General features: G+C 39.0%; 1 protein-coding gene across 6 annotated transcripts; it reads left to right on the forward strand.

Annotated features, from left to right (window-relative positions):
- The first annotated feature begins 728 nt into the window (after positions 1 to 728).
- On the forward strand, positions 729 to 50379 carry angel2 (angel homolog 2 (Drosophila)). Of its 6 annotated transcripts, none has more exons than XM_043695849.2 (10): positions 833 to 876; positions 2996 to 3100; positions 5480 to 5991; positions 17507 to 17760; positions 36606 to 36675; positions 37729 to 38147; positions 42323 to 42452; positions 42704 to 42770; positions 43494 to 43657; positions 49053 to 50379. In XM_043695849.2, exons 2-10 carry the CDS (start codon positions 3036 to 3038, stop codon positions 49193 to 49195), a joined length of 1824 nt encoding a protein of 607 aa, XP_043551784.2. In that variant the 5' UTR covers positions 833 to 876; positions 2996 to 3035; the 3' UTR covers positions 49196 to 50379. The 6 variants fall into 6 exon arrangements, with proteins under 6 accessions (XP_043551786.2, XP_043551784.2, XP_087847465.1 ...); XM_087991339.1 differs by lacking the exon at positions 833 to 876 and adding an exon at positions 1238 to 1257 and having other exon boundaries at positions 2999 to 3100; XM_043695847.2 differs by lacking the exon at positions 833 to 876 and adding an exon at positions 1491 to 1629.
- The last annotated feature ends 1342 nt before the right edge of the window (positions 50380 to 51721 follow it).

Consider the following 51721-nt stretch of genomic DNA (forward strand, 5'->3'; position numbering starts at 1 on the left):
GCTGAGCTGAAGGTACAGTGTCAGAACAGGACGAGGGTAAAGGATTATTTCCTCTGCTTAGGTATTCCAAGAGAAGGGACAGAAAATTGAATTTACTAGACCATTGAGAAACAAAATACTATTTCATGGGAGGTAAGGCTAGGGAAGTCAGCAAGGCATTGTAGATGTGTGAATTGTAGGACAAAACAAAAGGACAAACCTTTCAGAAGTAGCATTATACCTCCATCAAAGTAACTGGTAATTTACCAATTATTCATTACCTTTGGAGCACATAATCTGAAAAACAAAATTTTCCTGTTATTTGCTAGTTGGTTCATTGGCATAAGAAAAAAAATTACTGGTTTTGCTTCACTTGGCCTTTGTCATGCTTTGTATGACTTCACTGATCTTTGTTACACATCATTACAGGATGTGATTGTAGTGTTATGTGCATACAATGCGCTGGTTGAAATATATCAAAACATCTTACTGGGCTTATTTAATAATGCAAATCAGAACTCAAATCACGTACATTTGATTGTAATAGTCAGTCGGCATTCGTTTGGAATGTAAAGTACAAATTAATGTAAGTCATTTAGGCACGTTTTTAAAGTGGCTAACATAATTTGCGGAAAAAAAACATGCTAGCGTGAGTATTTGATTTAAAAGAAATATAATGTAATGATGACTAAGCCTGCACGGAAACGAACATAGGGCAAGTTCCTCAGTGATAAGCCCGCCCTTCTAACAGAAGGCACCTTTTCAACAGACCTGGGATTTCTTGGGAATTTAGTATTGGTTAACGTGATACAGGAAAGACTCATTCAAATTTCATCAATCGTGGAACGATCAACATCATTACATTAACATTTATTCAGCCAATATGTACTTGCACATGTAAGTTAATTTTAAAATGATATCTTCATTTAGATTCTGATTCTTAACTTTAAGTAAGAATCTTCCTGATAATGGTTTGTAAAAATTTCTTTTTGTTTCGATGAATAACGGAATGCGCTGCGATTTGTTTTCCGCTATGTTGAACCTTGTGGTTTGCCGTAGGAATGATCGGTGGATTGGTGTTAATACGTAGGTTGTAGTGTTTAGGAGGGCATCGCCCTATTGCCCGGAAGCGGCTTTGTGGGATTGTTGAACTACAACTCCCAGAAGGCCGCACGCGCGGTCGTTGTGCGACCCCTGGGCGGAGGTGGGAGGCTGAGACCTGGAACCGGCCGCATTTAAATTCTGATTCTTAAGTTTAAAAAAATCGCTCTGATAGTGGTTTGTACAAAGGCCTGACCTTTTTTAGTGTTTTGATGTATAACGGAGTGCGCTGCGATTTGCTTTCCGCTTTTTTGAACCTTGAGGTTTACCGTAGGAATGTTTGGTGGAGTAGTGAGCACGCGTAGGTTGTAGTTTTTTAGGATGGCATTGTCCTATTGCCTGAAGCGGTGGTGCGGGATTGTTAAACTACAACTCCCAGAAGGCCGCACGCGCGGTCGTTGTGCGACCCCCGGACGGAGGTGGAAGCTGAGGCCTGGAGCCGGCAGCAGTGGGATCGACCAGGGTTTTAATCAGTATTCTGAATTAGTTAATTAGTCACCATTAATATGGGGTTTGATTCGAATATATTAGTTTCCTGTTGGTGACACCGTAAGTGGTGGTTTATATGTTCTTAAATTTATGATCCTTATTACGCCATTGAATGGTGTCAGCTGTGTTCAGGTGGCAGTGTTGTGGTCTCTGACACACAAGGTTCTCGTTCAAATCCCAAACCCTGGGGGCTTGAGCAAAAAAAAATCAAAGCTGATACACCAATGCAGTGCTGGGGGAGCAGCGGGGATATTCGTGACACTCACGCCCTAAATCAACATTAATGTTTGGGAGAATGTTGTGTATCCTGTATTATATCAGTGACTGGCTGCACTTCAGAAGATGTTCATTAGTTCCATAGTGGTTTTAAGATTTTCAATGGTAATGGAAAGTACTCTTATCAATTGCAAGTCTTTCATTGCCGGCCTATCACATTAATCCAGTCTTGAAATGTTACAGCAGAGGATCAAATGATCTTTTGAAAAACTAAATGGAAGAGCAAGAATTTTTTTTTCGCACAAGCGTTGTTCTAGTTCTTGAGGGTCTTGCCCCCTGATCGCTGAGTAGTATCCTCAAGCGACATATATAAACAATTCTTTCAAATGGAAAGAGATGCTTCTCGCCCCTTTTTGGACTATGGTTAATTGCCGAATTGGTTTTACTAGAACCAGCTAACTACTATTCATAGAGTCAGACTAAGATAATGATTTTGGTTAGATCATATCTTTGATGTATTTTTCACTAATAAATGTAGCTTGATTTGAGTTTACTTTCCTAACATTTTGTCTTGGTAAATCTTATTCAGAGTTACATGGTCCTTCCAATAATGGAGGCTAATGAATTTGAAGTGGGATGATGGTATATTTTGATATGCGTTAGTAATTCAGAGGCCCAGGGAATGCTGGTTAAGTCTGGTTAAATGGCAGTTGGTGCATTTTAAATTAATTGAACAGATCTAGAAGTGAAAGCTAGCCTCAGTAAATGGTGACCATAAAATCATCCATTTGATTAGGTGCGTTAGACAATAAAAACTGGTTCCATGTCTGGTTTGGTCGTATGTGACTCCAGAGCTACAACTTTGCGGTTGACTTTTGACTGCTCTCTGAAATGGACTGGAGACAAAAAAAACTGCAGATGCTGCAATCCAAACAGGCCTGCCTGTCTACTCTGAAATGAACTAGCAAGCCACTCTGTATCAAGCACAAGGGAAAAGTCCAAACAGCACTGCAGGTATACCTGCACTAAATGGACTACAGCAGACCAGAAGGCCACCTGCCCTATTCCTTCCAAAGGGCAATTAAAGTTTGACAATAAATGGCAGTGATACCAATATCCCATGAAAGAATAAATGAAATAAATATTTACTATGACTTGTTTTTTTTTGTTTTAATTGATTTGTGTATATTGTCTTGTGGGTTTGATTCAGTAGCATCTGGAAGAACAGTTTCTGCTGCAGTTCTTGAAGAATGAATATCAACCGCTTCACACCTTTTGGGTACTCTGCTAGGCTGAATACACAGAATTTAAGAGGGTAGGAACTTGCTTAGTGTTAATATCCACATTAGTATAATCTTTAGAGTGGAAAGGCCTTACAAATTAGCATAAACGGTGGCACTTTATGGTGCCTGCCACTATGTTTTTCTTCCTCTTGCTAGTCATCTTAGAGTCATAGAGATGTACAGCATGGAAACAGACCCTTCATGGTCCAACCCGTCCATGCCAACCAGATATTCCAACCCAATCTAGTCCCACCTTCCAGCACCCAGCCCATATCCCTCTGAAATTGTTGAGCTAACGGGGTGCAGCTAACCCTGAGTGTTTCTGGGCAGTGAGTGACAGTAAACTAATGTGAGGCTGAGATATCATTGATACACTTTAGCTTAAGTGCTTAAAATCAAAGAGAATGGGAATCCCAGCTAATATTTCTTTCTCAATACAATTTTGGACAATGCAATTTTTCCTCCCATGCAGTTTGGTGTGGACAGCATACCAATCCTTTATTAAACTAATACACAGAAAAGGGTGAAATTACAAAAGTAAACTGATTATGCAATTAGAATGACTGGTTAATACAACATACATATTATGTGGTTTCCACTAATCCATATTTGTTTTTTTTTTGTTTATTTTATACTATAAGCAAGTGCTCCCTATTTAAACATAGATATGGAATGTAGAAATAAGAACAAAACAATGACTCAGCATGTCCGATAGCATTTGTGGATTGAGAACCTGTTAATATTTTGGCTGAATATTGCTTTACCAGTATGGTAGATTTTGATTATGTTCATCAATTTCAAGTTATATATTGGTATTATATAAATAATATACTAGTTGAAACATCTTTTAATCTCAGTTACATTTTAGCTGTGTCGACGTGATAAAAATACAGAATTTCCTACAGAATTTAACATCTATCTGGCCAGTTTAAACGACTAAATTAGTAGTCTGCCCTGCTAGTAACATGAGATCCTTGTCAAAATGAAAGTTAAATGGCCTGAGTTTAGTAGACTCTGCTAAACTGAGTTACATGATAGCTAAAAATAACTTGGATTTTGAGAAGTGTATTATACATCCCTGGGCATTTTTAAGGCTTTAACATTGTTAAAGAAAGCACTTGCATTTACACAGTCCTTTCTACAGCCTCAAAATATCCCACAGTACTTTGGGATCGATCAAGTACTCTTGAAATTAAGTCACTGTTTAGGGTGTAAGAAATGTAGTGACAGTCAGTTGCACACATCAAGATCTCACACACAGCAGTATGATAAACAGATTTTATTTTTAAGTTTTAATTGTTTAGAAGCACATGCTAAGATTGGATTAAAGCAAAGCCTCAGATTTGATCATGACTTGCAATATATTTTTCTTCAAATCAATTATTTTTGGTTGTGCAGTAAGCTCCACGCATATTGCGTTTTCATGTTTGCATGTTCACTCTGTAAACCTCTTACAAAGGTCATAAATGAGTTCTGTGAATAGCATAGGCATCAGAGTTCTTTCCTTTGAGGTATAGGCAGTATTGGGGTGGTAAATTTCATATCCTCCCATGTCTTAAATAAACACCAATTTAATTTAAGGAGTGTAGATAATCACCCAACACTTACATTGCGGTTTTCAAAAGGGATAAAAATTGACAAAATTTCATTTAAATTAGCTGCTTGGAGAAATGTCAAACCTGTAAAGATGTAGACAGATTTGCACTAACTTCTTATTTATGTTGAGCCTGCCACCAGCAGTAAGAAGAGGATTTTTAAAAGATTTTTGAGGAGAATTTATGGCACAAAAAGGGCAAGAAAACACTATTCTATCCATTAGTGTTGCCCCTATCTTTGCTACCATGCTCAGACGTCCACAATGCATGCTCCAGGAAAAGATAAGAATAATTTGTGGTACTTTTGGAAAGAAGTGAGGCATATCAATTCCAGTGCTGTAATGCAAACATACATTGGCAGCACCATATTTTAATTTGATTCCCTGCATATGGAGTTTTTTTTTGCAGTCCCCCATCCTTTCATAACTTTTATATTTTCTTTAATTACATCTTCAAGATCAATGTATGCCCTCTAATTTGATATTTCCTTCATTCCTGCACTGATTAAAGTATCAAGTTTTGAAGGTAAATTTAGAAATTAGATCTTCAAAATTGATTTATACTGCACACTACCCTACAAATTCTTATAATAATTAAATAGATTAACCATTAATACAATGATATAAAGGCCTCTGGATGTATTTAAACATTACAGTATTTATCTATTTGAAAGTTGACTAACTTTGTTATAACTTATTAATTTTAGAAGTATGATAAAATCCATTAATGTGTTTTAATAAGGTATTGCACCTAGTATAAGTTATGTTGTTTATTAGTTTTTCATGAAACATTAAGGGGGTAATTTGTGTTTTCCAGGCACCACATGCTTACTCATCATCTACAGAGCTTTGGCAGGAGTTGCATTGCCCGCTCAGAGATCCCGCATTGGTTCCATAGGACCTCGTTCTTTCCCTGTCCTCGGTGGCCATCCAATTTTGCTCCTGAAACTTTAAGCCTGCATGGTTTTGGAAATTACTTCCCATTCCACTGGAGACCACCTTTTCATTGGAGACCACTTTGTCATAGTAACCCACTGGTCACCTTTCACAGTGATTCATGGACAGGAGGCAGATCTTTACACCAAGGCTTGAGTTCTTACTCAATAAATCAATCACCTGGTTGTTCCATGGAGCTAGTTGACAGTCAACCTCAAACTAAACGAAGAAAGTATTCCCAACCAAATCAGGAAGAACGGAGCCCTACAGAATCAGAAAATGGAAGTCGTGCAACTTACAAAAATACTGGCTGTGTTACTTTTCCTGGAAATGAATTGGAAAATTCATATGTCTCCAACGTGATTGAAGATCAAGAAACTCAGTGCACAAAAGGTAATACTGTTTATAAAGTTTAATCCAGAGAATTAGATTTGATTTAAATTATGAAGGCAAGTAATAAATTATAGCATCTATAAAGGTAATCGTAATTCCATTTGAAGTATATTTGCCTGTTATAGCAAAAGAGTTTCATTGTCCCGTGGTCTACAATAGAAGCTGGTGTGACCAATTAAAATAACTTGGTAAGTTACTATCCCCTTTTTGGATTGGGGGTTTACTCTGCATATCAACACAGCAAGGATGCCAAATAATTATTTGTACATAACACACTTACTCAGAACACAAATAGAATCTTATACTCAATAAGATTTATACTCCAGTGACCACGTGTTTGGGGTTGCCTGGGCTTGTATGCAAGTCAGATTGAGGGAATGATCAGTTCCATTCCTCTGGTCTCCAAGTAGTGATCAGCCTATTTAATCCTGAGCCAGTGAGTTATCATATTGGACCATAATTCCTTATACCTGGCTCTGTGCTTTCCACAATACGATCATAGGTCAAACCTGTCTTCTTGAGACTTAGCAATCAGCCACTTACCAGATTGGCGTAGCGATTGGCTATACATCTATTGATCTTACATAACTAGTTCCCTGTTTTCAACCATCACGCTAACAAAACAATAATCTTATCTCTACCAACTTCTCAGTTTCAAAACAATCAGCCTGTATAGTGCACTCGTTACAAATTTAACAATAATTTTAATCATATCAAGTCAATAATGAATCTTGTCTAGAGCACTGTCTTGCAGGTGTTTGTCCATTCAGGTACTTTAACAATAGCACAATTACACCATGTTAATCGTGTTACAGGCTTGGAATCAAGATAGTCAGACCATGGGATTTAAAGATCACTTAAACTTTGATCACAGCAAACAAGCATCATGGGAATCATTACAAGTTAATGTGATCAGTTGAACTTGATATTCAAGATTTAACATGTTCTCTCCCCCATGCCTTAAAAAATGAAGCTCTCTTCATACTTTTATTTCTTTGTTTAAGTTGCATGTTATTTGTGTACATCACTTTCTCCTTCACGTGTCAAAACATGCACAGGGGCAATAGAAAAGGGGGGGAATCACTTACACAGGGCACAGATCTATTTCCAAAAACTCCACCTGATAGTTATTTTTTGATTTCGAGGGACACATTTTAGTTTTTGAGACTATTTTTTAAGTCTTATTAACTCCTTTATTAGGTGACACAGCCACATAATAATGTTACTTGCTGTCTATGTGTTGATGGTATGATGCATTTGAATTCTCAGAGAAGCAGAATTAGAAGAGTTCATCAATATCATCAATAATTATCAATCCTCCGTTAAGTGTGAAGCCATAGCATGCAGGAGGAAGGCATTGTTTTACTAGAGTTAAATTCATGCAGATATGTTAGCAACAAATTATTTTTGCAGAGTGACTGACATACACTTCTACACACAAAAAGCCATCACCGTAAACATTGCAGATTGGTGAAATCGCAGCAAATGCATTTCTATCATATGCTTAGATGGAGGAAATTTCTGCTCATTCATTATTGGATGTTGGACTAGCAGTGTGACAAATAGAAACATTGGGAGGTTCCAGGAGAGGTCGCAGTGAGTTGGAGTTGATTGTCATCTGTGGAGCCTGATGTTTATTCAGTCTATATCACCAGTTGGCAGCATGTGAATAAGAAAGCACGTTGCCCTGTGATAGATCATTCAGGGACTCCAAAAATAATGACAGAGAATTGAGAAGAGAAGCTTTTGCATGTTATTCTCTAGCTATAGTTTGAAAGATGAGAACAGAATCTAGCAAAGGCGGTTCCACCTAGCTGAACAATAGAGTTGGAGAATACTGTGGTTCACTGAATCACAAGGATAAGGCGGGATAGTTTACCATGGTCATAATTACAAATGTGTAATTTGTGCTTTGATAAAGACCATTTCAGTAACAAGGTCATTGCTAATGATTATTGATTATCATTAAAAGATTTCTTGTGCTTGAAGTGACAACATAACTTCCTGTGCAAGTTAATTTATATCTACCATACAGATGCAATAGCTTTCTAACAGTTGATGCATTCCAACCATGAGGCAGATAGTGCAATGAGAATATGTATAGGGTATAAACAGGCAGGGAAAGAGTTAAGTTCTGGGTTTTGTGAAACAAGATGTTCAGCTGAGCATGACTCAGGTCAGATAAGAATGGGGTGCTGGAGGCAAGGGTAATGGGTTAAAAAAGTGGAAAAGCATTCATTGTGTAGAGCCACTTAACAAGATGAGGGAGCATTCAGTCTGTCACATCAGTTAACAAGGTGAAAAGTATTCATTATGTGAAGCCAGTTATTCATTGTGTAACAACAGATGGCTTAATCTTTCGATTGATATTCGTTGATTGTAATGGTCACCCAATTAATATGTATGTTGCCTTATCTGGATGCTCCTCCCTGTAAAATGACTATGTACTTCATTGAGAAACTGCTGTTCCAGAGAAGACCGTAAACTCATGCCCCTGTGCACATGGGCGATCGTTCTCTCTTCCCTCAAGGGCCCGGAATAAAAATACAGGAGGTAAAACTATACTGTGTCTCTGAGCATTTTGCTTTGACTGGGGGGTGGCAGGGCGTGGAGGGGGAACGGGACAACAAAATGCTAATGGGAAAGATGCAGCAATTTAGATAGTGAGCTTTGATGTAGGCATTTAATCTTGCCTGAAGTTGCTGAACTATTTACACATAATTAACAGAATAGCACTAACCTCACCAGTAATTTCATCATTACCTGGCTTACTCTATCTGCCAATACATTTTTGAAGTAAATGTTTCTTGACTGCCATGATAACTATGAAGATTCATTCCTGTTAACAAATGTTTTTGTCCTCTTGGTTGTTGAGATTCAGTAATCTTACGAGTTTATAGTATTCAGATTCTGAGCAGAATCATTTTTTTTTCTTTTTCCCCCTGCTTCCCAATCTCAAACTATGAGAGAAAATCTGACTCACAAAACATGGTGACCCAGACCACACCTTTTCAGTTGGTATATTTATGGCAAGTGAACTTGTAGTGTCTTTCTGAAAACTCCCATCTTCAGGCTAAACAAAGTTGCACCCCAAAAATGTGCTTTTGCTTAATGTTTATAAAATTCTGGCAAGGTTGTGAGAGCACTTTTTCAACTAACTGACCAACGAGTCACCAAAATTATAGTTACAGATCTTTAATTGTGCAATTGCTACTGAAAAAACTTCTGTGAACAGTATTTGTAAGTGAAGACTAAGAAATCAGATTGAATAGCTGTCAAAGTTGATTTGGCTACCAGTCCCTAGATCAATTACTTTGGTGAGTTTTGAGAAGGTTTGTATCTCAGTTGAGGTTCTGGATGTAGGTTTGCTCACTGGGCTGGAAGGTTCATCTTCAGATGTTTCGTCACCATACTAGGTAACATCCTCAGTGAGCCTCTGGACTAAGCACTGTGGATGTTTCCTGCTTTCTGTTTACATGTTTGGGTTTGTTTGGGTTGGTGATGTCATTTCCTGTGCTGGTCATTTTGTGTTCTTTTTCTCAGGGAGTTGTAAATGGAGTCCAAGTCAATGTGTTTGTTGGTAGAGTTCTGGTTGGAAGGCCATTCTCTCTCACTAGTATCCTTACATACAGATAAGGAAGGACACCATTTTAACTGAGACAACACATCCATCCTAGGACAAGCCAAACAGAGACATGCACGTGAATTCCTGGAATCATGGCATTCCAACCGGAAGTCTATCAACAAACACATTGACTTGGATTCCATTTACCATCCCCTGAGAAAAAGAACAGGAAATTACATCACCATTGGAAATGGCATCACCAACTCAAAAAAACCCAGACATATAAATAGAAAGCAGGAACATCAGCAGTGCTTCGTCCAGAGGCTCACTGATGATGTTACCTAGTATGGTGACAAAATGTCTGAAAATGAACCTTCCAGCTCAGCGAGCAAACCTACATCCAGGTTACTTTGGTGTGGGTTATAGTGTCCATTTTGAATGTAGTTCAAAATAAATTTCGTTTCTTAAGGGGTTGGAGTACCTAAATGTATTGGGCTTCGTGACATAATGTGAGTAAAGGAACCCAAGTTGTTGTTTGGGTGGATATGTTTGCCCTCCTTTCCATTCTCTCTGCTGCTGCATGCCATTGGGTGCAACTGCTTCTGTAATAAGGATGCTGTGCTTTGCCAACTTTGCCTTTGAGGTCTTCAAAAATGTCTTATAACTATCAAAAGTACAAGTACCTTTGAAGGAAACCACAGTGTTCAGTTAAGTATAACAATACTATGCAGTTCAGTAATGCCACATATACTTAGCCGTTGCGTCTCCAATGCATGTACCATCACTTGCTGCAGTGTACTAACATGCCTGCATCTAATTTTGATTTTGAGCATTTTAATGTAATGTCAAGAAATATGGAAAAGGGCTTAGCTAAATGTTTGCGATTGTGTATGGCTCAGTTAACAAACATGTTGGTAACATGATGTGAGAGTCTTAACCTGCAACCTAGGTTGTCTATCTTTTTGGATTTCTATTTGGGTACCCCATGGTTAGTGGAGTGAATAGTGGGCCTCCATTATTGACTCAGGACCTGGGACTTTGCTTGTGATGTGATGATAGTCATTAATCTAGGTATGATTTACCAGGTTTATTTAGGAATGGCACTTGGTTTTCTGTGAGCAGTTCATACATCAATTGTTATGCCATTTGGGAAGGTACGTATAAGGAATCCCTCAGAACTTTTAAGTTGTACCTAGTTATACATTTAATGGAATGATGTTATGTGTGCGCTACAAGTGTCCAGAAAGGATGATATCAAGTCTTGGTGTTGCTTAGACATTTTATGCCTTTTAAATTTAGAGCTTTTAACAAAGTAATCCAACAATAGTTCACAATGCACAATGCAAATAAACGCCAGATAGGGTTTGGACATTTTAAGAACTATGATTGAAAAGAGAGATTTTGTAATGGCTTTAAAGACAGACTGTGATGTGAATGCATTCCAAGAACAGGACCAGTTCTTCTGAAGGCTACAGTGTTAGGTTCTTTTCTCAAGGTTTCACACACGAGATGCAATTCCCACACACCAACTTATGCAAACAGTTAAAAGTTATTAAAGCTTGTACAGGCTAGATGACCTCTTTGACCCTCTTTGCAGGCATGCAAACTCGAGTCAAAGAGAGACCCCGAACAAAGAACACATCCTTTTATACAGGTCAGTTGGCAATGCTTTCAGATACTCTGGCCACTCCCCCATAGTCACATGCCACTCAAAACAACTCCCAGCCACTCCCTCACAGTCACACATTACCCCAAGTACATTGGTTGGATGAGATCATTTTTGGAGATAATGTAAATATAAATGCCCTTATCTTGGAAAATCATTATGCAGATGATTTCCTGACTCTGTTTCCCCAAGACAATGCAGGCACGACACAACTAGCTTTGGGGGATGGCTATGAAGGCATTTCTGAATGGAAGGCACTGAATGATAGTTTAATTTGATAATAGTAAGGGAGTAGTGGCAAATTTCTGTCTAAATTGAATGGGAGTCATCCACATTCCTGCATGAATGTCATCCCCACACACTTTCAGAATGTTCAGTCAGTGCAGTTTAACCCTTTGATATTACATTAATGCCCAGAGAGATATTACAAGTTAATCTTTTAACATAACATTCCACCCTTTTGTCATTCCATGATAACCATCTCGATGACACTACCAGCTTTCATAAGACTCTGACAGCCAGTATTTAAGCAAGTTATTGATATACAACATGCAATCTTTATAACAACAAAAATTACTCACCCATGCAGTAAATAGAACTTGCAGAATCCTCCCACGTGGAAAAAAAGTTCACCAGTAAAGTTCTTAATCCACAGTCCATAGTGACCAGTCCGCCCCCTTCGAGTCGAGTGGCAATGAGCCAGTTATCCAAAACTTTCTTCAGTAAAGTCCACCCTGAAAACAAAATTCAGTCTATCTTTGCCCACCACTCCTTAATTCTTGGTAAAGGGCAGTTAAATGGTGAACAAAACTAATGGACTTCCATCATTGCAGAGATGCTTCACATGGAGGATACTTCAGATGGACTGTGAAATGCAGCAGCTGCAACTGCAGCAACAGCCTGGGTGAATGCATCATTCTTTCGCTGCGTCTGCTCCCACTCTGCTGTTAAGTGTAACAAAGCCAACTGGCTGTTGTGATGTTAGCTTCATCAGTGAACCGTCATATTCCTTAAATGATTGAAAGACAAGGTAAAGCTCATGTGCTTTAATGTCCATAGGAAGGCCACTGACAAAAAGCGTACAGACCGCCTCTTCACCATCGTTAGTTTCTTCACTTTTCATGCTCATGATGGTGGAGCTGATTGGATCAGGTTGTGGAGGGGAGGGTGGTAGTCTGAAGGTGTGCTTTACCAGTGAATGGAGAAACTCTAGAGACGATGTTAGCTACTGAAAGTATCTTTGCATTTCCTCTCTCATTCCTTCCTTTCCAAGGTGGTTATCAGTGTGATAACAGTCACACATTTAACTACACTCAATTATGTCTGCCTATTCCAACATTCTCAGTTGTCTTGAAGTTTGTTACTCGTTCACTATTTATGACATTATCAAGTTTTATACAATCCATAGACTTCTAAATTTTACTGCTTAAACAATTCAGTCATTTATAAACAACAGTCAATGATCCTAAAATCAAGCTTTCGGATATCCCATTCAGGTTATTCAAATTTTTTTTCTTTTTAACAAATTAATACTTGGCTAATGTGAAAGCTGTCAGGAAAAGTAGTTCAATAAGCTAGAATAGCAAGAAAACAACAAAATGTTTCCTGTGCTTAAGCCATTTAAGAGGCAGTTTCAGTTCAGTTTTAAATCTCAACTATTCATGGGAAACAAGTGCAGAATATATTAAGATATGTTCTCCAAATAAAACTTTCCAAATAAAATAGTCAGAATTACAGTGGCAACTCTAGTAGAGATTAATATTCTTTGAATTTACAATATGAAGGGGGCCAATGAAGTCTTAACAATAATAGAAAGAACTTAAACAGCTCAGCTTAAGTTCTAATATTCTCTAAAATCTTAGCAAAACATCAAAATTAAAATGCCGTCTTCTTTTTGTGAACATTCTGCATTTTAAAAATAAGCAAAGATAATTTAATACAATAATCTCATCTGGCTAAGGCATGACCACTGACACAATTGTTTTTTAAACAGGCATTCTAGAATTTCAGACAAATCAGGGGCTCAAAGACCTCAATCAATTTATTTTAAGGTTTCAAGTTTGATCATTTAAAAAGGACATAATATTGTACAATTTTATTTAAAAACAAAATCTGCCCTGTTATATAGCCCACATGACACACTGAATTGAGATTCTGATTCAAACAAGGCTAAACAGTCAATTAAAAGGATTTTCTAAACCAGGATTTTAACAAACCAAAATATTTAAATATCAAACACTTCCAGTATGCCATAATTTATATTGAAACTTCCTTTTTTCAACCCAAGTGCTAGTACAACCTTAATTTCAGTGTTTCTCTTTTTTTTCCATTCTCTCAATGAAATTACACTTTTATAAAAAGAGAAATCCCTTGCAGTTGACCACATGGCACCGCAGTCCAAGCTCTCTTCCCCCCCAGAACAAAGACACATCGAGTTGAGTCCACAGCTCAGAAACTGAGACTCTCACAACAAAAGCCTGGACAAAGCTTCCCGTCAGTTAACGCACTTCATTGTCAGGATCCGAGCAGACCGGCTCCACTTTCTCCCACATTTGCCAGTGACACATGCTGTCCTAACAGTACTTCTCAGGGGAGGTATGGGGGATAAAGGCAATAACTCTAAGAAAGGGGGTGTGTGGAGAATAAAGGCGATAACTTCAAGACGTACCAGATTCTAACAATTTTTATTCCTGCTCTGGAGCCTCAAACCTCATGTTTGTAGAGGACTTTAAACTCCTTTTTTCCCTTGAGGACTTAATCCCTTTCTCACTTTACTTTTCATGGGGACTCGAACCCCATTTTTAGTCTTTATGTCAGGAGACTCTAACCCCAATCACAACCCAGGTTTGTGCAAAGCAACTTTGTGTGCAAGCGTGTGAGTGACCTCAAAGATTCCGTCACTACCAAGTCCCAGCAGACGAGGGGTCGATTGAGTATTAAATTTAGAGAGAGAGATCAAGGTGAAGCTTATCTTGTGGGCGCATCCATCTTACGCAACCAATACTCCGATGAACGATTATTCAATCTACCTGGAAGCTCCGTGTATGTTGGAATCCCACCACTGCCACCATATGTTAGGTTCTTTTCCCGAGGTTTCACACACGAGATGCAATTTGCACACACCAACTTCTGCAAACAGTTAAAAATTTATTAAAGCCTGAACACGCTGTGTGACCCTTTAACCCTCTTTGCAGGCATGCAAAGTCGAGTCAAAGAGAGATCCTGAACAAAGAAAACACATCACCTTTATACAAATCAGTTGGCAATGCTTACAGATACTCTGGCCACTCCCTCACAGTCACATGTTGCCCCAAGTACATTGGTAAAATGAGATCATCCTTGGAGATAACGCAAATATAAATGCCCTAATCTTGGGGAATTGTTATGCAGACGATTTCCTGACTCAGTGATCCCCCAAGACAATGCAGGTGTGACATACCTAGCTTTGGGGATGGCTATGATGGCATTTCTGAATGGAAGGCACTGAATGATAATAGTAGGGGAGTAGTGGCAAATGTCTGTCTAAATGGAGTGGGAGTCATCCACATTGCTGCATGAATGTTGTCCCCGCACACTTTCAGAATGTTCAGTCAGTGTAGTTTTAACCCTTTAATATTACATTCATGTCCAGAGAGAGATATTCCCATTTAATCTTTTAACATTACAGCAATACCCACCAACAGGATCAAGAGATGGAGGAGGACTTAATGACTTAAATATTGGAATCAAATCGATTAAATATTTGAACGTTGTAGAGATGGAGGAGTGTAAGGAGTTCAGGTTTCATAAAGGCCATTGAGGGCATTTTGAGTTTTTTTTTAAAATGAGGACCTGGATTTTTGTTGAGTTGGGTCAACTTCAGAGACTTTTACAAACGGTGGATAGGACGGATTCTGAGATTCCCATCTTCATTTCAATTTCGGATGTGGGATAAGAATTTGGATGCGCCCACAAACTGGCTGCTTCCATTGCAGGGATAAGCACCTTGGGCATTATATGCACTCCCACAATTTTATTGGACACTAGGCAGTTTCTATAGGATATGATGTTCATGACCTGTGAACCAATTCTGGATTCAGAAACCTATTAATAAGTAAGAGTAAAACGTCTTACACTACCCCTTGAAATGCTGTATGTCTTCTTACATACTCGTGTGCCACCCCCACCCCTAGCCGCAGCCCAATGCTCCATGCCCATTCAATTAGTATGCTTTATTTACTGAAAGGTAGCCATATAACAATAGTGACAAGTGTTTAAAATACCTAGTGAAATGAAAAGTGTCTGGAGTTGCGCTATTGCTCTTACAATCCTATAAAACCAGACACAGCTATTCACAGTATCAGTAACAGAAGCTTTACTCTTTCTCATACTGCTTATTTTTGTCCAAATAAGCCCACATATTGAAACATTATATCTAAGGAAGAAAAATTTACTTTCACTGCATGAAGATGTCAGTCATCAAAGCTAACGCTGTCATTTTAAATTGTGCAAATAGACCGTTGCTGAGCTGATTATGCTAGTGGTTCTTGGAACTCTGCCAAGCATTCACGACAAGGCTATTTGGCAACTGCATTAATAAAAACAGATGGCCAGATATCTCGTTCGTGATGTGGCCTCATAATTTTCAAAAGAATTACTCCTTTTTTGAAATGGTTAATTACTTTCAAAGAATTCAACAAGACTTAACTTTGAGAATCAGTAACGTGTATGACATTTTTACCTTGACCTTCACCACTACCTCTCTTGGGTCCTCCGTTATTTGTGGATTATCATGCTGCTTATTTGATATTCAGCACTGGATGAGCAAAAAATGAAAGTATCATAAAGAATGAAGCTACTGTTTTTGGCCCCACTGCAAACCTTGTTCCTTGGATACCAACTCAATTTCTCTCCCTGGCAACAATCTGAGATTGTTTGTTCACAATTTTGGTTTTGTATTTGACCCCAAAATGACATTGCAATCACAGGTTTGCATCATTATTACGGCACCTATTTCCCCCTCCATAACATTGTATAATTTTGCTTCTGTCTTATCTCACCTGCTTGTGAAACCATCAATATATATTATTCCAAAACACCCAAGGTTTGTCTCCCACATTCTATCCTGTATAAACTTAAGTTTATTCAAATTCTGCTGTCTTTGTAATAATTCAGACTAGGATCCATTCACCAGTGATCCCATTGCTCACTTTTTAAAAACATTTGATCATGAAACAATATTGTTACTGGCTAGGGCAGCACTAACTGCCATCCCCTAATTGCAATAGCGAAAGTGAAAGTGAGCTGCTTTCTTGAACTACTGCAGTTCTTAGGATGTAAGGTTCTTAGTCCTGTTAGGTAGGGAGTGCGAGTAATTTGGTCTAGTGACAGTGAAAGGACAGTAATTTAATTCAAAATCATGTCAAGCAGTGTCTTGATTTTTATAAGTTTCACTCTTGTTTCCAAATATCTCCATATCTCTTCCGTACCACTATATTTTTCAGCTCCAGTGACCACTGAGGTATCTGTTCTTAGCTAATTCTAGCCTCTTAGACATCCAGGAATTGAACCTTTCCACTATTTGTGGCAATCCCCTTCAGTTTCCTCAGCACAAAGCTTTTGGAATTCCCTACCTTAAACTGCTCCATCTCTTCACCTTCCTTCCTTCTTCAAATTACTCTTCACAATTTATGCTTTGATCAAGCTTTTTGACATCTGATGCCTCCTCATGTAGCTCAGTGTTATATTTTGCTTTATGATATTCCGATGAATTGTCTTGGCATTTTATTATGTTAAAGTTCAGTGTAACTATGTTATCAGTTATGTGATAATATGATAGTAAACTAACTGTGCCAAGTTATTTCCTTATTTAAGCTGCTGTGGTTCATCCAAACTTAAGCTCCAGGGACTAGAATTCAATGAGATTAATGTTAGTTTATTAGGTTTTATATTTACAAGACTTTTTCATTATTTCTCCAGCAATTGCCTTTTTCATCCAAGAGTAGATCTGTTCTCAGGTTAAGAGATGTGTGCATAATGCCCAAGGTGGGTGCATGTTTCTCCTTTCTCTCTCTGTGGGAAATGAGAAGTTGTTGGCTTCCCCTATTTATTGCAATGTGCCTGAAACCACAGTGATATATATTCTTTAAGAATTCATCACTACAAATTGAAGTGTTCTCAACTATGCCGATTAAGGTATCATGTAATAACTAGGATCGCAATGAAACATTGGCATATAACATTGTTGTCTAATTCTAATATAAAATTCTGTGATTTCGTTTTTCTCAATTGTAATCTCTTTCCAGTAGGGGCAGTGCATAGGAAATGGGAGGATTTTACTTCATTATACAAGAGCGACCAAGGTACTAGTGAATCAAAAGAAGCTTCGAATGGAAAACAGAAGGAAGGTTTTGATTTTTCAGTGATGTCGTACAATATTCTGGCACAGGATTTGTTGGAAGACAATAGTCATTTGTATAAACATTGCAGTCAGTCCTTGTTGCAATGGGGATTCCGATTTCCCAACATCCTTAAGGAACTGAAACAGTTGGATGCAGATGTAAGTAGTTCAATTAAATGCATTCCTATACATCTTCCTAAAGGCTTAATGTATGTGAATTTCATGGTGATGTACCATACAAACCAGAAAATTCCTAAAGCTGATGTCTGCTCAGTCAACAGGAAGGAGGGAAAGCTAATTTGCCTCCATTTCCCAAACCTAAACAAGATTCTTGCTCATTTCTGATCACTCATCCAGACTGAAAAGGTGCAAAAATGTAGCTACAGGTAAGGACAGGGTTGATTGGGCTTTTGAGTACCCCCAGATGATGCAGGAAATTGGAATTTACATTAAAAATAAAAGTTACTCAAGTAGGCAAAGGACACCTGTGAACTTGCCTGTATATCCAAATAAAAGTAACAGATTAAAGGAGACAACAAATAAAGAAAGGAAAAATGGTTGTGAGTAGGATATGTAGACAGAGACACTTGCAGATGTTCTGTAGAGTGCACTGCACTATTGACTGAGAAAGTATTATTTTAACTAACATGCTCAGACATATTCTACACACCGCTGAAACAAGTGGAACTTGAACCTGGCCCTTAGAGCCTGAATATAATAAAACACTGAATTCTGGTTGCTGAAAATGTGAAACAAAAGCAGAAATAGTTTGATAAGCTCAGTAGTCTTATAGTGCCTGTGGAGAACAAACAGAAATAGCGTTAAAATGTCCAGTGACCGTTCTTCAAGACTGGCCTGAAGGCAGAAACACTACCACTGCTCTACAAGAGCCCTGACTGGTAGAATTATGCCCCTTCACATTTATTGACTTCTTATTCTTAAACGTGAATATTTATTTAGGGAAGAGGAGCAGGTGTTATTTGTGCCAGTGTTATAACTTGATTTGGAAACTGTTTAATGAGGACAGAAACATGGGAATCGAGTCCAAGACTAGATCAGGATCATATGGTCTGTTCATCCCTTTTTTTAAATATTATTATCATTTTTCACAAACGGAAAGCAAATGCTTAAAATATTGGGTGAAATGTGTATCTTGCAACAAAAAACAGAAATTGCCAAAGAAACTCAGCAAGTCTGGCAAAATCTGTGGAGAGAAAGCAAAGTTAACATTTTGAGTCCAATGACCCTGAAGATCACTACACCACAAGAACCCTGGCTGGCAGTCTTATCCCCATTCATATTCATTCTGTTCCTATTCTTAAACTTCAATTTTCCTTAAGAGAAGGAGAGCAGATGTAAATCGAGCTGTTACTTGTGCCAGTTGTATAGAGTGTTCTCAGTTCTGAAGAAGGGTCAGTAGACCGAAACGTTAACTCTGCTTTCTCTCCACAGTTGTTGCCAGACCTGTTAATTTTCTCCAGCAATTTGTCTTTTGTTTCAGATCTACTCTTTGTTTTATTTTTGTGTAATTTGCAAATTGTTTTCTAGGTGCAAGATGCATGCCAGTTTAAAAGTGAGAGGAGCAAACAGATAAATGGATCAATACTTTAAAAGTTAAAGGTTTAATTGTTCAATGCCTTGTATTTGCACACATAAAAGCAACAAATCAAGTATTAGAAGTGTGTAACAAATCTTTCAGTATCGCAGCTTATGTAACGTCAAATGGATATGTCAATATTTTGTTTACAGATGCTTTTATCAGAAATGGAAACTAAATAAATTCGATCCTTTTTTATGAAGACCATAACAGAATGGGGAGCTCATGTATGCCAACTAAGAACTATAGAATGATACATTACGAAATGAGGCTAATTGATTGTCATATCTGCACTAATGCTTTGAAAGAGCTATTCAGTTAGTCCACTTCCCTGCTCTTTTTCCGTACAATTTTTTCAGCTTTAAATGTTGAACCAATTAACTTTTACAATGTATTGTTGAATCTGTTTTTACCATCCTTTCAGGCAGTGCAGTCCAATTCATAAAATCTTTCCTTTTATCTTCTTGTTGTTTGTGGTCTTTTTGCCTGTTATCTTACACCTGTGCCCTCTGGCTGTTGATCCTTCTACCACGGGAAACAGTTTCAACTTATTTACTGTTTTCAAACTCTTTCCTAATTTCAAACAGCTGTATCAAGTCTTAACCTTCTTCTAGGACTTCTTCACGTAATTGAAATCATCCATCCCTTGTACCAAAGTTGTATGTCTCTTGCACTCCTTTTCTAAGACTTGATGTCATTTCTGAATTGTGATGCCCAGAATTTGATACACTGAGGGGCATTTGAATATGGTAATATGCTACAGTAAGACTGAATGCAAAGGGGGCTTGCATCAGATTGTAATGCATCTATCAGTGGGTTTTTAACCAGCCACTGAATTTGCATTCGATTTCCAGATTTCCCAAAGGACACTTGGTGGATTGGAGCAGTTGGGGAGCAAAGGGATTGTCATTGTGGAGTCACAACATGCAGGTCTTTGCCTCACTGTACTGATTTGTCTTTAGATCTAATGCCTATGGGAGGGAAAAAATAACCCTGCTAATGAAATCATAAAGATGTACCTGGAGACTGATAGGAAAAATGCAATTTTACGCATAGCCTATGACTTACCCTCCTCTTAATATCACTTCTCTTCCTGGTAGTCCTGCTAATCAGATGTTCACCATTTGTCCATTCAGTGTGTGCCATTACCTTCTCTTGTAATTTCCTTGTTCCCTCCTTTCAGATAAAGAGAGCACAGAACAAACTAGATAGAGAATCAGTATTGTTTCTCCAGTAATCTCGATATTTCTGTAGGCGAGAAGAAGCCTGAAATTAGCAGTTTTGACAGGCAGGCCAGGAGCTGGCATTCAGAGATGGCGACCTCCCAACTAGTTGATGATAAAATTAAGTAATGGCTACATGGCATACAAAGTTCACCTATGATCACTCTTATGAAATACATTCTTTCACATATTTAACAAAAGAAATTGCTGGAGAAACTGGCAGTGTATGCGGGGAGAAAACAGTCTCAATGTTTCAAGTCTGGTGACTTTTCAGAAGAACAGATCTTGTCAAAGTTCCTGAAGTGCAGCTTCAACATACCAACTGTTGGTGCACATCTTGTCATATTGAACTCCTGCTTGTGTTGCAGTGGAAACTGTGACTTTGACCAGTTTGACATGCCAAAAAATTCTAATCAAAGCCCTGAGCCATTGGTGTTGGAATCATCCATGCTTCTTGACAGTGATTCCATGCTTTCTAATAAACATGCGCCAAAAATCTGTGTATATCCTTTCAGTATTCTCCAGTATGCCATCTTTTCACCGATTTCATCTGTGACGGAACATCTACAGATCCTGCCTCTAAGCTACCCGCTAGATTACATACAGTGTCAGTTAAGAGTGAATGACAGGATTTCTTCATTCTCAACTTTCTTTCACTCTCCTAATTTCTACTCCTGCACGATTACCTGGTCAGCTTACGATTCTTATGTATCTGAAAGGAGAAAGGCTTAAAGGCAGCATTTTGATGAGGCAGTTAGGTTGTGACAAAAGCAGATTATCACAATTGCAGCTATTAAATTAGATTAAGTGTGGGTTCCCAGGGGACCTGGGTTGAATGGGACTTCTCTAGTTCCATTTCAGCTGTTCACAGTCCTAGCTGGAAATCAACAACTTTCCAAACCCAGTGTGAATGAAAATCATTGGCATGAGCTCTGACAAATATACCCCTTCGTACCCAAAAGCTGCATTTGTTAAATCTCTGTGACTTTCTGAGAATATTCATGGATGAAGTAGTTATCACCAGAATCTGATCTCTGTTGGAATGCAGTTTCCAAGATAGGAGGAAGTACCCTGAGCTCGAGTACCAACTGACTAGCAACTTCACATCCACGTATATTTCACACAATGCTGGTCACTGATTCTGAACAGAGAGGCCTTGCGAAAACTATTCAAGGCAGTAGTCAGGTCACTGCTGGAAAACTGTGAACAGATTTAGTTCCCTTATCGATGGAAAGATATACTGGCATTGCAGGCAGTCCAGAGACGTTTCACTGGGCTGATCCCACATATGAAGAACTATCTTCTGAGGATAAGGTTATAAGGTTGAGCCTGTACTCACTAGAGTTTAAAAGAATGGAGGCAACCTTATTGAAACATTCCGGATTCTTGGAGAACTTAACAGGGTAGCTGCAGAAAGATTGTTTCCTCCTGTGGACGAGTCTATCTAGGACCAGGGACGTAATCTCAGGATATGGGGTTTAAGACAGAGATGAGGAGGAATTTCTTCTCCCAGAGTGTGGTGAATCTGTGGGATTCTTTAATGCAGAATATTGGGTGTCTAGTTCATTAAGTATATTCAAGGCTGAGATGGACTTAATCAGTAAAGGTTATAAGGAAAAGGCAGGAAAGCAGATTTGAGGATTGTCCAATCAGCCATTACCTTACTGAATGGTAGAGCTGAGTTGATGGGGCTGAAAGGTTTACTTTTGCTTCTTTGGCTTATGATTTTATTTGACATTAATTGTGGCATTATTGCTTAGATTCCTTATGAACGCTATAAACCATATTTATACTGGTTAGTTCTTGTTTGCAAGCAGCCAGGTGCAATATGTTTTTTACGGTTTAAAAAGCTCTGAGAAAGTGAACAGACACAGGGCAAGTGCGTCATGGCCACTCCCTGGGAATTTGCACACTTGTGTAAACATGTTTTTGTGGTTGCATCCCAGCTGAAAAATCTTGAACTGCAAGCCCTTATACTTAATGAACACACCTGAATAATCTGAAATATCCTGATTATCACAACCAGGCAGAAAAGAAGACCAGACTACCGACTCACTTGACTGGCATTGTCACTTTTAGTTTATAGAATTGCCAACCCTGGCAAACATAGCAATTGTCACGTGTGTAATGCATTTGTAAGCAGCTGACTGTGAAATCAAACAATTCCTGGAAGAAACTTTAAAGAAACTGAGGATTGTATCACTTTACCAGCCTCTGGGAAAGTATGGCCACCAGTTTCACTTGGCAGCACATCTTCGTTCAGTCAGTTACAGATCTCTGCCAAGAACCTTTTGTTGAGCCCTGAGCTTCCTGAGAAACTGATGATCAGACATGTCCAGGAAGCTTAAGCTCTGCCTGTACCCGTATGCCTATATCTCTCTGATTATCATATGACCATAAGACATAGGAGTGGAAGTAAGGCCATTTGGCCCATCGAGTCCACTCCGCCATTTAATCATGGCTGATGGGCATTTCAACTCCACTAACCCACATTCTACCCGATTGACCCCCTCTAATTTTAAGGCTGTGCCCACGGGTCCTAGTCTCCCCGCCTAACGGAAACAATTTCTTAGCGTCCACCCTTTCCAAGCCATGTATTATCTTGTAAGTTTCTATTAGATCTCCCCATCATCTCCTACTGTTGCGACTAGTCCCCAGGCGAGGTTCCCAATTTGTTGTAGTTCTAGATGAGGTACCTCTAACTGTTTATGACTTGATTGAGAAGGGGTCATCTGGCTCCTCTTGATCATCCACCTGTGCCCTTGCTTGGTTGCAACAAGTTAATTTTTTAAAAAGATCCTTTTTCTGATGGATACCTATCTTCCAGACCCAAATGAATTTCTTAAAATAAGCAAAGTACTGCAAATGTTGAAGATCTGAAACGAAAAGAGAAAGTGCCGGAGAAACTCAACATTCCGGCAGTAGAGAAACTGTTAACACTTTGAGTCGAGCATGAATCATATCGGATTCAAATCATTAACTTTCTTTCTCCATCGATATTGCCAGATCTGCTGAGTTTCTCTAGTGCTTTTTTTTCATTCCAAATGATCTTAAGCTTTAAAAGGAGCAAATCTAATTAGCTTTATTGTATTAACAAAAAAATGAGTTTAAGTACCAAACACAAAACTAAAAAGTAATGCAGCACATATATGCATATTAGAAATACAAATCAGTCTGAGAATTTATTCGTTAAGAGCAGATAGTTAAACATCTGGTCCTTCGATTGCCTGTCATTTAGTGTCAATATTGGTAGTTAAACAGTCAGTTTTGAGGTTCGTGGCTTTGTAGGTTGATTGAAAATTTTTTTGCCCTGATTCTTTTTGACAGTAGCTTACTGTCAGCACTGAGTGAGAGAGAGTCTTTTCTCTTTCTTTACCATCAGCGCAGGAGTTGGCTGTTTTCAGTGTTATAACCTCAAAGCACATTAGTCCTCACATTGGGACCTCACACTGTCAGGTCACTAATGCATCCAGATTAATGTTGCTGTTGGTTTTTAACCCTAGTTCGGAAGGCCAAAACATGCGCACTCTGCAAGAGTGGCTTTCTGCTGAAAAGAGAGGGATGGATAATCAGCCTACTTGTTCTGTCACCCTGTTCGTTTCCCTCTCTGGTTTAAGTGTTTATAGCAGTCTACAGATGCCATTCTTTCCCAGATGCTGCTAAAGTGAAACCATCTTCAACTTCACATTCCTTACAGAGACATTCCATGGGTCACAAACAAAACTTTACCAGACAGCAGTTGAACTTACATGTGCAGATTTTTTTTTGGCTGTAGCAGACTTTGTTTGCAATACAAATTTTGGATTTAAAAGTAACAATGTCTGTCGTGCTTTGGGATTTTGATGTATCATTATGACGCTGTAAAACAGCATCTTTAGGGAGAATACTGCTGCTGCTAGTGGTGCAACCAGTGTAAGTCTCTCTGGTGCTGCTTTTGCTGGCCATCAGGGTACTCCTCTGAAACCCAAACTAAAACAGCAAGTATAAACAGCATCCATGCTAGCTTGGAATGTCACAGATACAGAATGGAAACCAAACCCACCAAATGGTAAAAGTCACCATCAAACCATTAGAAAAGTAGAGAAAGTAAGTCTTAGAGCAAGTACTACGCACAAAAGATTTTTGTGCAATGAAGCAAGGAAGCAGTTGAGAGGTATTGAGACTAATGGGAATATTTCCTTGTGGTTTCTTAAGCACCTCAAATAAGTTCAGTTGTCTTGTTTCCACAAGTGAATTATAAGAAACCTTAGAAACTAGTTATAGATTAAAGTCCCATTGAAAAATGATCTGTTAACATATTGAACTTGTTAACCTGCCTCTTCAAGATGCTGTGGTTTATCTTTCAAAACCCAATATGTTGTAGTTAAATGCAGAAATAAATGCTAATCTCACTCTTAAAACCAGCTCCTCAAGCATTCAGGCTAAATGACTGACAAAACAATTACAACAAACTGGATACTATATCCAGATACCAAAAGATTTAAACCTCAGTTCTAAAATGGCCAACGTTTCAGGGAGGATGAACAAAACAATTCAGTCATCCTGTGGCATTCTCCTTGAATCCCACACTTACCCCATCACACTCACTTAACCAAGCATACACACACGCACACACTCACATGCACACTCAATCACCTACATGCACACACATATAAGCCTATGGGGTGAATTTGTTTTTGCAGAATTACATTTTATTTTGCTCAAAAACTGCATGAAGCCATGTAAAACTCTGTAAAACTATATAGAGGGTTTGTCAGTCTCTCATAGCATTGGGACACAGATAGACTCAAGCTAAGCTATCTTGAGAATGTAATTTAAAAGGAGTTCTGGGATTTACATATCAAAGAACAGAAACCAGCATATCCCATTATAAAAGATGACAGTTTTAATCTGAGATTGTTTACTGTATCATATCTCCATATACACTGGATGCCTTTGGCTATAAATTCTGTGAGTGTGATCTTATCCTCCACAACCGCCTGATGAAGGAGCTGCGCTCAGAAAGCTAGTGCTTCCAAATAAACCTGTTAGACTATAGCGTGGTGTTGTGTGATTTTTAACTTTCTAGTCATCATGCATTTATAACAGTAGGTGGCTCTGTTTACCCACAAGCTTTAGTGTCTTTTCATTTGCTCCACCCCTACACAAGCCATTAATCCTCTTTCAGGATGTATCATTCAACAATTTTCTGCAATAAGCTGCATTTGCTACTTAACTTCTGTACCTATCTAATCTGTGCCTACTTGTAGTCTGTCTATCATTAAAACTTTATAGCAGCAAAAGCAATTTATCATTGCTCAGTAAGATCAATTCACTTCATCCCATTTATCTGCTCATAAACCATTGCAGCAATAATAACTTCATTTTGTATAGCACTCTTTAGTTCTGTTACAGAAAGCCACTGGAACACGATAGCATTGGAGCTAATCTTTACTCAGTTTTAGATTTATTTACAGAATGAAAGATTACTATCATATACATGGACGGGTTGGACTGAAAGGTCTGTTTCCGTGCTGTACATCTCTATGACTCTATGACCTCCTAATTTGGCCACATTGCAGTTTCAATAAGTATTACTTTTTATATGTGAAACTAAAATGAATGCCCTACATCTACATGTGATTAACAGAGATATCCCTTGATATCTCTCCAAACTGGGACAGGAAGTTGGTGTCATTGACTCCGTTGATGTGCACCTGGAACCAGAAATTGACACCCATTCTGATCTTAGGCTCATGCAGTTTGTGTGCCAGATTAGAGGGCAGGGATTGGATTGGAGGGATTAGAGAATTGGAGGAACATTGAGTTGTGGGATGGTTTTAATACTGCAGGTCCTCACAAATATAAGGGTGAAGCCATAGAAGCCTGTGATTATTAAAGGGCTGGGTGTTTCCCTCCTGTAATCTCTAACTCTCGTCTGACTATTGTAATTCTTTCTCTCTAATGTTTCTAACCTCACGCTCTGAGACAAAACTGCTGAAGAGGGAAGCAGACAATTAGTGAGAGACTGGAAGGCTGGGGTCTAAGTGGCTGCATGTGGATAAGATGCAGATAGGGATGGAGTGCCTGGTGAGCAGCAGTATTTCTCTGTTACATATTCTATGTTAATCTAAACTATAAGGTTGCTTGTCTAACTTCATTCATGGATGCACTGCATTTTTTTTTTAATAATTGTTTTTGAGATCCGAATGATGCTGGTTCAGCCACCATTTATTTTCCATCCCTAATTGCCTTGGTGAAGGTGGTAATAAGCTGCCATCTTGAACTGCTGCTGTCATTGGGATGTAAAGACACCCGCAGTGCTGTTAGGAAGAGCATTACAAGATTTTGTCCCAACAAAAATGAAGGAATGTTGTTTAGAGTTTCATGTCAGGATGATTAAGAGACTCCTATGTAAGTACATGAATAGGAATATGCCAGGAACAGGCAGGTGGGACTAATTTAATTTGTGTTTATGTTTGACATGGACTGGTTGGACCAAAGGGTCTGTTCCTGTGCTGTATGCCTCTGACTCTATGTGTACCTTGGTGGGTCAACTTGCAGATGATCATGTTCCCATGTACCTATCTACCCTTGTCCTTCTAGTTGTTATAAGTTGTGGGTTTGAAAGGTGATGTGAAAGGAACCTTGGTGAGTTACTGCAGTGCTTTTTATAGTTGTACTGCATGTACCGCTGCCACCAGGCTGTGGCGTCAAAGGTTGTGGTACTAATTAAGTGGGTTGCCTTTTCCTGGATAGTGTCAAGTTTCTTGAGAATTGTTGGAGCTGCACCCAACCAGGCAAATGGAGAGTATTCCATTACATTCCTAATTTGTGCTTTGTAAACAGTATCAGGCATTGGGAAGGCAGAATGTGAGTTACCCACCACAGAATTTCTAGCCTCCAACCTTATCTTGTAGCCACACCGTTTATGGGGCTGGTCTATGCTAGGCGCTAGGGAATGGTAACCCCCAGGATATGCTTAATGGGTGATTTGATTATGGTAATGCCATTGTATATCAAGGGGCAATGGTTAGATTCTCATTGTTGAAGATGGCCATTGTGTGATGTCAGTATTGCTTGCCATTGGTCAGCACAAGCCTGGATATAGTACAAGTCCTGCTTCAGGTGGATGCAGACTACTCCAGTATCTGAGGAGTCCTGAATGGTGCAGAATGTTGTACAATCACAGCAAACATCCCTACCTCTGACCTTCTGATGGAGGGAAGGTCATTGATAAAGCAACTGTAGATGATTGGGCCCAGAACATTACTCTGACAAACTGCTACAGTGACATCTTAGAGCTGAAATGATATTCCTTTTCAATTTCCTTTGCAAGTTATTCCTTTGCAATTTCCACTTGATTGCACTGTCAATGAACCCTTCCATCACTTTGCTTATAATCATGGTAGACTGACAGAGCAGTAATTGACCAGGTGGTATTATCCTGCTTTTTGCATACAGAATATACATGGGCAATTTTGCCACATTACTAGGTAGACAGCAGTATTATAGGTGTGCTGGAACTGGCTAGGGGCATGCCTGGATCTGTAGCAAAACTTTCATTACTATTACCAGAATTTGTTAAGGCCCATAGCCTTTGCAGTATCATATCTTCAATTTTTTTTTAATATCACATGGAGTGAATCGAATCGTCTGAAGACTGGCACCTATAATGCTGGGGCCTCAAGAAAGAGTTGAAATGTATCAACTCGCTGAAGGTGAATGTAAATACTTCACCCTCGAATTTTGCACTGATGTGCTGGCCTCCTCCATTGTTGAGAATGGAGATATGTGTGGAGCCTTCACCACCTATTTGTCGTGGATGTGGCAGAACTGCACATCTTAGATCTGATCCGAAGGTTTTGGGATCATGTAGCCCTGTCTATTGCAAACCAAACAGCAGAAGCAGCCTTCAAGTACCCTTGTGTTGTAACTTCACAAAACGGACTTCTCATTTTTAGGTATACCTGGTGCTGGTCCTGGCATGCCCAACTGCATTCTTCATCAAACTAGCTTAACAGTAGTGGTAGAGTACTGGATATGAGATCCATAAATTGCAGATTGTGGTTGAATACAATTCTGTTATTGTTGATGACCCATAACACCTAATAGATGTCCAGTTTGAGTTGCTAGACCCATTCAAAGTCTATCTCACTTAGCACTGTGGTAGCCAATAGCATGGGCAATATTGGGCTTTACACTCTTGGAAGTAATGGCAAGTATCTGAAGAGAGTGAAAAAACTTCACAATAGGCAATATCAAGAGTAAGAACTTTCAGTATTCTGCCCTAGTTTTAAAGAAAAGTCCCATTGGACTTGAAACATTAACTTTTTCTCCAGATGCTGCCAGACTTGCTGAGTTTCTCTAGTCCTTTCTGTTTTTATTTCAGATTTCAAGTTTTGCTTTCATTCTGCCTGAATATTTATACATATAAATTATATGACGCAGATCAGTATTAATTTTGTATTTGATAACACTCACGTGAAGCAACTTATGTTAGGGGTGCTGTATCAATATTGTGCAGAGTTGCCTTTACCACCTTCAGCTGTTGCTCCAAGCAGTGTTTGATGCAGAGGGGGTGGGACAATCAGATAGCAATCAGCAAGAGGTTTCCTTGCAAATGTTTGACCTGATGCTAATAGATTTAATGGGATAAAGAGTTCCTCAAGTTACATGATTGGGAGATTGAAGCCATAATTTGTGCTTCCAATGTTGTGCTTCACATCCATGCCTTAGTGAGCTACAGATTTTACTATTCCAATGTGTCATGAACTGTTTTGGAATCTTCGAGCCCCTAAACTTCAGTTCATTCAAACCTCTACTGACCATATCCTTTTGCATGTGACACCTTGCTTGCTAATTGCCCCGTATACTCTATCGTGCATTGGTTCCCAGTCATCTGATGCCTCAAATATAGAACTTTTGGCCAGTTATTTAAATCACTGTCTTGTTACACTCTACAATTAAACTCAAATCCCATCTTAGATTTTCTCTCCTCTGTTTCTGACTTCCTTCCTCAGCTCACTATTAATAGTCAGGCCTTCATCTACCTAGATCTACGATCTACAAATTCCTCCTTAAGCCTCCACATTTCCTCTAGTAAACTGTTTTATCATTCCATTCTTTTGACTTGCTTTTTACCTCCTTTCTGAATAGCTCATGGATTGGTATCCATATTATTTGATTATGTTTCTTTCAAAACCTAGAGACCATTTCTACATTAGAAGTGCAATGTAAATGCAATTTGGTTTTAAAATCTCTGGATAGTTTGTACTGGTCTGTTCTTGTTGGGACAAACAGTAAATAAGAGAGAATTAAAGTTAATGCTTCTCACCAGACTCAGGGCGATATTAAGTGAAAAGCTTTGCTCTTTAGATTATAAATCATAAAACTGCATCCATTCTTTTTGGTTCCACTTGGCACCTGTTTGCCCTTTGCTCCAGCTACTCCAGCTTGTTTCGGCTAAACCAGATGTTGCACAACCTTGCTACTGCCATAACATGAGCTTTACATCCAGTCAGTTTACTACTGCAATTTCCACTTGGAAGCCTCCTCTGCTTGCACCTGCTCTCTTCCTTTCACCACACCCCGCCCTCACTACTTGCTCAAACCTTAATTTGTAAGTATTTATGATGAATGGCTCTTGCTATGCCCGGACCTTTTTAGAATTTTCTTTCAAAGTCGGTGTACCAGACTTCCATCAAGAAAACCTTTCCTTTGAAGAACCAGAAATCTGTTTCCATCTTTTTAAATCCCCATGTCTAAATACGAGCATATTTTGTATTAATGCTGAGTATTGGAATTTTGAATGATCTTGTGTCTTTTATCAATTGGAAGACAGGAATTATAATTCTGGCAACTTGCTTTATACGAGCTGAAGTCACACACTACTTAACCATTAAATTTACAAAGGTCTGAAGTAGTTTAATTTAATTTATTTAAAATCCAGCACTGTGGGTGATTTACAAGGTTTCTCAATATGCAACATTATCTCTCAGTGAAATAAATTAATCTTTCTTTATTTACCATAGGAAAAAAAAGTGCAATTATGAGGTAGGTACTCTAAGTGGAAATGTTATACATGTGAGACCCATGGGTAATGCCAAAAGAATCTGCAGAGAGATGTAGACAGGTTAAGTGAGTCGACAAAAACTTAGCAGATTGAATATTTATGTGGGAAAAATGTAAGGTTGCACACTTTGGCAGAAAGAATAGAGGAGCTGAATTTTACTTAAATGGAGAAAATCTGCAGAAAGCTACGGAAAGGAGGAATTTTGGAATATTTGTGCATGAATCAGAAAAAGCTAGCATTCCGAGTTCAGTGGGTCATAGGAAAAGCAGTTGGAATGTTGACCTTTATTGCAAAAGTAATCTCTGGCTTTTGTAGTGCAGTGGTAATGTCCCTACATCTGAGCCAGGCCTGGGTTCAAGTCCCAACTGCTGCTAAGGTGTGTAATAACATCTCTCAACAAGTTAATTAGAATATGTTTAAAAGTCAGGAGGTTTTACTAAACCTACACAAGGCACAATCCAGAGCACAGCTGGAATATTGGAAATGGTTTTGATCCCCTTATCTAAGGAATGATATGTTTACATTACTGGCAGTCCAGACAAGGTTCACAGGCTAATACCAGGTATTGAGGGACTGTTTTAATAGGAGATATTGATTAGGGTGCCTATAGTCATTGGGATTTGGAAGAATGAAAGGCAACCTTACTGAAACATACAAGTTTCTTGGGGGGTGGGGTGAAAATGTTGGGGACCATGAGGACATCAGGCTGAGGCTGGAAGTTATTGGCAGAGGAGTCCTCGCCATCACCTTCCATCATGCTAGAAATCAAAAGGGTGGAATGTGAAAGAAAATAGCTGCAGCCCTGGGAGGGTTTTTAAAAAGATAAAGGCATAGGTCATAGGCCCATGTATGTGCAGCACACAGGGTGCCTACTCCTTTGAGATCCCCTCTCACTGGCCCTCTGTGTGTTGTGCCTCCTGGCACAGCACTGTTGGACAACTCTTTGAGATGGATACTTTTTGCACACAAATGGAGCCAAATATTAGGCATGTTTGGTAAAAATGACCCTCAACTTCCTGTTGCCTACCACTTCAATACACCACTATGTTCCCTGGCCAACATATCTGTCTCAGGGTTGCTCCAGTGAAGCTCAGGGCAAGCTAGATGGACGGCATCTCATTTTTCTCTGGTGGACCTGCAGCCTTTAGCACTCAATATCGAGTTCAAAAAGTTTAGAGCCTGAGCAGCTGCTCCCATATTCTTAGCCCAATCCCCGCATACCAGACCTTGTCATTACTTAGGCTGCCATCACAAACAACCTATTGTCAACCGCTAATGTCCCCATTAGCAACTATTGTCTCTCTCAGGCTCACCCTTACCCATTCCTTTGTCTGCCCAACTGTTTTCTGTCTCTCTCCCTCTCTCTGCGCTCCATCTCTACCTATCATTTACTCACCTCTTCCCCACCACCCCTCTTCCCCAAAATCTTCAGTATCTGTACCAATCTTTTTCTGGCTACAATCAGTTCTCAAGATGTCCTCCAGCAACTTCTGAGGGGGCTTGGCCTGGCTTTCCATGGCAGGCCATTGCAAGATTTGCTGCATCAATGCAGCCTCTGGTCAATGAAGGGCGATTGCGCTCTGATGCTCAGCCCTGTGCATTTGGATGCGGTCTCTAAACGCCGACTCAACAGAGTCCTCTCCTGCTTTTGTTTGAGCAGGTGGCTCATCTCTTCCAGTCCAAGTGCCAGCAGCCTAGGCCATGTCTTCCTCAACCAGCTGCTGAGCCGTCACTGTGAGGTGCTCCCCACATTGTGTACCCACACTCTACGTCTACAGTTGTCACCAAGGTATCTGTATCTGGGCTGGTAGAGATTGCAGAAAGCAGCTTTGTTGGTGCTTCCCCTGAGGCCTGTGTACTCTTGTCTTGCGAGATTGAAGATGGTGCTTTTGCTGGAGCTGGTGTTTCCTTGTGGAGATCCAGGGCAGGCTGGCAGAAACCACAAGATGAATTGAGAAAAGGCATTGCTGCCAGTGCTTAGAAGTGATGTGCAATGATTAAATCGACAGTGGGGTTAATATTGAAAGTAGCAGTGGAATGTGGAGTGTAACACACTCATTTGGTAGAATATGAACGTTTCTGCATCCCCACAGAGCAGTCCCAATCTCCTCGAGGAAGAGCCAGGGTTCACCCCTTGTAGGTGGTCAATCACTCCTCCACCTGTCCAGCGGCTTTCTGCCCTGTTGTAGACTGTCCTCTCCTGTGATGAGAAAAAAGGGACCAATGAGTGAGATTACATTGGGTGCCATATCTATTAATGTTAGGCGTGGGTGAAAGCCTGAGGACGCAGCACCGTGGGAATGCAGGGATAATGTAGGAGGGTGGAGGAGGCAAACAAAAGCAAGTGAGGGAATGCTGCGTTCAATAGTGAGAGTGGCAGAGCTTGATAGACACCGTAGCAGTGATAGTGTGTGTGAGATGTAGCAGAGAGAAGAGTCTGGGAGTCATCCTGATGGAAAAGAGAAAGCAGAAGAGACAAGACTTTCTTTCTACATCGCTAACCATTCCTCTCCACTTGGAATCAGCACTGACCCAAGTAGCAAAGTCTGACCAGGTTGGCAGGGCCTGGCGACACAGCCTTTTCTGCTGGCCAGAGCCACACTGTCCACCATGACCTCTTGGTCCCTGTTGACCAAGTGCCACCTTTCCCTCCTCCATCATGTTCTGACTCTATCAGTCAACAAGCAGGGTGGCTTCAGAATGCCAATGCTTACCTGGGTGCCCAGTGGCCTTTTAAAAATGGCATAGATGCAAAGGTTGCCATTCTTGGGGAAAACATCTGCTGAGAGGTGAATTGTTGAGGAATCGGCACATGGTAAGACTGGGATGAAACCAGACATGAGAAACTCTATAGGGACGGGGTAGATACTTAATGCACAAGCTTGATAATATATTATGAGAAAACTTGCTAGGCCTTGCTGTGAGAAACCTTCCACTACTGCCGCAACTCTGATTTTGCCAGAAAAGTGTAAGATTTGGCCTCAAGAGTGTCTCCTGTATCTTGTCTCAGGCTCAATGGTGAGCTGCCTGTAGAAATTCATGGCCACATGGAAAAGTACCACAATGCTTATCTGAGAGGTCTGTTCCATATTGCCATATGGGAATGCTTCCTGGTTTCAGTTTCGAGGGAAAACTTATTAAAAGGTATTCTTAACATGCCATGGACAATTTCAAAACATTTAAAATTTGAAGAAATACCTGGTCTGGACAGTCACCTATTTTTATATAAAGTACTTGGAAATTGTGCACTTGTTGTAGACTTTAAAACTAAGAGTTTGTACTTACTGTTCAAAACAACTTGTTCGGTGTCAGTTTAAATGGATACACTTGTTCATATTAGCTTTAGCTTGCATAGTTTGTGAACTGTAAGCCATTTTTGCAGACCAGTTTCCATTGGAGTAGGAATTCTAAAAGGTGGTACATGAAGTTATTCAGAAAGTTTACTGAAATCTTGCCCCTGTGGATTGATTTTACATGGATCAGTAGATTCTTGTCAACTACAAAGTGTCCATCTGTGATTTGTTGTCAAAACTAAAATGGTTCTAAAACTGAGATGTGACAGAGACAGTTTTGAGAATCGAAAACCTGGACGAAGAAATTTAAAGGTAGGATTTGGTTACCATTTTGTAAAGTATCTCCCAGCCACAGACAGTCTGAATGAAAGACTGTAGCAGCCAACCACAATCAAGGACACTTAAAGAGGAAAAGAAAGATTAAATGTCAGGGGTGACACAGAGATTTTGAATGGAAAATGAGGCATTGATGCTACATTTTTGAGGAGATGCATAAGTTGCAGTGGTTGGGGAGTAGTGACGAAAGCTAGGAGAGTAAGGGGTCAGGAGTGACATCAGTGGATTGGGGCAGGAGGACGGATACGTATTGTAGTTGTATGAAGGTGGGGAAGGACACGTGCAGGGTTGGTGACAGGAGTAATGCATTAAAAAAAACTCAAGTGATCAGGTGGTCCAATTGTTATGGGGAGCAGTTTTGATTGCCCAAGGACATCTGACTAGCCACTGTTTGCTGGAACAGAGGATAAATGCAGCTTGAATTAAAATATAAAATGCGAAGGAGCTGCCTCCTAGGAGCATGTTGCTAACACACACTGCCATTAAAACTGAAAGTGAATTAGGTCAAAGAGGGTTGCTATGGATTTGAAATCTTTTGCATTTTACTTCCTACTTGATTCAAACCTATTTGTTTTTCGAGATTAAAATGCCTCCCATTCTTTTTACTGAATGCTTATTGAATCCTTTCCTTTGTGCCTCATGGAGGAATACTTGTTTTCTATGGTCACAGATGTGAATTTAGATGGCAAGCTACTGTTAGGTAACTGTGCAAAATGCTTCCAAATAAACCTGTTGGACTATAACGTGGAGTTTGCACGTTCTCCCCGTGTCTGCGTGGGTTTCCTCCGGGTGCTCCGGTTTCCTCCCACAGTCCAAAGATGTGCAGGTCAGATGAATTGGCCATGCTAAATTGCCCGTAGTGTTAGGTAAGGGGTAAATGTAGGGGTATGGGTGGGTTACGCTTCGGCGGGTCGGTGTGGACTTGTTGGGCCGAAGGGCCTGTTTCCACACTGTAAAGTAATCTAAATCTAAACTTTCAATAGCAGTCTGGTTAAAGGCTGTTCATTCATTGCCTCCTAGCATCTTTTAATCAGATTTCAATTTCTAACTTCATATCGATAGCTTCATATACTTAAATATTTAGTAAGTAATGTTGTATAGACTTCATTTCAGCACATGATCAGCACCTCGAACTGTACAGCATTGTCCCTCCTCTTGTGTATAGAAAATACTTATTGAGCAAGAAAGCTTGATTACTCGCATTGTTAATTCATAAGTCTTCGCATATACTCCCTGTGTTTCCCCCCCCTACTCAGCACACACATTGTGAAATAAACAATGGGAATCTTCTGGTTTGTGAGTTATTAATTGGTGCATTTTCTTTGTGTTTGAAATTAATAATTTTCATTATAATTCTAAATTAATATTTATGTAGCCATGGTGATATATTTTAAAACAGTTTTGAGGCCTCGGCTTAGAGTGAATAGATTTTGTGTACCACAAATGGACTTCTGTTTGTTTTGCGATCCAGGATGATAAATAATGGTACCTCAGGGTTTGTTAGAGACTTTGAGAACCTGTTATTTTTAAACACACATAGCTTAGAGAGGGAGTGTTTTGGCTGACAGTTTTTACTTTGAGAGGAACAGTGCCATGCGTCCTTGGGATAGATGGCTGTATAGACTGCTACCTCAGAGTAAAAAGTTAGTTTTTGTTAGTCTGGAAAGTGTTAAGACTAAAGCTCTGAAGAGGTTACTTCAAGCTGTGTATATTTAAGCTAGTGTAAGGTAGCTTCTTCCTGGCCCTGTGATTCTAGTCTAAAACCTGAAGTCACAAGTGACTTACACCTACCAAGGTGCTAGATGCAGGAATAGTGGTTTGAGTATGGTATGAGTAGTGTTTTGGGTACTATACAAAAGCTTTTTTGTTTATTTCAGTGTATAATCGATTGTTTTGGTATTAATGGGATTATATTATACTCTATCATTTTTCTTTTGTTAATAAACTTCTGTTTCATTGTTAAAATAAAATCTACAGCTGTGTGCCTGTGTTTCTGCAAGAGACCACTTTGTTAAAGCCAAAACAAATCAATATAAGAGTTTGATATCATATGAAATTATGTGATCCTGGGCTTTATACACCATTCAAATGGGGAATTATATATGACACTACTCATCAACAGCACATGATATCCATATTCTGTGTGAGCTTAACAGTTGGCTAAACTAGGCTTCCTAAACATATTTAAAGAATCCAAATCATTTAAAGATTAAAATTTCTGAAGAGAATCTAATTTTATTGACGGGTATTGCAAATTAAAATTGCATAGTGCAAATGCTAACCAATTATTTCTACTGGTGTGACAAGAAGTCAGTAAAGTTTTTGAGCAACAGCCTCTGAATCAGTTGTGCTGAAGCTTTGAAAAGTAACTGGTAATGTTCCTTTCTTTTAAAAAGTCAGTTGCTGTGTGCATCAATGTTAACTGCCTTTGGCTATCTCGTTATGATAAACAAACTTCTTACGGGATGTCACTCTTTCTTGCATTGACTGATCCCTTCTAGATCTTATGTTTACAAGAAGTTCAGAACAACCACTACAGGCAACAGTTGAAACCAATACTGGAATCACTGGGTAAGATTGGTTGATTGTTTCACAGAAATCTTCAAGATAAACACTTTGATGTTCTGCTTAATAGCCTTCAATTTATCTAGTTACATAATTCTAAGCCTAATACAAATGAGTCTATATGGATAAACTTTAAAAAAAACTTGGTATGATTAAAGAACGTTGAAAAAATATTCTGTGATTCTTTTGCTTTTAGAAATTCAATATTGTTATGATCCCTGTAAGGACTGATAACTTTAGAAAGTTATTTGAATTTCCAGTGGCTGACTGAAAAGATTACACAAGATTTCAAGTGTTAAGACTTTTGCTGTAATAAATAATCCAAAAGCAACATTGTCTAAACGTCATTAAGCAGGGACCTTATACTCTAAACTATAGAAAATAATTCTCCTTTTATCTTTTAAACTGAAAGAAAATCCCACTTCACATTTGTATTTTACTCTATTCCTCGAGTGGACACTTCACTGTCCAGGAACCAGCTCCTGAAATTTTACTTCCTTTTCCTTTTCCAAATTGATAATTCCTCATACCCAAACTGACTTCCACAGTGAGAAGCAAATTGAAGTTTATTCTCTCTAGACAAGCTACACACGTTTCAGTCTTAGTTAGATCCTCACACAATGTCTCCTCAATCCAAGTGCAAACTCCTGTGCACATTTTGCACAGTTACCTAATAGGCCAGCATTTGTTCTGCTTCAGGTGCAGGACTAATTGCACTCTTTCTTTTCTCTCCCTCTCCCCCAGGATTTTGCAGAATGCCCTGCCTGTGAGGGTAAGGGAGATTTTTCTTTTAAAACTGTTGTTATCTCTGGCTTGTTTCCCTATCAAAGTCCATCACCGTGGCAGTGTGAATCAGATAGGCCTTGTATCCAACTAGAAATGCTGATGTAACTACTTTCTAAACTCCCAACTCCATTTTATTTTCTTCATAAAAGGGTGGTATATCTTAAAGCAATCAGCTATATATACTTAGTATTTTGAAATGAATCCAGCAGGTGCTAGTAGACAGTTGTCAGTTTTGATCATGAAAATGCTTTTTGTCTTGTATTTGTTCTACAGGTTATCATTGTGAATACAAAATGCGAACAGGAAACAAGAGGGACGGCTGCGCTATTTGCTTTAAAAGATCAAAGTTTTTGCTCGTCTCGGCTAGTCCAGTAGAATTCTATCGCCCTAAGATTCAAGTACTAGACAGAGACAATGTAGGACTGGTACTACTGCTGCAACCAGTTCTTCCACAATCTGCTGCCTTTCTGTGTGTGGCAAACACTCATCTCTTGTATAACCCACGACGGGGAGATGTCAAGCTGGCGCAGCTTGCAGTACTCTTAGCTGAAATTAACAAATTGGCAGCTGATGGGAAAGGTGGATATTGGCCGATAATCCTGTGTGGAGACTTTAACGCCGTGCCTGATTCTCCATTATACAACTTCATTAGGAATGGGAAGCTGGTTTATGATGGACTTCCAATTGGAAAGGTACTGCCAATAATTTCAAAACATTAACATGGGAAGATGCTTAGTCCTTGGTTGATACTATTTTTAATTAAGAAAAATAGCCAATCTTTTTATTTAATGAAATTTAAGATTCTAAAGTTCTCTTGTGTTTAACCATCACACTACAATGGAAATATAAGATTTTATTGAAGAAAAACTTTGCAATCACTGACGATGTTCTTACTTTATAGGATCCAAGTAGGTTAATTTGATATCTAATAGAAAGTGTTGCTTTAGAAAACGTAATGGATAATTTCTGATAAGATGCTCAGAGATGAAGATTTTGTGGTTTGTGGTCTTGAACACTAGATAGTTCCTGAAAGCCTTCATCCTGTTGGACAGATCCGTTACATTTATGTGAAAAATCAGGGCCATATAAAAACACACCCAAAATATTAACTTCTCTGCACCAATTTTATTTGGAAGTATTGAGAAAATAACTTTTTAAAAAGCCAAGTGCAAAGTTCCAATAAAATGAACCTGTCTCTCTCACTTTGGTTGAGAGATAGTTTTTACCTCCTTTAAATTCAAAGGACACAGAGTTGGAAGGATATTGTGGACAACTTTCTCAGCAATCTGTTGCTACCAAATTGGGTCACTTAAAATACTGTTGTATGCATTTGCTAAAACTGTGCACTTTTCCAGGATGTCCTGGAGTGAAAAGTTAACTCCAAACTTGTTTTCTGTTCTGCAAACTACCTTAAACCTCTTTCCCCTGTTCTATCCACTCTCACCTCCAACAAGTGCAAAGAGTTCAGGGATGTTTTTGTCACTAAGATCAAGACCATTCGATCACCTGCCTGTGCTATTTCTCTCCATCCTATTAACCCTCAGGGCCAAACTTCCTCAATGCATTCCCCTGCCCTCGATCTGAACATTTTGTATAATTTTTCTTCTGTCTCCCAACATTCCCATTCAAAGTTAACCTTGTCTGTGAGACCCATCATCTCTTCCTTCAAGCCTATATGTATTGTTGATCATGCATCATCTCCTCCTGACTTCTGTGTTCCCCAATATTATGAATGGTTCTACCTTTTAACCCTTGGTGTTACAGTGATCCTGAGTTAAGCTTCCAGCCTCCTATTCATACCATCAGACAGATGACTTATTTCCTCCTCCATAACTGTCCACTTGTAACTGTCTCAGCTCATTTGCTGTGGAAACCCTCATTTGTGCCTCAAGTTCCTTCAAGACTCAGCTGTTATAATGCATGCTTGGTTGGTCTCCCACATTCTACCTCAATTAACATTATCATATACAACCCTATTGCCTGTGAATTAATTCACAGAAAATCCTGTTCCCTGATCCCTCCTACGCTAAACTCCAGTCAACATCTGATTTTAGATTTGCCATACTTGGTTTCAAATCTTTTCTTGAACTTACCTCTCCCAATATCTGTAATCTCCTTGATCCTTGCAACTCTCAATGATATCTGATCTCATTTATTGTGCTTCCCTAGTTTAATTGCTTCACCATTGGTGGTCATGCTTATATTTGTCCAGGCCTCTAGCTTTGTAATACCCTCTTTATACCTTTTCTTCTACCACATTTCTTCCTTTTAGATACTCATTGAAACCAAGCTTGTTTCAGCTTTTGATCACCTGACCGAATATCTCCAAATGTGGCTCAATGTTTTGGTGTCACTCTTTGGCTTTGTTTGATGATACGCCTACAAAGTGCCTTGGGATGCTTCATTACATTAAAGCCACTATATTCTTTTAAATTGTTGCTGTTGTAAGTTCAAATAAAAACACAGGCTGTATTTTCTAATATTATTGCTGTTTGCATGGATTTGCCCTTGTGACAACTAATGGGCATTTTATTTTATTCCAGTAAATTTCAGAAAAAGCGTCACGTTTTTAACCACTGGTCAGTTGGATTTTTCGCAAGTAATTTAAACTATGTTTTGTCATTCCTTTAGACAACTAAAACACGGTCTCAGAATAATGGGTAGGCCACTTAAGACTGAGATGAGGCAGTTTTTTTTAACTCATTTTTGGAATTCAATGCCCCAGAGAGCTGTAGAAACTTAATCATTGAATACATTCAAGACAGAAATTGATTTCTACGTATGAATGACTTTGAGAGTTTCATTTAATTGTTCAATATAATTGACAATAGTAGAGGTTTATTGTAATAACAATATATAGAATTTGTATTTGTGCACTCAAATTTTACAGCTGAATTTTATTGGCATTATTGCAACTTTGGTTATCATTGTCATTTGTCACCTGATGGTTGAATTTTCATGAGAACAATGATTGTTGCTTATTGTGTTTCAACAACATTCTGCCTATACTGTTATGTAACAAAACCAACAAGACTTCAAATCGGTCAATTTGCTAGTTAAAATTTTCTTCTGATTTTACTCCCAGGTATAGATTAGAACATTTACCATATATCATCCTGGCTGTCTTCAATTCACCAGTTCAGGGAAACAAAATGAGATTAGGTATCAGTATTTAGTCTGACCCCCGAATAGCAAATATTATTCATGTAGTCTTACCGAGAAAACAAAGACATTTTGTCAAAGTTTTTGCCTTGTTCTCATCAGGACATTTGCAAGAATATCAGTGTAAAGGCAACTGCACTTTATACTATGAGAGCAAAGTGTGCTGATTGGCTGGCAAGTGAATTCTGGTCAGTAGAGGGTCCAGGTGCGCATTTTTTTTGTGAGAGCATTATTTTAGTTTATTATTGTCTATAAAACTCTTACACCATTAGCTCCCCATATTCATGAAATCAAAACTAACCTTCTTTATCCTTAATTAATATATCCATCACTTATTCCCATGTTCCATTAGGTCTCAACCATCCTTTCAAACCTTATTAGATAACAATACTGATCAAGTTTCATTTCTTTTCGTGGAATGAACTAAGGAATAATTGTCGCCCTTTTTTAAAATTAGAACAGGTGTAATGTGCGTACATGTTCTTGTTTGCAAATAATAGGATCATATGTATTAATGTTGGTGGCTTAAATGACGTACAAATGTGTCACACTGCATGCCGAATTGGTGATTTTAAATTGGATGTAAATGTAATTCTTAGCATGTTCAGGATTATTTAGCAGTGGTCATACAATTGTGGAATTATCTTTAAAGTGAGTTGTTGTGCTTTGAGTTTGGCAGGAACAGGCAGGCTGCATACATTCAGTATGAAAAAGATGAATGAACATGTTGTTTGATATGATATGATCTGCCAGTCATTGAGGTGTATGGCTTATGTAACTAGCATCACGCCGGCACTGGAATACAGAAATCCTATCACTCATCTACAAGATGGCAACATCCTAGCAAACACCTCTCGTATTGCTATTGCATTGTAGCAGCATGAAACAACTAGCTTCACCTATTACTATTTATTGCGCAAACTCAAAATCACCCTAAGATTGCCAATTTCTGTCCTGTAGAGTGCCCAGTGTACCGCAGATTATGCTGGAAAGGTAAAGTATCTGAAAAATATGCGCAACAGATTAAGTCAGCTGTTTCATGCTGCAGCTATACATACAATATAAGATGTTGTTCCTCTTTACAGTAGTTTCTTGCGAATGTCCTGACGAATACAAAACAAAGGCTTTGTCAAAATGTGGCATTTTTTTCAGCAATACTCAAGTTCTGTGCTATCAAACAAATAGTTATATTCTTTCAATGCATACTCACTATCGGCCTGAACTTCCACATATAAGTGAATGGAAATATAGCCTTTTATACTAAGGTGCACTTCATTTGAACTCAGCTAATTCATATAATTTTTACAGATTTAGATGAGAGGAAGCTATATATCACATGTCCTTTATGTGATATGACCAACCTGACACCTGTATTGAAAGTGCCACTTGATATTCCAAAAAATGATCAAAAGCACCATGTTGAAATACTAGCCTTTGTATCAACTAGCATTTAAAAATCCATTCGCAGTTGCCTGGCTTATTTCAGTCAGAATAATCCATTTACCTGATTGTAAAGCGTTGGGACTATTTAATTGCAAGTCCTGCACCTTGTTCTTGTTGCAGATTTTATACATCCTCTCTCTCTTGTATTCTTCAATTGTAAATCAATGACAGAACTTTCCAGTGAAATCAGAATTGGGAGGGAAAGTAGTCAACAATGTGAGAACCTTTTTTGGTACACTGTATAACTTGCAATATTTTATAGGTATCAGGTCAGGAGCAAAGTCACAGGGGCCAGAGAGCTTTGCCAAAGCCACTTTGGCCTCCAAGTCTTGGAATTTCGCCAGCCTGTCAATATGAAACATTGAAATGTCAACAAATGCTAAAAGACACAGGTATGATTTCTGATTTTTTTTGTAAATGTTAAATTGCCATTGAGAGATATGATAATAAGCCCATCAGTATTTTTGATATTTTGTGCGATGAGATGCCTCTTTTAAATGGTTTTCATAGGAATTTTGGTTTTATCATTGACTTTACAGTAGTTTAAGAAATTTGCTGCCACATTTGGCAAATTTGTTATGCATTAGCACGGTTCTTGACTCCAATAACATTTCCTATGTAATTTAAATGCTGTGTAATTTAGATGCTGTGGACAATTCAGAAGAATTAAAGGATGCCACAAGTCGGAAGAATTTTCATTTGGATGAAAAGTAAGTTAATTCAAGAAATTAGAATTAATCAGTGTTGAATATTTTCACATGAAACCCATTATTCAACATTTTATTAACATTCAGTCTACTTAATGTAATACCAGCAAAGAAAACTTACTCTGTATTTCAGAATTTTTTTTAACTGTGTCCACGCTGATTTTAAAATCCGATTTGAAAATAAATTGTTTTTGATGCTGATTTTAAAGGAGGGTCAGGCGCAGTGCAAATGAGTTCTGAAACAGGCTGCACTCTTAGCCTGAGAATGTGAGGCTATGGTGTTTCTAAAGACCCAGGCATCATTGGCATTACCTGAGCAGAGGTACCTATTCACAGTGTCAAATAACATGGAAATAAGGACAGGAAGTTTTAGTTTCATGTAAGTAGAGTCAAGGGGCAAGAGTTCTAGTTTCTTGTACAAGCTTGGTTTGGGAGGATGTGAGGGAGTTAGGAAAGCAACTGGAAAAGGAAAGGGATCAAAAATAGGAAAGTGGGGATCTTTGAGGGAGATTTCTCTTGGTTGACAAGGCTGAAGTGATTGATTGTCTCATTGATCTCTTCAGACTTTCCTAGAGGTGAATATTAAGTAGACAATGTTTAATGCTGCAGTTATCAATGGGGAAACAAGAGCTGGGTTATTTTTGTCTGGGCTGTTTACGATTAATGTACTGCCCTTTAAGAAATCAGACAATTTAAACCAACAGTGCGTTCTATTGATTTTCACAGGATTCCCTCTGCCATCCAACACAACTTCCGGCTAATGTCTGTGTACTCCCATTATGTAACAGACAGTGGTAAAGCTGAAGTCACCACCTGTCATTCCAGATCTGCTGTCACTGTGGATTATATTTTTTATTCAGCAACAAAACACAATGCCTCTGCAAACTCAGGTAACTGAAACCAGCAACTAAAGTTAATATTTTCCAAAATGTGTTACAAAGCTACATGAAAAAGAAGCCAACCAATACCTGTGTTAACTTAAGTTGGTAATAGAGCTGAGATCTCTTAAATTGAATTGGTTTAATTTGTTTGTTGCAAATGTCTTCCCAAAGGAAAGGAGCAGAGAATCAGCTAATTCTGCTTAAAGAAACATTGTGCACAAGAAGTTTTTTTTTCATAGCCCTTTCTTTTAATAACTATCATATTACCACAAATTAAACAGTAACATCAAGCATTGACCTGAGGACACTAATGGTGTAATGATACTGTCCCTACCTCTGAACCAAGAAGTCAAGGTTCGAGTCCTACCTCCTTTAAAATTGTGTAAGAACATCTCTGAGCAGATTGATTAGAAAATATTTAAATCCTTATTAGCCAAGAACATATACTTGAAAGACTGCAAGATCAATGGGAACATTTATATGCAAAAGTATTGTCCATATTTCCCTTTAAGTGATTAGCTTAAATATATTTATGATAAAAGAATATTGTATTAATGTCACTTGTAGAACCTTATTTTCAGTTGTTAGGTTTATGATTATAACTCATGTTTCCACTTTCACAATGGAAACTGCCTATGATTTCAGGTGAAAATGGGTACTGCAGATGCTGGAGATTAGATCAAGATTAGAATGATGCTGGAAACATTGATTTTCCTGCTCCTCGGATGCTGCCTGACCTGCTTTGCTTTTCCAGCACCACACTAAGCTTGACTGCCTATGATTCAGTCTAGGTACCTTTGTTAACAATTTGGAGGAGTAGTATGGTATTTAATAGAAAACTAGTACAGAGTAATGTGAATCTACATAGCACTTTTTGATTTGAAAATATCACAAAACAGATTAATTTAACAAAAATGAGCACTAACCATAGTTATGAGAAGATCCTAGTTAAACAGGTAGAATTCATTTTGAAGAGCAGAAGGATTTGAGGAAAACTCAGCAGAAGGTAGACCCTAAGCAACTAAAGACATGATTGCCAAGAAGTGGAACAAGGGGAAGGGGGGATGGACATCAGGTCAGGGTCAGTGTAGCAGAATGTTTGGGGTGGGGGCATTGTAGGCAGAGATAGGATGGAGCAGGCCATGAGATGATTTAAGTATGATAATTTCAAATTTCATATGATAGGCCAGAAATCAGTGTAAATCAGCAAATATGTGGATGATAATTGAACAAGAAAATGTGAGAGAGCGTATAGACACCAGAGTTTTAAATTATATTTACGATTCATGGAGGATTGTGGCAGGAGAACCAGGAGAGCAGTTGTGCCTGGAGGTGACAAAAGTAAAGATGGGATTTTCTATAGCAGGTAGGCTGAGATGAAGCTGAAGAAAAGCAGTGTTTCAGAGGTGATGGTGGGGTGAGCGATATGAGAGTGGAGGTGAGAATACATTACAAAACATAATAGTTTGATTTTTCTTTCATGGTTTATGAACTTTACTGGCTAGGTTATCACCTACTGCCCATAAACCGCTGCAGTTCATTTGCTTTGCAGCATTGCCCTTTTTGCTGGGGAGGAAGTGGAATTGGTGACAAAGATAGGAGTTTATGCGAGCGGCTGTGACAACAACTTTGGTGGTTCCGTTCCTTAACTAGGGCTTGATATCAGACAAACAGTTTGTGCACAAGTAGTCTTCAGAACCAGGAGAAAAGTAGGGAAATGGACCTGACTGTCATCAGTGTTGAAATGGAAGTTAGCCCCATGCCAATGAATGGTGTTGGTAAGAGCAACATGTAGGTGAAGAAGTGGGAAATAGCCATGGTTGAATCCTTGGAGGACTCCAGGCATAACAGGGCTAAGGATGGGGGAATATCTTGCTGGTGATGCCTTGACTGTGATCAGATTTAAGAAGAATGGAGCCGAATAAAAACAATATCATTAACCGTGGTATTGGAAAAGCACAGCCTTCCGGCAGCATCCGAGGAGGAGAGTCCACGTTTCAAGCATAAGCTCATTCCTGATGAAGAGCTTATGCTCAAAACGTCAAGTCTCCTGCTCCCTGGATGCTGCCTGACTGCTGTGCTTTTCCAGCACCACACCTTTTGACTCTGATCTCTAGCATCTGCAGTCCTCACTTTCTCCCAGTATCATTCAGCTCTGATATTGGGGAAGTTTTGGTTGAGAGTAATGTGGTTAATTCAAAACTTAGAAGGAGCAAGAGGAGGGATAATGCACAACAGTTATAATCATAGCAACACAGTGGTTCAGTGATTAGCATTGCTGCCTCACAGCGCTAGGGACCTGGATTCGATTCCAGTCTCGGGCGACTGTCTGTGTGGAGTTTGCATATTCTCCCTGGGTCTGAGTGGGTTTCCTCCGGGTGCTCCGGTTTCCTCCCACAATCTAAAGATGTGCAGGTTAGGTGAATTGGTCATACTAAATTGCCCATTGTGTTCAGGGATGTAGGTTAGGCACATTAGGATGATAGGGTAGGGGAATGGGTCTGGGTGGGTTACTCTTTGGAGGTTTGATGTGGACTTGTTGGGCTGTAGGGCCTGTTTCCACATTGTAGGGATTTTATGAAGATGACATTTGTCAGTTTGATTAAGGCAATTGCAGTGCTTGTTCAAGGATGAAAATCTGATCAGTAAGATTAAACATATTGCGGGAAATTTCAAATGATGGACCAGAAATCAAGTAAATCAGCATTGGATGATAAGTGAACAAAACAATGTGAGAGAGCGTATAGTTTTAGTAAAAAGAACATGCTCAAAGGCAATGAGAGGAAAGGGAGCCTGAATATGTGGTGATATTTGACAATTTGCAAACAAGAAAACAGGAATCAGGGCTGAGTCTATTGAGGGATAGGATATTAGCTGTTTTTAAAGGAAGGGCACTGCATCTGAAGAGAGGTTTCAAGTCGTGGTGGCTCCGTGGTTAGTACTGCTGCCTCACAGTGCCATGGATCCAGATCAGTGCCACCCTCGTGTGACTGTTTGTTTGTCTGCGTGGGTGCTCCGGTTTCCTCTCACAGTCCAAAGATGCGTAGGTTAGGTGGATTGACCATGCTAAATTGGTCTGTAGTGTCCAGGGATGAGCAGACTAGGTGATTAGCCATGGGAAATGCAGGGTTACAAGGATAGGATAGGGGCTGGGTCTCAATGGGATGCTGTTTGGAAATGTCAGGACTTGATGGTCTGAATGGCCTGCTTCCACACTTATGGATTCTAAGATAACTGAGTGCATACGGTGAGAGTGGGCTTTTTCATGTCATTTTATAGTGGTAGCCTCCATTGTCACCTTTCTTTTCTCCTTGTTTAGTACCAATGGTTTATGTTTGGAGAAAAGTAACTGCTGCAGCGGCAGTTACATGAGCTCTCATGCTACACAGACAATACTAGAGAAATTGAGTTTTAAAGAGACCCAAACGTCTCACAATGGTGAGCTTAGTGGGAGCATGAGGGTGCTCAGAAAATAACTATTGAAAGGCACTGAGGGAAAGAATCTCAAAGGCGTTTAGTGGGCATGACAAATAAGGATCAAAGTTCTGAGAATATTCATCTGCCAACAGAAGATACAAGCATTGTCATTATTGTGGCCCAGTAGGCTAGCTTGCCATAGGAGTGCTGCTCCTTCCAAACTTCCACCAAATGTTAAAGGTTTTTAAGGTAAACACAGTACTCCAATTTACCTGATTTCTACTGCAAGGTTAACAGAAAGCATGGACCAAGTTTGTGTACCTAATAAGAACTAATTAAAATGTTAAATCTGTCACGCTCTCCCCCTCCTTTGCAAACACATACACACAAACATGAAGAAAACTATCAGTGAAGGTAGAGAAAATCTGGGAGGTCAGTTCAGTAGTCATTGCTTCCTGATTGTGATATTCAGATGATCCTCTGCAGCAAAACAGGCCTATGGTGTTCAGTTGTCCTTGGAAGCTTCCACTGATTTGTAACAAGAACAGACTGACTGATTCACTTGGAAATGTCTTTGATTTATCAATTTAAGAGTCTTGTTTCACTGCAACTAATACAGGAAAGGCTTTTCTTACTGCAGAAACAGGCAGCTTCAGAAACAGGCAGCTTCCACTGGGGAAAACAATGGCAAACCTTCTGTCTTTCTTTCTCTATATACATGTGCTTTAGTAACTTGTTTCCAGTTCCAACCTTCTCAGTTAGAACCAATCAGCTTCAGTTGTAAACAACAACTTGGGCCCCTGATCGTCTGCACATTGCAGAAACCCATGGCTGCAACAAGCAGTTTGTAATACATAGTGAATTTCTTACTGTGAAAATATGCAGCTATCCTGATAAATTCTTGTTTTTTTAAATATAGTTCTTTCTACTCGCAGTCCATATTTTACAAAGGCACAGAAAAAGGTTCCTTATATCAGAATCATGGGAGGAGGTCTTTTATGTACCTGGGGAGGTGGCTGATGCCATTGCTGGCCTCAAAATTGAAGCACTGCTATGTCATTGCAGTGATTGATTGGAAACCCATCAGAGTTACAAGGCCCATTTCCTAAAAAAATGCACAATCCTTCACTTCGGAAAAGAAACCTAGCTCTCAAGGAAGGGTGTGTTAAAAACTTGCAGCATTTAATTATCGTTAAAGTTACTGTAGTGATCCAAAAGATAACTAATACTTAAATATAATTTTAATCTAGCACCTTCTAATCTTTTTATAGAAAGCTGTTAATGATTGATTGTACATGGAAATCTCCAATCACTCCACTCCAATCACTAATTTAAACCTTGCATTTCCAATGGTTCTGTGAACACAAAATTCTACATTTTTAATTGTTGCAAAATTGCTAAACCAGTAGTCCCTGATACCATTGAATTTTGAGGCATCCAAGTGCAGCATGGATGCTTCTCCCAGCCTCACAAAAAGAAGGTTTTCTCCGCCTTCTTAAGATTTAACTCTAGGCTGGACTTAGAATAAATCTAAGCTTCCCCTCCCTCTCTCCATCTACAACAGTTGAGCATTCAAATTAGCTTCGACCACAAAAATAATTCTGGCAGCTCACTTAAGCCATCAGACAATTTGTACACCAGCAAGATGGGCTGCATAATTAAAAGTGAGTCTCATTAACTCCCCAACAATAAAATGGCACTGAAATTTCAGAATAAGTTTTTCCATGTCTGCATTCTCCTTTTCTCGGATATCATGAAGCCATGGCTCTTGTCATCAATAAGGGAAGAAATGTTGGTGGACCTGCCATATTGCCAAAATCTCAACAAAAAATTTTCATGGGGGATTTTGTTTTTCAAATGTCCAATACAGTTTTGAAAATTGTATGATTTACATAATTCAGTTGCTGATTCTCTTGAGGTGTGGTCTTTATCTGGAAATGTCCCTGGAAATCTAAAAGGCTGTAATTCTGTCTTATTATTTCTTTAGGAGGAGGTCCCCATGATGGTTCCTTGCAGCTTCTTGGAAAACTCGCTCTGCTTACTGAACAAGATCTATGGACTGTAAATAGATTGCCCAATGAAAACAGCTCATCTGATCACCTCCCTTTGTTAGCAAAATTTAAACTTTGACATGATAAAAGCTGCCTGATGATTTCTTCCTTCTGCACCTATTCAGTATCTGATCCAAAATTATACATTGTGGGGTAAAGAAAATTGTGTATCATTTTTCACTTTTGATAAATTTCTGTCTGAAAATTGGAAATAAGTCTATTTTTGATCTTTTATAAACACTTGTGTAATAATGCTGTACAAATTTTACTGTTGTTGAGTACGATGAGAACAAGTGCAAAGGCGTAATTCACAATACTAGAGGAATGCCTGTCATTGTGCCAAAAAATAGGAAGAGTACATTATTCAATTTATTCAATATTGTTAATGTTAAAATATTGCCAGAATCTTTTAGTGTTTGGCAAGAGCAAAGAAAGAGTTGCTTGGTTTGGCACTAGACAGTGAGCACAGTGAAGAGAAAATACCAAGGAGATGGGATTCATCTGGCAAATGGGATGTAGGTCAAAACCTTTTACAGGTTGCAGTTGGAAGCAGGAACTTTGTGGAACCAGACACAAATTTGGATGATGGAATGGATAGGACAGTAAGTGGAACAGGGATAATGTGAATGAGACTGAGTAAGATGAATGGAGACTGAGTTGCCTTACCATCTCATCATTCTGTATCATGAATCTCATCACTGCCCCCACCCCCATTTAACTATCCCTTTCAAAAAATACTTTGGAAAAAATATTGTCATCTATTAGCATAGAACCTGAAAGACTAAAGAAGTCTATGTACTTCTCTCCAATTAAGTCAATGATGAGAAGAATCATTTTCAGGTGTAACCTTAGCTGGGTAGTAGTATTTGAGGCAGTAGGTCAGATGATCATGGGGTTCAAGTCCCAGAGTGGAGATTCAAAGGAAAATCTAAGCTGGCACTTCATTACCTGACTAAGAGAGTGCTACATATTTGGAAGTGCTATCTTTTGGAGGAGATACTAAAAAGAGGCCCTGTATGTTGTCGGTTAGGTGGATATATCCCACAGAACTGTTTGAAGATCAGTATCCATGTCGATAATTTATACTACATTTAACACATGTCTGGTCCTGTGTGGAATTGATGCATAAAAATTGGCTACCATGTTTTGTACATTAAAACAATGGTTACACTGTTGTTTTATTTATGTTTTAATTGTATTTCAGAAACTGTAAAATGCTTTGTGACATGATGAAAGCACTATATAAATATGAGTTACATCATGTTTCTATATATTGAGAGATTATAATAGAGTCTCTGTTTATGCTTTGGATCTGGGAGTAAAACATGCAGGAGGCCAGTGCTGAATCATTCACTTTAGGGCACTCTCAGCTAATTTGGTGTATACCAGAAGAGCTGACTTGAATCAGAGAATCAAAGTTTCAATTGAACTATTATCATAGTCCCAGCTCCCCTGGGCTGAAGACAGGAAAAAGCTGCTCATCGACACAGTGATGGGTCCATAGTAAAAGTGCAGCAGTACACATGTGCACCACTGCACTTATTGTTTTTCCAAGCTCTGGAACAAACATTATTTTCAGACTTGATTTTCTGAAGATAATAAGCGGGCCAAACATGCTTTTCTTATTAATAGTATTAAAAATACATCCCCTGATAAAGTTTACAATGGGTATTTGTAGGTATCTAGACCAGAGAACTGTACATGAACAGTTGACCATTTGAGCTTGAGATCAAAAGTGATTTTTATTTCATTATTACAAACATAACTGAGATTAGGCAACCAAAATGTCTGCTTGTTTGCAAAAATTCTGGCTGCGTGATAATGATCATGAGTTAAAAACTCAGACCTTCTTTCATTAATTCAGCTTTAATCACAAATTATTCTTTTGTACAAAAGATTTTATTTTTCTTCACTATCCTTACTTCAAAAACATGCTAAGCATACATTTGAAATATTCCCATTTTCTTGCGATTTAGCTACCTTCCTAAATTTTTGAATTCTGTAAAATATTATTCACGCTTCTGTGGCCATGAGAGAGACTCCAGGATGGGCTATTGCCTCCCAAGTGCCAAGGTCATGGATGTCTCTGAGGGAGTACAGGGCATCCTGAAACAGGAGGATAATCAGACAGAGGTCATTGTCCATATTGGCATAAATGACATAGGTAGGAACAGTGGCAAGGTCCTGCAATGACAATTCAGGGAGCTAGGTCATTAACTAAAAATCGGGCCTCTAAGGTAGTAACCTCCTCATGTGCTACTGTGGAAAGGAACAGAGATGAGTACAATTGAACGTATGGCTAAAGAGCTGGTGTAGGGTGGACATCTTCAGATATGTAGATCATTGGGATGGTAGGACCTGTATAAGAAGAACAGGTTGCATCTGAACTGGAGAGGCACCAATATCCTGGCAGGGTGGATTGATAATGCCACTCAGGATGGTTTAAACTAGTGTGGCAAGGGGTGGGAACTAGAGCAACAAGTCAGTAAGTATAGAGATTAGGGAAGAGCTTGAGACCAAAGCAAATATAGCTAAGAGGAAGAGCAGTCAGGAAGAGGCTGGAACTGGAGGCTTGGACTGTATTTGTTTCGATGCAAAAAGTATA

Source organism: Chiloscyllium plagiosum, unplaced genomic scaffold, assembly GCF_037043375.1.
Source record: "Chiloscyllium plagiosum isolate Xiang-an unplaced genomic scaffold, Cpla_swu_hap1 HiC_scaffold_10, whole genome shotgun sequence".
NCBI classification, from domain to species: Eukaryota; Metazoa; Chordata; class Chondrichthyes; order Orectolobiformes; family Hemiscylliidae; genus Chiloscyllium; species Chiloscyllium plagiosum.

Excerpts from the sequence above, each read along its gene's own strand:
- angel2 (XM_043695849.2), top strand. The coding sequence starts at position 3,036 with ATGAATATCAACCGCTTCACACCTTTTGGGTACTCTGCTAGGCTGAAT. Across the intron at positions 36,676-37,728 it reads ACCAATACTGGAATCACTGG|GTTATCATTGTGAATACAAA; the intron begins GTAAGATTGGTT and ends TTTGTTCTACAG. Across the intron at positions 42,771-43,493 it reads AATTTTCATTTGGATGAAAA|GATTCCCTCTGCCATCCAAC; the intron begins GTAAGTTAATTC and ends TGATTTTCACAG.